The sequence below is a fragment of the Cucumis sativus genome, chromosome 5, assembly GCF_000004075.3.
Source record: "Cucumis sativus cultivar 9930 chromosome 5, Cucumber_9930_V3, whole genome shotgun sequence".
NCBI lineage: Eukaryota > Viridiplantae > Streptophyta > Magnoliopsida > Cucurbitales > Cucurbitaceae > Cucumis > Cucumis sativus.
The window spans coordinates 2,273,609-2,345,697 of NC_026659.2; the positions used below are offsets into that span (position 1 = coordinate 2,273,609).

Below are 72,089 nucleotides of genomic sequence, written 5' to 3' on the forward strand. Positions count from 1 at the left end.
TTGTTACTAAAAAAGAAGGGAAAAAAATGAAGTCCGGATTGACAAGTAATGTTAAAATTTAAATTACTTATCAGAGAATTAAAACAAAAGAATTTGAGTCTCGATGAGAACATATATACATGTATATATATGAAACAGAAGATCTTGCTTCCAACTTTAAAGTTGATATAATACAAGTTTATGCTAATTACTGAGTTCGTATGTATAATTGGTTAAAAGAATAATAAAATGGATATAATTAATTTATCATACCAAGTAATTTATTTTTCTTTTATAACTAATTTTAATGTTGAGCAAATATCAAATTAGTATTACTAAGTTCTTTGTTCAACCACTTCAAAAACTTTAAGCTCTAAACTTTTATAAATCTATTAAAATACTTTTATAAATCTATTAAAATTAGACATCCGTCCATCAATTCAATTAAGAATTCTTTATTCTAATAAAAAATTTAATAATAATAATAAAGTAACTTTAGATTAAGATTTATTGAAGGTAAAAAAAAAACTAAAACTAAGCTATTCAAAATATTGATACTAAAATTTAACGAAGAACAAAATAGCATTTAACTTTTTTACCATTTCACTTTAAATGTTTACAAAATTTGTGCAAAACTCAAGAAAGGTGATATGTTATATGCATAGTGTGTTTTGTTATTATTATAATATTACTATCAATAATATATTTGATTAAGTTAGATTCATATGGTATGATATATGTTAAAGCTAGTCAATTAAAAGTGTTATTTATATACATAAAGCTAGTCAATAATGCCATAACCTCTCACAATCACTATAATGGGTAAAGATTTGTGAAACAACCACAATAATGCTATCTTTTTTATTACAAAATTGGTAAGACGAGAGAATAAAAATTATAGTCGATGACTAATTATTAAAAATTGGTTTTGTTTTGTTTTTTCACACAAGACTAAGCAAAACCTATACATCAATTAGTTACATTGGCTAAAGTATTATCACCATTTGTTGTAAATGGAAGATTTTCATACTCTAATGACCTAATTTCTAATGCTAGATTAAGAAAAATCCTTAAAATATGAAGAAGAAATCAAAATTTGAAAGAGTAAAAATTGGATAAACTTTGAGGGTAGAGAGGATTTTGAGGAAGAGTGGAGGGCAAAACAATGCAATCATTTTCGTTTTCTTATTGCTACTTATCTTCATCATTTAATAGCCACTAACCATTTTTTTTTATGAATTAAAGGGAAATATTATTTTTAAAAATTGCTTTTTATATTTTCAAATATTATCTCATTGTATATATGGAATATTTTTGTGGACATATTATTTTTTTAAAAATATAATGCTCAATTTGAGTTGTTTTAAAAAAAATTGATAAATAGGATGTATTTATAAAACTATTTGTTGTAAAAATAGTTTTTTAAAAAAACTTTAAATTAGAATGTGTGTATCTTATTTAATTTAAATTATAAAAACTATTGCATATTCTATTTGAACACATTTTAGATAAATATCTTGGTAACGTTGAATTTTAGTAATTTTAAAAGTGGGTCAAAATTGAAATACAATAGATCAACTTACAAATGTCTTTGTCATAATTAATGAAATTTTAGTAAATTTTCAAAAAAAATCAAAAAATTTCAAAACGTTTTCGAAATTAAAAACTAATTGATGAACATTAATTAACATTTTTTTATTGTTTTTTTTTTGTTTAAAACCAAACCATTATATATGTATTCAATTAATAAGTGTAAAACCCAAAAACCAATAAATAAATAAGTGTAAAAACCAAAAAAATTAGAGATAAATAAATGATTAAAATATTAGATCTAGATATTGCATATACCATAGATACGCACACTTTACCACAGTATTTAATTATTTTAGTGGAAAAGAATTTATATATTGTAAAAATTCACTTTTTATAGCTTGCTTTTCTTAGAAACGCTGGAAATACAAGACATATCAAAACACATTCAACAAATACAACCGTTAAGAAAAATTATTAACGAAGACAAAATAATCATATACAAAAAAACATACAATTATAGAACATAAAAATATATATACGTGATTCGGTAATTCTCACCTACATCTATTCTCACAAAGGAACCACAAATCTTCATTTATAAGAAATCTTAAAGAACTTTTATTATCGATAAAAGAACCATATATTCATGACTATAGATAGCAATACAAATAATCACATATTTCGATAAAAAAAAAAGAAGAAAAACTGAGACTTGTGAATTTGTACCACAAAAACACATACCAATATACCATACTCCCTTGTTTGTAGACTTTACCTACATCTGCTTTCTATAACACATACCACACAAACCATTTCTCGAGACTTATTTTCCCTTAAAATCTTATATTCAAAATTTAAAAAAATAAAAAACCAAATAGTTATTAAAACTCGACCTCTCAACTAAAATTTTATTTAATATACTCATAAATTATTGATAAGATTAATTTATAAGTTTGAAAAAAGTTAGAATATAATTCGTATAGTTTAAAAAGATCGGTAGGTATGAAAGTTCTTATTACACATTGAAACACTACAAGGAAACACTATATTTTAACTAAACAGAAGCATAAAACCTTTTTACTACCTAAAATTTAACAATTATATTAATTTGTTCCATGCCATAGTTGATTTTAAAATAGTAAATAGTTGATTATCTTATATTAGAGATTTATTTTAAAACAAAAAAAATATTTTTAGTTTCGAGGTGTAAGTGTAACGTCTATTTTTAATATAAACACTTTTAGTCTGTATTTTTAATTTTGAATGAGTGTAGTAATCTGTTTTTCAAGTTTTTAATAATTTAATTATCGCGATCTGATTTTGTTTTTATTTGCTCATATGTGATGACTAAGTTTACTATGATTACTGTGAATCACCACTCTCTTCAATTCTTCTCCACCTCCCTCCCCTTCTTTCTCACATTTCTCATTCAAACAACCATTTTAGGATTCTTAATGGCAATAAAATTCTTTTAAAGAACAAAGACAAAACCCTACAAAATTTGCATTATATACATAATATATTTGGATGGGCTTAGCTTAGGCTCTTAGCGCAGTTTGAGGTACCCTATCAGCCCAACCACTATACAAATTGTCTCCCCTATTAGGGAAATTATTAGAAAGTATTATTTTATATATATATATATATATATATATATATATATCCAAGTTTTAATATTTTTTTGTTTATTTAAAAATAAGAGAATAGAGAACAATTTATTAGAAATAATGTATATGCTATATATAATAAATGACTTTCTTAAGCCTATATAGTTTTAAGCTTAAATAACTACAAATAATAAAAAATGCCAAATATTGAAATCAATGTATTAATATTTTTGTCAATTATTTATTTGGAAGAGAAATAATGCAATAATTATTTGACAATGCTCGTGTAAGCCTATTAAATGCGATAGCTAAGAGATTAACAAAACTAAAATCTTTTCACAAACAACAAAAATAAAATCCAACGCCTAAGAATCAAGATTCCGATCAAGCGGTGAGAAAGAAGGATTCACGATAAGACCTCGTACACCCGTTCGTTCAAACTCATTGCCCTTCAAACCAAAGCTTCGCCGTCGAACCTAAAATCTGGGCCCCGCGGCCTTCAGCCGGCCCAATAGTTTATAAAAAAGGAGAAGTTGCTAGAATACGCCAATCTCAGAATACTTCCTAAACTTCCCAAATCGTAGCCCCTCAATATCATAGACCCCACAAATCTAATGGTAAATATTAAAAGATTAATTATGCATGATCGTGTGAGCGACCGCAGTCGAACAAATTGGTATTAAAAAAATAAAAATTAACACACAAATACAAACTTCTGCCGCAATTTTAGAGCCGTTTTAACTGCTAGGTTGGGTAAAGCAAAGACCTTTCACGCAAAACGTGGGACCCGGAACCAACCGGTTTGTTTAGTAAACCGAACCGGGTTTCGCCTCCTCGGGAAGAAGAGGGCGCGTGCAGGAAGTGATCATCGACGGACGGAGCTTATTTGAAGGATCATCGAGGTTGTTATATTTCGACACGTGGCCATTTTAATAATTGTGACAAACCTTTCTTATTTTTTTTCCAATTTAATATTTGCAAAATAGAATAAGTATATTTTAACGAGATTGAAGGAGACAATCAAATCAATTTAAGAAAATATTTCATTATGGTGGACCATGACTACCAAAAAAAACTAGCACTTTTGGAAATATTAAAAAACATAATAATACGAATATCAATTGAATTTTGAAAATTAATCAAGATAAATTATTATATTGCCAATATATATTCAGCAAAATAAATGGCATATTTATATATATAAAAGCAAGATAGAAAGAAAAAGAAAAGAAAAGAAAAGAAAAGGTAAAAGTAGGTTAAACAATATTTTAGTGTTGGATAATTTAATTGTGTTACCAAAAAAGAAAAGAAAAAAAAAAAAGAATTCCCTTTTTTATGTGAAACATTAAATTACCAAAAGGCCCATTCGTATTCGTCAAGAAATCAATAAATCATCAGGAAAGATTCCAATAGAGAAAACAATCATCACGGACGAAAGCATCCCAACCGTCAGATTTAAAGTAAAGAACCCGTTATTAATATGATGAATATGATCGAAGGGCTGAAAGTAGGAGTGCAATGTAGATGTGGCGTATGTTAGTATTACACCGACATTGAAACAAGGGGGGCGCCGTGGAAATAATGATAAACAAGGGGTAGCTTGAAGAATTGGGTAATTCATCTTTATCGTTCTATCAGCCTCTAAACCTCAACATAATCTGATTTTTCTTTTCTTTCTTTCTGTTTTCCTTAATTCTCCTTGAGGCTTCCCTAAATCTTTGATTTTTGTTCTAATTCCTCATTTGAATCTGTATCCTTGAACGGAGGGTTTTGGTGTTTTGAGTTCCTTAGATCTTTTACTGGCTTAAGAGGTATGGATTTTTTCAAACCATGTTTGACTTCCATTGATTCAGAATAATCTTAGATCGTTTTTATTTGGATGAGAAGAAAATTTTGGGTTTTTACGTTTTCTGAGGTTTTGATTTTTTTTCTCTTGTCTTTTCGTCTTCCTTGTTTACTCTGGTGGGTAGATAGATAGATGTTCTTGTTTTGTTCTGTTTGATGTTTCTGCGAATCCTTGCGGGTTATGATACTGGAAATACTTGGTCGAGTTCTGATTTTTTTAAGGAAATTTTCTTTCTACTTTTTGTTTGATGAGTTTTGGATTTTGTTACTGTATTTGGATTGGATTTTTTTTTTTTGGTTTTCTGAGAATTTTAGGGTTTCTAGCAAGAAGATGAAAAAGGGAATTGATCAAAGATATGTTCAATTTGAATACTGATATCGAGTTTTGTTTCTTTTTTTTTTTGTGTTTTTTTTTTCTGAAACTACAGCGAATTAGACCAAACGAGTTGGAAAAATATGGGTTCAGAGCAAAACGATGGCACAAGCTACCAACCATCGGAGCCGAAGCTTTGCGTGAACAACTGCGGCTTCTTTGGTTCAGCCGGTACCGAGAATCTCTGCTCGAAGTGCTACAGAGACTCTCGAATCAAAGAAGAGCAAGCGGCATCCGCAAAAGCAGCGATGGAGAAATCCCTTCAGTCCAAAATTTTAAAGCCGGCTGAAGGTAATTCTCCAGTTGTCTTCTCCGATTCATCAGTGGATTCAGCTTCGTCGTCGTCATCCACTGGAAATTCCCTCGGCAGTTCCCACAAATCCCCATCACCGGATGTTCCAAACCGGTGCCGGAGCTGCAATAAGAAGGTGGGATTGATGGGGTTCAAATGCAAGTGCGATCTAACCTTCTGTGGAATTCACCGGTACCCAGAGAAACACAACTGTTGTTACGACTTCAAAAGTGCTGGACGGGAGGAGATCGCCATAGCCAATCCTGTGGTGAGGGCCGATAAAGTTGAAAGGTTCTGAGTTGTGAGAAGGATTTGGGTAGGAACTTGGTAAATTCTTAGTTGGTTTGTTGCTCTGATTGATTGTCCTTGTTCTTTTTTGTGTCTGTTTATTTGGGTTGGGTTCATTTTGATTTGGGGAAAAGCTCTTTGTGCTTGGTTTGCTGGGGAAGTTAGCAACTATGGGTGAATAATGCAAGTTTGATTCCTTTTGATTCTGGTTTTCCCTTCCTTTTACTTTAATGTTTGTAAAGATTAGGCAGTGGTTTTATGAATTTGAAATTTGAAGATCAACACAAGAAGAAGCAATTCTTCATTATTCTTCTTTTGATCAAAACTTGAATTCCATTTGAAGCCTTCTACTGTAGTCTGGAGTTCTATTTGCGCTGTGATTCCCACTTTCAAAAGTTTAATTGAAAAGGAATTGGTGTTGAATTAATTTTAAAATTAGAGAATATCTAAACAAAAAGGTTCGATTGTGGAGCGTTTCTTCTTAAAAAAAGTGCTTTGAATCCTCATCTCTGTTTCTAGTAAAAATACATTGATCAATTTTGTATTTTCATGTAACCAAATGTTAGAAGTTCATTTCACATGGAGACTTCTTTTTATTCAAATTCTTGAGACTTTGTTTTCACTTTGTGATCTAACTTTTAAACTGATTTTTACTGGATGTGAGATTGTGAAACTTGGGTTTCAGAAGTCAAGTATAGAACTTGCAGATTTATAATAATAATAAACATAATAGAATTTGCAAAAAGAAATTAGGTTAAGTTATGAACTTTAGAGTAGTTTTCAGCTACCCATCCAACACCTAAAGAAATAGAAGGAACACAAATTCTATTATATCAATACTCTGCTAAGGGTGTACTGAAGTTGGAAGATATAATTGTTTAAAATGTTTGTAAATAAGGAATGGATGATACTCGAATTGCGTTACCATAGTTGTCAACAAAATTGGTGGAATGAAGTTAACTCCAGTCTTTGTCTGTTCGACTGTTTGCAAGCCCTCGGAAGTCACAACTTCACTTAATATCCTAAATGGTCCAGATTTTTACAAGTATAAGCTAAAAAAGTCCATATGGGGTTTGAATTATTGGATATAGCTTGGTGCTCTGTGAAGGAGTCGAAGAGGATGAACTATGCCAAGCCAACCAAAGACGTTCAATGCTTTGACTGAGAGCAGAGAAGAAATATACAAATGAAAAGGTTAAATAAATGGATAACATTGTTTTATTTATTTATTTCTTAGTTCAAATAATATACAGAAGAAAATTCCAACAAAACATAATGAATATTTATTATAGCTATATGCTTGTGTTTGACAAAGAAGCATTTGTTATATTTAATTAAAACACCACTCTATAAATAGAGGTTAAAATAATCAACTTTTGACTAAAGTATTTCAATATATGAAAGACTTTACTTCAACACACAATTCAAACACAAATGTATTAATAATAATATTCAAGAGTATCAATCAAAATTCAAGAGAATTATTTGTAAAAAGCCTTGAAAATGGAAGGTCGATTATTGCAAAGAAATGAATTTGGAGTGGTTGGTGGTATCTCTTTTTCAAATGGGTGATTGATCAGGTACCACATTATTGTGGAATAGTTTTATAGGCCTAGTTTTATTTTAACTTCTTCAACACTATCATCTATTTACCTAAAATCCAATATTTTCGTGAAGATAAATTAGTTTTTACGAGTAGTGATCAAGATGATATAAAAGTTGTGTTATTCTATTGACTTTTTTTTTTTTTTTTTGTTATCTAGAAACCTTTTTTCTTTTTAAAGATAAAGAAAAACGTCACTTTCTAACTTTTGGAATTGGTTGAAATGTGTGAGGAGTGTTCAACAATATTCCTCTCTATAAAACTTAAAGAAGAAAGAAAGAAAGAAAAAGAACAAACCTTTATCTTGAGGGGGGCACGAAGTGAAGAGAATGTCCCAATTTCAAATATGTTATGGCTTAGAAGCAAAAGAAGAAAGAAAAGAGTTTTTTGCATTGCATGTGGACTCAATGAACAATACGTCTAAAAGGCTGGCCTTATCCCACCAGCTGCTATGGCAGCAAATGCAGCTTCCCACAGTTTATAAAAGTAAGCAACTCCACAAAACAAATAATTGACTAATACAAATAATTGACTAATACATTGGTTCATTTGATAACGATTTTGTTTTCTCTCTTATTTTTAAGCTTATTTTGAGAAACACACGCGTGTTTGGTTAGCTATTCATGTTTTTCTCTCTTTTGCTTTTTCAAGATTATGTAAAATTTTGGAGCATTATTAAATATAAAAAAAAACATTTTTTTTTATAAAATATATAGCAAAATATTTAGTGTCTATGTTACTAAAAATCTAAAATTTTACTATATTTTATTAATATTTTAAGTGATTATAGGACAGCCCTATCAAATTTTTGTATTCTATTTAAGTTTAATTTTGAACCATAGATATCATAGAATAAAAAGCAAGATCAAATGGCTGGTTTTAATAGAAAAAAAAAATAATAAGAAATGAGAAGAATGAAAGGTCATAAATGAAAATGAAAATGGTAACCAAAGCATGTTATATTAGAGATACCTCTCCCCAAAATTCAAACACCTATCAACAATAAAGGCATGTCACCACAAAATGTATACACCAATAATAAACCCTTAACACCTTGCCTACGTTTTCACTTTCACTCCACTCAGGTTTAATATCTCATATTCATATCCTTATGGAAATATTTGTCGATTCGTCGAAATAGTTGAAAATTGAAAGAATTATTGATTTTGAAAGACTAATCGATATCTCTAGCATCTTTTACAAGTATATATATTATATCATAATGTTTACACCAACTGGGTCTGAATAACTCAACTTCAACGGTTGAACTTTGCACGTATGTCACGTAACTTTATCTCTTTACATTTTTTTTAATATAGTTTTCACATCTATCGAGGAACTCAATTTTTTTCTCTATGAGTATCTTTCATATTTAACCAAATAACTTTGTCTTATTTTCTTAATCTACTAACTTTTAATTATCGAGTAACTCAATCACACAAATTATTAAGCAAGCAAAACTTATTAATATTCCACTAAGCAGACCAAACGCCTTTGATTATTGATTGAAACATTTTTTTATCAATTTTTATTTACAAAAATATATGTGATATCAAATATATATATTCACAAAATTAAAATTTCATATTAAACAAATTCTTTATCATTGAGATAGACAGACTCTACTTGTTTGTAATTTAGGATTTACATTACATGCTTCAATTATTCATAGTTTAACTTTTAAGAAAGGAATTTTGGAAACTTTTGATGGTTATTTCTTTTGTGATGTTGATGATGAATGTGAAGATAACTTCAGAGCTGGTTGAGGGTTCATATTATTAATATATATCAATTAAAAGAGGCATGTTGTTCAAGTATTAAGAATTGTGTTAAAGGACCACAAGGACCTCAACATACAAAACTTTCTTAAAGGGTTGAGAACTCGGGTCAACTAGAAAAGTGAAAGAAGAAAAGCAAATAAAAAATTAAATAATGAAAGGGCATAGGGTATATACCCCAACAATTAAACAAAAGCCTGCCCATTTCTTTTAAGTGGATATCAGGAAGCTACATACTCAAAGGTCACCAAATTGGTGGAGCATAACCTGTCTCTTTCCGTATTGGAAATACAAATATCATGATATATATCTCTATTTGGATGAAGTCTTTTAGATGATATATAAGAAAAGCATGACCACCAAGGTTGCTATATGTTTAGAGGTATACAAATATTAGATAGAGAAACCTAGGGAAATGGAAAAACAGAATACCATAACACAGTGGAGTAAAAAGAAAAACAAAAGAACGATAATGAGAGGATCATGTTATGATCTTTCAAGTAGCAGCTGACTCGACCAACTCAAATGTTTGAATCGATGTTGTCTCAATTCAACTCGTGTGCATTCTTCATTGAAAGTCACCATAAATATAAAAGGAATCGTTATCAAATTAGCTTTAATATTTTTCCATAAAGAAAGAAAGGGGTCTAGAGGTGAGGCTGCAGGTCATGTGTACATCTTTTTGAAAACCAATTGTAGATTCAAAGAATCTAATATATTGTGAATAAAACTTTGACAGTCATATGGGTTGTGTACCAAAAGTTGTTGTCTAATAATATCCTTTAATAAAACCAATGATATGCATTTTGGTCTCAGCTATTTTAGTTTGATCATGAGCTTGCGTACGCACACACATAAGATTTTGTAGGTACATTTCCCTCTCGCTTTATTTTACTTTGTTTTGTATTGTCAGTATCAAATAATGTGGCACTGCACAATGCCCCTTTTTCACTGTTTGTAATGCAAAGTTTTCCAAAAGACCAACTCTTGTTTTGGTTTTATGAGTTTAATTCAGAACGAAGAGGACTACTTGGGGCTTTACTGTTCATACATATGTACAAGATGATGCTTTTGTCTTCTAACATAAATTCGTCGAAGATTCAAATCTCATTTCTGTTTCCTAGTGATGTTCTTTGTAAAGAACTATGTCCGTTCAATTATTAGACAATGTTATTACTTAAAGGCATTAAACTTGTAACTATTCTTGATTAAAAATACATGTCTTTATAAGTAGTTGAGTATGATAGAAATAAATATATATCCCGTTCTATAAATAAATGGCAGTAAATTAAGTTTAAACAACGTTAACAAAGTAAGAAAAAAAAATATCGAAAATATACGGATTTTTCATCCTAAACTCAAACCGTACAGATTCCTACAAAGATTATAACATCATTACATTTTACTTATAATCAAGCACCACAAAAATAATTGCATGGGATTCACTGCAAGAAGCAATTCTGACGCTTTATTACACATATCAAAGTTAACAATTTTTCATGGTTAAATAATAATATTGACTTAAAAAAGCTAAGAAAATTTACTGGTACTGAAATTGGTTGAATAGTAATATTTTTCATACCAGAAAAATGTAAATATATATATGAATATGATTTAAAATTTATAACAAAAATGTCAGAAAAAAAGTTTTCTTTTTCCTTTTAAAAAATCAAATAATAAACTAACAATTAACGTTATATACTAAAATTGGATAAAATTGTATATGAATTAAAATTGAAAAGGCTGGGATCAAAATTTTATTTTAATCCAAAATTTATTTTATAACTTTATTGAGAAAATGAACAAAAACTAAACCATTTAATTTTCTTTTTATTTTAAAAGAAATATGGAAGATAATATATGGATTAACTTTTGATTTAGAGGTCCTCAAAGCTGTTGATATTAGTAATGAAGTCATTGTTACATTATAAGTATGAATGGAAGGTATCCAACTATTCCCGATTTGTGTTAAAGTAAGGAGCAAAAAAGTCACTTTCGGAATGGAATAATATTTAATTTCTCCGTTCATTTTATTTTTCTTCAATAATTAGTTATTTTTTTTAAAAAAGGAAATTTTTATGATTTGTAATAATTTATATATATTTGAGTACATGGAGAAGAAATTGAATAATTAAAAACAAAGACCTAACATATAGTTAAGTTAATTTTACGTGTAATGAGAAATGAGTATGAGTAATTATGTTTGAGGTTAATTAAGTACATGAAAATAGCTCTAAACAATTGTAAACATACCAAAATCTATATGGGTTAGATTCCTATTAATTGATAGAACTTCTATTAATGATACAATCTATTATTGATAGAATTTGAGAATTAAATCTAAATTTTGTTATATTTGTAAATTCTTTTGTATTATGTTATGTCTACAAATATTCTAAGCTTGGTTGTTATATTTGAAATGATTCTCTTCGAGCAAACATGAAGGGACATTTGAGTCAAGAGTGAACTATTATACTTGAATTATAATAGTTATTTTGTGTATTGAACTGCACACTAGTCTTGTTTGAGAAAGAAAATAATAAACATTGTAACAAAAATAAAATAAAAAATTGAAGCTATTTACAAAATAGAACAAGATTTATCAAATTCTCCTGACACATATTTATTTTTGGTGTATTTTATAAATAGTTTTAATTTCTTTTTTCTATCCATAATTTTTTTTAGACTTTTAAATAGTATTTATTGTAACAAGAAGTTGTTATCATAGTCTTATACCGTGTTCACTCCAAATATCCTTTCCAAAAGGAGCCTATTATAAATGAGATTTCAAAAACTTCTTCACAATTCAAGATTTTGCTAAGAAAAGCTATACACACATATATATTAAAAGAATGATCAATATAATCACATGGGTAAGATGTTACATTATTAAAACAAAAATCTGAAGACAATGAGTTTGGCAACATTCAAAACATTCTTCTTCTATTTCAAGAAACCACTTGAAAACACCCTAAGTTTTGCCTAAACACATTTGGGAAAATTTTAAACCTCCATTTAACTAAGGTTTAGATGGCAACAAACACTTCACCCTTTTTCCTCTATTTTTTTCGAGCAAACAATGATCAAATGTAGTCTTGACAACATTTCTCTCTCTACAACCTCTTTATTTATCCGAGAACAAGAACATAACAATTTCAAAAATATTTTGCCCAATCTCAGGTTTTAGTTAGACAATTAATTTGGCCATTTCATACTACACTCAAATATTTTTCTTTTTCTTCTTCTATTATTTTCATTAATTGTTTGGGTTCTTCTGTCATTTCCAGAGAAAAAAAAAAAAAAGATTCAATCATAAAATATTTTGCAGGCATTCAGAGAAAAAATATATTGCCCTTTCATGTTTCCTTACTTTACCTAGCTAGGATACTTTATTTATTGATATTGCATAGTGATCATTTCATCGAACGTGTAAACTAAAACATTCTATATACATTTTACATTCCTCGAACAGTAGAGAAGTATATTGTTAAAGTGTTATATATAACATTAAATTTACTTTCTTTAGAGTTGATAGATAGTTGTATTTAAATTTGACATAAGATCTGGATTAACAAGACATATTAACCACCTTATTTGGTGGCTGCCTAAAGGACCCTTTTTCTAAAAAGAAAAATAGTTTTGTTTCCTTATTTTGAATTTTGATTTCTCATTCTAATCACAGACATGTATTAAAAACTGGTAGGTAAAGATTAGATAGAACCTTTTCAACCATTAAAATATTTGGAAGATAAAAACTTGCCCACTTAAATGATTTTGGCTTCCCAACCCTTTGTTGCCTCCAAATATTATTATCATTGTACCTTAATTCAACAAAAGTTTTAGACCCACCATGTGACTAACAGTGAATGTAATATATATATGTATATATCAAACTCTTCAAATAATCTATGCTTTCTTGTCATTAACTTACTATAAAGTTTACGATGAGACACTTGAATCAAATGTAGAACCATATTATAAAAAGTTAATTAGTACCAAATACTTGGCATATTATATGTCTTCTTGTTGATTATTGTATTGTTTATTTTCAAGCGAAAACTTTCTATTGATGTGTTTAAGGCTAGCTACATATTTTGATATGGATGAAATTTTTTTAATATATATTTTGTTGCAATGTTTTGAATTCATTATGAGGCGTGCGCTATCAACAATCTAGTACAAAGATCTCGTTAACCAAATTAGCGAGTTGAGATCTAAGTGCACCACACTTTAGTGGGTATTTGAGGGCATACACAATACCTTAAAAGTTCTCTTCAATTCAACGATTAAGCGCACATATATGTAGTTATTTAAGAAACGTATGATTTAGTGGAGTGTAATATATAAATTTTCGTTAATCTAGTAGTGCCGTTTTTGTATTCTAAACACATTTTCTCTAATACTATTGTTCTCTTGTGGACAATACATTGTTAAAAAATTATGTATATTTGTGTGTCGATCTCTTTTTTTTATTTGCTTAATTGTTGACTTTGTAACGTATATTTTTGTTGTTAGTTGTAGTTCTTGTTGTTTGTCGTCTTGTACATGTGGGTTATTAGAATTATTGGAGTGCAATGAGATAGCCAAGAAAATCAAAAGTTGAGAAATAAAAGTACTCCAAGAATGATTTTGAGGGGCCGTTAAACAGATTGTGAAGGCCCCCTATTGAGTAAATAATATATATATATATATAGGTATCATTTCATGGTGAACTAAAACTCATTTTAATGTATTGTTTCTTGTTTTTATATGGAATGTCTTAAATAATTAGTTTTTAATCTGAATATTGATTTCTCTTTCTTCATGATGTAAAATAAAATATATGGGGAATTTCATGTTTAAAATGTGAGATTAAAGGGTGCTTTTATCATTACTAGGGTTTCAGTTTTGAAATTAATTGTATGCTTAATTAAGTTCGTAACTTTGTTTTTGGGAAGACATTTTAATCTAAATTTTTTTTCATTGGAATTTGAAGATGTGGGAAAACTCATCATTGGATTTTTTTTTTTTTTCATAGAATGAAGATTTTCTCATGTAATTATGTATTAGTTAATTAATCTTTGGTCGAGTAAAGTTAACCCTTTAATTTTGGCACCAATTCATTTCAAAATTTTGTACATATCATTGAAGAAAGAGACCACAAAAAAGAAGAAAAGGCATTCCCATCTTCAATGTCTTTTGCATTTACTTTTTCATACAATGCTCTCTCTCACCTCATTTCTTTAGTTTAAGTTTACTCAACCTTTAATTTTTGAATTCAAATTCATCACATATGGTTGAATAGTGACTAATAGACATACCATTGTTTTAAATAAGAAATTAAAACTGTTAAAAATATTTTTAAATATAGCAAAATATCAAAGTCTATCAATGATAGACAATGATAGCTAAACACTAATTTATTAGTGATAACCATGATAGTAGTATATTTGTGATACTAATAAATATTGAAATTTTGCTATACATTAAAATATTTTAGTTTATTTTTTATATATATATTTGAAAAGTTATTCTTATTTTCATTACTTCAATCCATGTACTTACAAAAGATTTAAAATTATTTAACAATGTATACATAATTTGTTAGAAGATAAAAAGAAAGAGTTAAATATGTGCATGAGGGGGAGGGATTTTGTTTGAATGAAATGAAGATATATATGGTCCAACTATCATATAGAAGAGTATGATGGCATAAGGCATTCACATATAGATTCAAATTTTGCTTTTGCTTTAAGTTGAATTTGAGGGTAAAATGAAAAGTAAGATATATATATATATATATATAGAAGAATATCAATAAAGAAAATAAAAAGGAAAATATTTTCCACACTTACCTTTAGCCCACCTTCACATTTAAAAACTTATTATATATATTGCCTAATTATTGTAAAAAATAAAAACATATGTAGAATTTAAACACATTAAGAAAATGGTGAAAGTCAAGTGTCAAATTCGAACTAATATGCTAAGATTAGTCCCTTACACCAAAAATTATTTAAAATATCGTACCATAATTTCTAATAAAGAAACAAAACAAAAGAAATCTATTTGATAACATTTTTAAAAACATTGTTTTGTTTTGTTTATACACTCATCTCAATATCCAAATTTTTAGTCAAAATATATGAAGTATGATAGTTACGTTGAATCAACATCTTTTACTCAAAGTTTATAATAAAATTCTTAAAAGAATCAATTTAAAGTTTTGAAGTATGAGGTTTACAGATTAAATTTAAAAAAAAAAAAAAAAAAAGTTTAAAAGGTTTGAAGAGAATACTCCAAAATAAAATTGGAATATGAGGAAAGTGAAATAGGGATGTTAGATGAAATACGACAAATTATAAGAATAATCAAATAGAATCTTATATGAAATACGACAAATGATAATATTAGAAAGCAACTTCGATTTTCATTTTCCAATACAATCCTTTAATTTTACGTCAACATTGGCTTTATAGATTATATAATTCCTACTTAGTAAACATTTATTTTTATTTATGGAACTGCGAGATTTTGAACATTGTCACCCATACTAAGCAACATCTTAACTAATTAATTAAATGCATTCAACATCTTTAATTTATCTTGTCTTTTATTTTTTAATTAATTAGAAAATGAAATCTTTATCAAATTTGTAGAGAAAAAAACCACGTTTGAACGATACAAGACTATCCGAGTTGATATTACTTTGTTTTTTAAAAAATTATTCGTATTCATTTCGACCATTGAAAAATAAAAGTTAGTCAATTCAACCTTTACAAATATTTCTTAGAACATTTTTAATTTGATTTTTTCTAACCAACATCGACCGGCCCTTCTTCTTCTCCAACCATAACTTGATTTTTAGATCTATCAAACTCATCTTTAATAGTAGGACTACAATTACACTCACCCTTAGAAACCACTATCCAATATATCGTGGAAGTTATTAATTACACAGACTTTGAAAAATTTATATTTAGGCGTTTAGTTTTCTTATTTTCGAGAATAATAATTGTGAGGCAAAGTCGGAGGTTGAACTAACCTCTAAAGCGTGTAATACTACTAAGTTAACTCAGCCTCTCATAATTTAATTTGTATCATTCATAAGCTATACAGTCATTTTTTTAAGATTTTCTATTACAATGGCTATAATTAAACTCTCTTTTTTTTTTTTTTTTTTGAAGTTCACAAACTTGCCAAAAGTTTTGGTTGGATAAAATTGGTGAAAAGTTAAATGTATTTATAAAAGGAAAGTTTGGTTAAAGCAAAATTAGAAGTGATTTTCATGTATTTTACCATATTTAAGGATTTAACATTGAGTAAGGATATCAAAATTGGACTAGAAATAATTTTGAGAATATAGAAGAAAGCGTCAAGGTGAAAAGAGTAAATTGGGAAGCGCATGATGATAATGGTTTAGGCGACGTGATTCGTTTTGTTAGTTAATACTCTCACGAGACACAACCCCGTAATTAGTTACGGTGTAAATTCAGATAATAACGGCGTCGTTTTAGTTTGTACATCATCCATTCCCCTCAACCTCTCTTCAGTCTCCTCTTCTTCTTCTTCTTCTTCTTCTTCTTCTTCTTCTTTCTTCTTCTTCTTCCTCTTCTTTTGCCCTTTTCTTTTCTTCTAACTCCGTCCGAGCCTCAAACCAAAACAAAGAAGAAGAAAGGTACCCAATTTTCTTTTGTCTGAATCACATCCCCCACACCATTTACGTCCACTTCCACTTGTACCTCTTCTTACTGCTCCTCCACGCTTCGTTTTCACCATTTTCTCCCTCTTCTTCTGGGTCCCATTTCCCTCTCTTTTTTTCCCCTTTCTCTCTCAAAGTTTCTCACTTCCTTCTCTTCCCTTTTCTCTGAAAACCGAAACCACTCCATTCTTCAATGACTTCTTTCTAAACCCATTTCCCCCAATTCTTCTGTCCTTCCAATGGCTGCTTCTGGGGGTACTAGTTATAGAAATGGTGCCACTTCTAGAAACTCCCTTAAGCTCGATAAGCCCTTTTCTGCTAATTCCTCCAACTCCAAGTCTTCTCTTAAGTCAAAGTCTCTTCCCAATTCTGCTCTTCGCCGCAGCAGCCCTGCTGCTCTTGGAGTTGCCAAGGATGATGGTGGAGGTTTGTCTCTTCGATTTTCTACCTTTTTCTTTTATGGGGTTTTATTTTTTGTGTTCCTTTTTAATTTTATTCTGGAGATCCTGGTTTCTTCTTTATGAGTTGTTGCATCCAAGTGATTTGGAATTGAGGGTATTTGAAAAGGGATGGTTTTGGTGAATTATTCTGGTGTTTTCTTATTGGTTTCTTGTATTTGAAAGGGAAAAACTATAACTTTGTTCGAATAAGAACGGGGTTATTCAACCCTTTCAATTGACAAACAGGATGGAAGTTTGAAGTCTGCTTGGAGCAGATAAGAACCGTTTTGACATGTCATTTTTTCCCCTCTAAACAACGTTAATTTGCTTTCGACAAAGTTTCATTATTGAGTGCTTGGGGAAGTTGGTAAATTGATTGACGTTTCGCAAGCTTCTATGTTCGAATTTCAAAATTCCATTTCTTGTATTTTTGCACCAATGATTTAATTCTGTCCGGATGGTATTAACCTTTTGATAATTTAATTTTTGTTTTATTGCTTTATTTGATAATCATTTACTACTTTCATTGTCAAGGAAGGTCACTTTAATGAGATGGTCTTCCTTTTTCACACATTGTTCATAATGGTTGAGTGTAGTTCCTGGAAGAGTTCGAGTGGCTGTTAGATTGCGACCGCGCAATACAGAAGAATCAATAGCCGATGCTGATTTTGCTGATTGTGTAGAATTGCAGCCAGAGGTACAATGGTCACAATATTACACTACTAAATACCATATTTATCATCATTATTGTCTTCATGGAGTCAGTCAGAATATCACAATCTATTTCAGCTTAAAAGGTTGAAACTTCGGAAGAACAACTGGGATTCAGATACTTATGAGTTTGATGAAGTGCTAACTGAATTTGCATCTCAAAAACGTGTTTATGAAGTCGTGGCGAAACCTGTTGTGGAGGTATGTTTGACTTATATTATCAGTCTTCATTGTATTTCATTTTTTTTCTTAAATAGTAATAAAATAAATTATGCTTACATGTTTGTTTCATTCATTCATTTAAAAACAGAAAAAAGAAGACTATTCATTCAAATATTTATTCGTATATACACCTCTTAGCAGGAATATGATGAAGTGAAAAGTTTTCCAAATAATCTCCTTCTGATCTTTATTTAACTTCACTTGATGTCTATTCTTTTCAGTCCCCTTCCTAATCTTTTTGCAATTTCCTTTGAGTGACTGGTCTTTTTTCTTATTCGGAAGAGTGTATTGGATGGGTACAACGGAACAATTATGGCATATGGTCAGACTGGTACTGGTAAAACATATACTCTTGGAAGACTAGGAGAGGAAGACACTGCTGATCGTGGAATCATGGTGCGTGCTATGGAGGACATCTTGGCTGAAGTTTCTTTGGAGACTGATTCCGTCTCAGTGTCCTACCTGCAGGTTGTTTCCTTTTGTAGACACTCTGCTACTATTTTCTACTAGAAGTAGCTTGCAAACTCAAGTGCTGCTTGATGAGCAATTTTGATTGTGTTTTCTCTAAGAAGTTCTTGTGTGCCGAAATTTGAGTTCTTCGTATTTGTATGAGAAGTACCTTTAATTGCTAACCTTCATTTTCTACAAACATATGTCCAGCTTTATATGGAGAGCATACAGGACCTTCTTGACCCTGCAAATGATAACATTTCCATTGTTGAAGATCCTAAAACTGGAGATGTTTCAGTACCTGGGGCTACCCTCGTAGAAATTAGACACCAGGAGAGCTTTTTGGAACTACTAAGATTGGGGGAAGCTCATCGGTTTGCTGCGAATACAAAACTGAACACTGAATCTTCCCGCAGTCATGCAATTCTGATGGTATGCAAATGCTGGTTACTTTGAAGTCTTTCAATCTCTCAAAAACTGCTAGTTGCGTATGGGAATTAGATGTTTACTGCTTGTTGAAGGTACACGTAAAACGGTCTCTAAAAGGAAGGGATTCAACTCTGTCAAGTGATAGTTCTCATTTAGTTAAGACCCTGAAACCTCCAATTGTTCGGAAGGGAAAATTAGTGGTGGTAGATCTTGCTGGTTCAGAGCGTATTGACAAGTCAGGTATGTTTATTTAGCAATTAGCAGTAATCAAATACATTTATCTTTGTAGGTTCCCCTTTGACAACTAAGCCAGCACATTGGGTTCAATATACTGTGCCTACATGCTTTTAGTATTTCTGTATGTCTTTAGCACTTACTGTCAAATGCTAGTTGTCTACTCTACTGAAATTAAGTTGTTACTCCCTCCACTGGACATTGATTATATCTTATTAGTAGTATTTTTTTGGAAAAATAACCTACTAATGAGTCTCTCTTGTTTTCGTGCTTAGTTCGTTTTAGATGTAGCATTGTCTTTCAACTTTTTCATTAGAAAACTTCGCAACTTTTTCATTAGAAAACGCAACTTTTTCATTAGAAAACTTCGCTTTCTCAATTAATACCAACACACGTTAAAGGTTATTTGCTTTTGTTGAGGCAGGAAGTGAAGGACATACACTTGAAGAAGCCAAATCCATCAATCTCTCCCTGAGTGCCTTAGGGAAGTGCATAAATGCACTTGCGGAGAATAGTGCACACGTTCCAGTTAGGGATTCAAAGCTGACAAGATTACTAAGGGATTCATTTGGGGGTAAGATCTGATTTTAATGTTATTTTAGGTGCCGCCTTTATGGATTAAATCTATTATCGTTTCATATAATTCCATATTATGTTTATGCATTTAAGATATCTACGAAATGAAGTTATGGAAGTTGGATTGTTCATTATTAAAGGTATTTAAGTTCATATTATAAAACTTCTCCAACATATACTGAAGCAATAACTTCCATATGGCAGAAGTATGCTCATGCTTCCATTTTCCTCATTGGGTTCGTAGACAGGATCTTTTGCTAGACGGTATTAATTGAGAGTTTTCTTTGTCATCTCCTCTACCCCCATACAAAACTGTGAATTAGACCAAAATGAAATACTAAAAAGGGACCCAGAATGCCTTTCAAATTGGTTTAGAAAGAAAGAGTGACTAGGACTGTAAAAAAGAAATCTAGCTAGGTTCTAAGTTAAGCATGTTAAAATTCATACAAAACTTTCCAGACAACTCTGCAAACATCTTGATTAAATGTAGTTTCTTTGGTGGTATTTATTTTTAGTTCTCGTAGCCATGTTTCCCTGTTTTAGAATTCTAATCGTGAATATTCCCATGCAAAATTTTAACAGGAACAGCAAGAACTTCATTGGTTATTACTATTGGTCCTTCACCTCGGCATCGTGGAGAGACCACGAGTACAATAATGTTTGGCCAACGGGTAGGTTATGGGAGCTTAGTTTTGCGTGGTTGTGGGCATGTTAATTATTATCACTACTCTTGTTTGCCTTATTTATCAACTTTTGAATGCATTCTGTTCTGTTCTATTTCCAAGATTTTAATTTCTAAAACTTCTTGCCCTCAGGCTATGAAGGTGGAAAATATGCTGAAGATAAAAGAAGAATTTGATTATAAAAGTTTGTCAAGAAGGTTAGACATTCAATTAGACAAACTGATTGCAGAACATGAAAGGCAGCAAAAGGCATTTGAGTTTGAAATTGAGAGAATTACCAAAGAAGCACAGGATCGCATATCTGAGGCTGAAAGAAGTCATTCAAATGCCCTAGAGGTAAGGGTTCTTTTAGATTAAATTCTCTGGGTATTGAGTATCCCCTATGCAGTTTTCAAGGTTTGATCGCTTACAACTTTAATGTCTGAGAATGTTTGTTGTATTTATAGAAGGAAAGGCTGAAATATCAGAAGGATTACATGGAATCAATCAAGAAGCTTGAAGATCAATTGATGGTGAAGCAGAGGAAGCTTGGTGGGGAGAAAGTAATTAATGAAGAAGTTGTTGCATCTGCTTCTAGTGTAATTGCTAATGGGGAGGTATCCTGTTACATGCATCAGCTGTTCTTTCTGTTTCATATGGAATATAAAAGTTCTATATGCTATTTTCCTCTCACATCATTAGATTCTATTAATTGTGCTAAAACATAAATTATTTTAGCATTATTTGCCCCTTGGCTGGTACCTGCTACCAAATTAAATTGTTGTAGATTTCTGTGATCCTGATATCTCTCCCTTGTTACTTTCATCCTTTGAATCTCATTCAAAAATTAAAATATAAACTGTGATTGTAAGTGAGTGTATTTCATTTCACATCTCAATCTTCTTCAGTCTCAAAACTGCGTGCTTTGATCTTCTTCACATTCTATAGCGCCTAAAAGATGGTTTTAGATCAAGCAAGGATCAAGTTTCCTGTTCAATATGATAAGATAGTACACTTTTGAAGCATCAGTCTATAGTACAATACCTATTGCTTGTCCCAACATCCATTTTTTATTTCCGATTGACTTGAGAAGTAAAAAAAAATTATCCAGTATAACTATTCATCAAATAGCAAGGTCAAAACTATGCTCCTTGGATTATGGCAACAGTTTCATGGATTGTTGCAACAGTTCGAACCTTCTCTTAAAGCATGTATATCTTCTCTTAAATGATATAGGGTTTGGCAGTGTCTGCTGACAAGGAAGTGGCAGAGCTAAAGAAGCTGGTTAAAAAGGAAATAGTTTTGAGGAAAGCAGCAGAAGAGGAAGTTAACAATCTTAGAAATCAAGTAGCCCAACTGAAGAGATCAGAGGTATGTTTGATTCAACTCTATGTAGCTAATTTTAGCCTTGTTTTTTCATCCCCTAGCTCTCCCACTCCATACCCAAGGCTGTAGTTATTTTAATGGTGTCTTTCATGTGCTAGATCTCATGCAATTCAGAGATCTCAAAGCTCCGCAAAACTCTGGAAGATGAGCAACATCAGAAAAAAAAACTAGAAGGAGATATAGCTATGCTACAGAGCCAGTTGTTGCAATTGAGCTTTGAAGCAGATGAGGTAAGTTTTGGCTTAGCTTTTATTGATCTTGATTGTGTAGCATTATGTTTTAACAAGAGAGCATATGCTTTATGTGCAGACCAGTAGACGACTAGACAGAGGTGAGCCTGGTAAAGTCCTCGGTTCTCTCGATTCTCTCGTGCAACAAGTTAAGCACTCACAGGCACAGGATGCTGGAAACGGGGAGAAGGCTTCAGTGGCCAAACTATTTGAGCAAGGTTTTAGTCGCTTCCTGATTTATCTTGTACTTTACTTCAAATAGTCCATTAATTCTATAATATTTTGACAGTGGGACTGCAAAAGATCTTGTCGTTGCTGGAAGCTGAAGATTATGACGTCAGAATTCATGCTGTGAAAGTGGTTGCAAATCTAGCAGCTGAAGGTACCAAAAAGCATTACAATGTTCACTGGCGATCTGCCATTATTGCTTTTACTGTTCTTTCCTTGCTTTTTCAAGTTACTGTTATATATCTGACAGTCACAAGGCTGGATTAAAGTTGATAATTAAGTGATTGTTATATTTTCACCGGCTGATTTAAGGTTGATGAAGTTGGCAGGACATAACCGCCCATTTCTGCTTATCGGGTTCATGCTCAATGGTCTTTATCTTGTAATTTAGATGCCACTAATACTATTTTATTTTTGGGGGGAAGAGTAACTGAGAAGATGGAACTGTGGCTGTGAGATTCATTTAGTCACTGAATATGAACGTACTCTAAATCTACTTTTGATTATCTGCTGCTGTAAATCTGAACCATAGTTGTAGTTCTTGGTATTATTATGCAGCATTTGAACTATCACTAATGAACAAATGTATAATAATTATTACTGTGGAAGGTGCACTTATATGCTTCCTTCAAATATGCAGAAACAAATCAGCAAAAGATTGTTGAGGCTGGAGGCCTTACATCTTTGCTGATGCTACTCAGAAGCACTGAGGATGAGACAATTCACAGAGTTGCTGCAGGGGCGATTGCAAATCTAGCAATGAATGGTTAGTTTCCATTTCTTCTTTGTGGGAATACAATATATCTCCTGCCTCGACCCTTCATACCCCACTTGCTTGTCTGTGTCTTTAAGCCGAGATTTCGTTGCTCTTGACTTTTTGCCTTGTCTTTTCCATCAGAGACCAACCAAGAGCTCATTATGTCCCAAGGAGGCATTAGCTTACTGTCCATGACCGCTGCCAACGCTGATGATCCCCAAACGCTTCGTATGGTTGCTGGAGCAATCGCCAATTTATGTGGCAATGGTAAGTGTTGCAATCTGTCTAAAAGGTTCATTCATTAATCCATGCAAATTTATGTTCATTACTTGCCCCCGCTGTTTAAATATTCACATCCTACTCACTTACAAGGTATAATATTATGTTCAGATAAGTTGCAGATGAAGCTAAGGGGCGAAGGCGGTATTAGGGCATTGCTGGGTATGGTAAGATGCAGACATCCTGATGTTCTTGCACAAGTTGCTAGAGGAATTGCAAATTTCGCAAAGTGCGAGTCGAGGGCCTCTACACAAGGTAATCTTTCCAAAATTGGGTCTCTCTAGCCTGCCTTTTTTTTTTTTTTCCTTCAGTTTGATTCAACATTTAGATTAACATGAAATCTTGGTAGCATTTTGGGAAAGAATGCTTCATGATCTGATCCGGGTTCGGCTTGTTGAAAGGAACAGGGACCAAGGCTGGAAAGTCTTTCTTAATTGAAGATGGAGCACTCCCATGGATTGTACAGAATGCCAACAATGAAGCATCAACTATCAAACGACATATTGAACTTGCACTCTGTCATTTAGCACAGCATGGTAGTCTCAGTCTCTCTCTTATATCTGAACTTTTAAGCTTGACAAGTACTTTAGGAAATATTAACTCAAAAAACCATGAAATTGCTGATTCTGCAGAAGTGAACGCAAAAGACATGATCATTGGAGGTGCCCTATGGGAACTGGTTCGAATATCTCAAGACTGTTCACGGGAAGACATAAGAACTCTTGCACATCGAACATTAATATCAAGTCCAACATTTCAAGCTGAAATGAGACGATTACGGATAGATTATTGATTGATCCCAAGTTGGTAGATTTAACAGAAACATTTTATATTTATTAGCGCAATCATTTCTGAAATGGCACCAAAGTCAGCCTTGCATCCCTGCATTGTTTCCCATCAAAGCAAAAAAAAAAAAAAAAAAAAAAAAAAAAAAACATAGAAGTCTGCTGAATTTTTGTTATGAAAAGTAGTGTGAGATTTGGGTTGTAATAGTTTATCAAATCGTATTAATTTCTTAGAGGCAGACTGAGGAGCTGGCCCGATCTGTAATTTCAAACTTAGTGTGTAAATTGATTTGTATATTAAGTAAATAAAAGTAGCTTATAGAAAAGTTATGTGTTTACCATGTAATGCAAATCCTTATTTTTTAAGCTTTATTTTTTTTCTTTTTAAAGTTCATTAAATCTTTTTGTTGTCAACAACAAATATCAACTTTAATTATGTCTTTATGATTTCTCTATTACTTAATGAGTGTAAATGATATTTAATCTTGTATTAAACAAGATGATCAGGCCACTATGTATAATTCAATTATTAATTTCTGTTACCTTATAGTATAAAAACTTATAGATCAAACATGCGATGTTAAGAAAAGGAAGCTACATAACAAACTCAAGTGAAAAACTCTTGTTTTCGTAGAGATCAGTAAGGTTATTTGTAAAAAACCCTAAACAGAATAAAAGTAAATTATCACTTTTGGGAATATGGGGATGTTTAAGTTTACTTTTCTATTGGAAAACTTGCTTCATTTCTAAAAGTTAAACTACAATCAAATAAGTTTTCGGATTATTTAAACCCTTCACCTTTTTGTAACTAATCTTAATAGTTGAATTATTTTTATATTAGTCATTGAGAAAGATTTTTCTTTATGAGAACTAACTCTATGGTATCACGTTTTTGTTTGCATGTCAACATTTTACATTTTCTTGCATACAATTTTGGATGATACAAAAGAGTTAATAACACTGTTCAACCAATCTAAGTCCCATTATTTTCCAAGAGAAGTTTCTTTTTCTTCCTAAGATAACAAGCTACATATTTAAATAGAGTTTTACAGCTGAAAATCAAATAATTAGCCTATTAGTGAATCTGAGTATATTGCTAGCTCAACCATTGTTGAATTGAAAAAAAAAATCTATCTTTTAAACTTTGAGAAGTAACAATTTAGTCTCTAAACTTTGATCCGTAACAATTTAGTCCCTAAACTTTCAATTTTATAACAATTTTAGTCTTTGACCTTTAAAACTTGTAATATTTTAGTCTTAGTGAGAAAATTTAATGAGATTTCTTGCCCAAATTAAAGAAATTATTAAATTAATTAATTTTATAAAATGAAATAAATAAAATGTTTACATCATAAAAGAGTAAAACTTGACATCAAATTTGATGAATTTTGTTTAGATTGAAAACTAAGTTGTCACCTACCAAAGTTTAAAGACTAAATTAATACAGAATTGATTTAGTCTAATATTACTTTCACTTGGAAACTTTGAACCAAAGTGTTATTTAACCTACGGATGATGTAAAGTAAATTTATACAAGATTTGAGTAAAGTGAAGAGAAGAAAGCTAAGTTAATGGTTAAAAACTGGTAAGAATAGTTGAAAAACCCATGTATATGATCTAAATAAACACAAAATTACTAACTAAAATTGTAATATTATGATTCAATCTCCCTTGAGAGGAAATAGAAATAATAAAAGTATATTTGAAAATGATCGTGAGATATTAAAAATTCAACAGAACCCAAGAGAATCAATGTGATCTCTCCATATTTTGAGCCGGCAAGAGTATAGGAACTTGTGCAAACTAAACAAATAAAAGTAATTTTTTCAAATTAAACATCTATATAATTATTGCCTATTTTTTTTAATAATAATAATAAAACAAAACAAAACAAAATAAAGTTTCCACATTTTGGAGGAAGAACCATAATTTCACAAAAATTAAACACAACAACTCTTAATTCTGATACCAAAGTTTGAAAGCTTTCCATTACAAAGAATAATCTCTGTCTGTAACTAAAAATGAAGGAAACAGAAAAGAGATTATTATTGTTGTTGTTGTTTTGATGAATGGGAATTGTAAATTTTGCCTCGAGAAAGAGCTTTGGCTCTGGAATCTCAACATTTGCACGTGTCCAATACTTTCATTTGTCTCTCCACTAATAATTCATAAAAACCCATTCTTTCATTCAATTCATTCCAAATACTTCACTTACCATCTTGCCTTCCCTTCAATTTAATCCACTTTTTTTTTTTTTCTTTTTTTGTATCCTGAAACCTAGCCATTCTTTGACTTTCATCAGCTCATGATCCATGAGGGACGGGGAAATTAAAAATAAATAAAACACACCTCATAATTCAACCAAATTTATATCATTTTGGCTTCTGATTTCAGCTACCTACAAAAGTTTTCATTTTTCCATCATGGGTATTTCAGAAACAAGCCAACAATATGTTGTATAGAAGAAAAAATATGTAAAATTTAATGTAGCAAATATTAAATTGGAGGTGAAGGAATAATTAATAATAATCATAATTCACATCTACAAAAAAAACAAGTAGTAATTAATATGATAAATTTGACATGTAATCTAATTTGATTACCAACTAAGATCAAGAAATATCCTGAAAATTATGAAAGAAAAACAAGCTTGTGGAAATAGAAAAATAATTGGAAAAAAAGAAGAAAAGAAAAAAAACAAACCCCAAATTAATTAATAATCTCCATGGCTGAGTGGCTAAGCTAAAGAAACAACTCAAAAGGATATGGAATTTTTTCTTTCTTTTTTTTTTTTTTTGAGAGTGGTGGGTTAGTAGGGAGGACGGGCAGTTGCCCAATACGGTGATTCCGACGGTGGCATTTGAATTGAATTCAAGAGATTCGGAGGCAAACCGTGAAATAACGGCGCATTCCCATCGTTAAGTAGTTGCTGCTGTTGTTGTTGATTCTGTTGCTGTTGTTGATGATGTGCCGTTTGCGCCGTTATTTGTGACTGCCCAACTTCATCCGGTGATCCAATTCCCCCGCCGCCTTGCAGCGACGGAAGCTGTGGTTGATCGTCTTCCTCCAATGGAAGCCGTTCATACGCCGCGTTACTAAAGGAAGCAGCCATAATAACGACAGGACCAGAAGCGATCAAAGTACCAACAACGCTACCACCGACGACTTGCCCTTGACCACCAGCGAGATAAATAGTCAAAGTAGTAGCCGCTGGAGGAGCAGGAGGAGGAAGAAACGAGCCGGCAAGAGATAAGATCTCGAAGCGGCCATGTAAGTTGACAATTGCACCGGGGGAAGCGGGTTGACGGAGAGTAACGTTTGTAACCGTACCAGTACCACTCATAATACAAACACCACGTTGACGACGTCTAGCGAAGGTAGCGACGCTATCGACGATGTCACAGCCATCGGTGACTTCGATGACGTGAGTACGGAGAGCGTTGGCGCTGTCGCGAGTAATGATAATGGGGGGTTTAGGTTTGTTTTTGGATCCAGCAGGGCGTCCTCTAGGGCGACGAGTGATTTCTCCGTCGGGGGTGGGGTCGCCAGCGGAGTTGGGGTTGGAGTTGTTGGTGTCGTCATCACGGTCGCGTTTGAGACGGGTGGTGGTGGTGCTATGTTCTTCTTCGGAATTGTTGTTGTTGGTGTTGGTGTGGAATGGATGTTGTTGGAGATGGAAATCACGGGTGTGGAAAGGAGGGGGAAGGGAGTGGGAATCCATATGGGAATTGAATTCCAAAGATTTGGAGTTTTAGTTTTATTAGAAGAAGAGAAGCATAGAAATTTGAAGGAATTTGGGGGAAGAAATTTTGTGGGGTTGGATTTGTTGAAGATTTGGAAGAGAAGAAGGAAGGAAAGAGAGAGAGTGATATATTTGTGGGTTAGGGTTAGATGAGGGGAGAAAATAGATGGGAGATGGGTTGGGATTCGTTAGAGCTGCGTGCTTATGCCTATGGGCGGTGCCATGGGTCCCTCTCTCTCTCTCCCTCCCTCATCACTTCTCTTCTAATATACCCTTCTTTACTTTCTCTCTCTAATATAATCAACTTCTAAATCCATTCTAACTTTGTGTTAAAATGAGTATATATAAAAACTAAACTAACCATAGAGCTTCCTTGATTTCACATGGACATCTACCATCTTTGATAACTCCTTCTATACTTATTGTTGGTGAATTTGGATTTGATGCAGGGTTAGTCAATCAATCATCTTATCAAATATAATCATCACTTATAGGATTAGGAAAAACTCATATCATTATTATATATATCCTAAAAATAAATGGTAAACTTCAATATCCTATCACACTCCCTGTAAATATATATAAATTCTGTACTCCAACTTGATTTAGGTGTGCAACTCAAAACTTGTATTTTTTTTTTTTACTTCTTCTTATTATTATTTTCATTCTTGGGTAGGTCTTTCTTTCTTAAATTACAAATTTACTTATCATGTGAAGGACAAACGTGTTCCTTTTTTGTCCAAAATATTTAATAACTAAAATTTTTTAAGTTCTTGAAGACGTTGATTTCCATATCACAACAATAGATATCATGAGATGACGATTAAATAAGAAATGATATCAATAAATAAATAACTTTGGTTTATCCATCCCGCTCTAATCACAATATCGTCCAACACAAACAAGTATTGAAAGATTGAGTGATAATTGAGTGTAATCTTGGCTAGTGGCTAGATTTATCTTCATGCATGAATCCTCTTCATTCATTTCTAACACAAACAAGTATTAAAAGATGAAGGGATAAAAGTATTACTTTTCCTAGAAAAAAAAATCATCGTTTGACAATTTTTAATTGGATGCTTGAACAAAATTTATAAAGATAAATATAATTTTCTTCAAAAATATTTTTAAAAAATAAATAGGAAGAGTTTTTCTCGTAACAAACTATAATAAAACAATTAAGTGTAATACATAGAAATGAACTACGAAAATGTTGATTTGTTGATTTTACGATGGATTGTTTTAAAATTTGGAGTACTTTTGTCACCTTCATTGCTAGGAGTGCATTTAGTTTAATTTTGAAAAATAATATTTAGTAAAATAGTAGTTGAATTTTTTTTTTTGAAGTTAACCACTTTCTGAAAATAAAAATAAAAATGATATTATTTTTAAAATATATGTTTTTTCACTAGTCAATCTAAATATATATGTCCTAAATGCACCAATAATTTTTTTAATCCCTTCTCTACTTTTCTTTCAATTTATAAAATGAATGTTTTTATAATTATTCTAACCATAAAAAAGCTGTTTTCTTTAAGGAAAATTTACACAGTTTTGTCTCCCCATTTGGAGGCTTCTAAATAAATTTCTAAAACTTTTGTGATTTTAATTTATCTATCCAATACTCCTTTTATTTTTAAAATAATTTGGAATGATTCTCGTTAAATAACTATTTCAACTTTTTGTTTTAAAAGAATACTTCTATATATCTTTTGATTTATTGTTTTCTTGTAAGAATATTTTTAATTTTCAAATAAAATATTTGAAAACTTGTTAAAAGATCGGTTTTTAAAATTTTATTTTTTTGGTTTTTCGAATTTCACGAACCATTTAAATGTGCATGAGATGGGATGAAGATTAATGTTAAGAAATTGAGAGAAAATTACAAACACAACTTTGAAAAACTAAACCATCCCATCAAATAATAAGATTTTCTTTGTTATGTTGTACATATCTATTTTTATTTAAAGTTTGCTTGAGTGTAATTTGAAATATTAAAATTATTTTTTAAGTATAAGAATTAAAAATATATAGAAAGCTTTATACTATTTTTTAAAAAAAAAAACATGGAAACTGAATTTATCATATTTAATATTTTTTCATGGAAAATAAGACTATATGTTTAGGTCAGCATCTAATGTATTTAATTTGTTACATATTTGATTTACAATTTTGAAATGTTTCTCAAAGGAATTAGTAGATTAATCTAATTATAATTATAAATATAGAGTCAAAGAGAGAAAGCAAGGATTTGTTTATTATAAATATATTTTCATATCTTGGTTTTAAAATAACTTCCAATTCAAGCATTTATACAAAAATATATTTTCAATATAATGCTTATATCTTACATTTTCAAAAACATATTTTAAATAATAAATTTATTTTTTGCACACCAAAAGTGATTGTATCAAACTATAAATAAATGTGTTTATTTACTTAAATACTAATTTTAAGATTTTTTTTATTAATTACTTTAAGAGTCATTTTTGGATAATGATCACCTAATTATTTTACAAAAGATGGTTTTTGAATTAATATAAGTTTTTCTCCAACTTATCTATTAAGAATTTTATTAGAACAATTTTGATAATCTAAAATCACCAAATAAACATTAATAAACACTTTTCATGGGTGGTTATCAAAAATCCAATTTTATTTAAAAAGCATTCTTCTCAAAGTTTTTCAAACATACTAAACAATCTCTTTTCAAAAAGCAATTTCTTAAACAAGTTAGATATTATTTCCTTTCACTATATCTTCTCTTTTGATCCATTTATTTTCTCACCAACTCTTTTCATTTCTTTTTTTTACTTGATCTTCTATTCAGAAATATTTGTCGAAACTTTTGTGAATTTTCTTCTCTACATTTATAAACTGTTTATTACATAAATCTTGTGAATCTTAACCTAACACGTTTTTTCACTATAATGGTTTGTGTGAATACTAACTATTTAAAAGATACTTAGAATAAAACTTAATTAAAAGACATTTTAACTATTTCTATGACTATGGATATAAGTCATTGAATTACTAATATTTCAAAATGGACAGTATAAACTTAGGCGTGAATTGAATTATATATATATACACAGTGAATTGAACCTTAAAATTACTAAACAACAAGAATGTAATAATTTAACAAAAATAAAATTAATCCTCATAAATTGAAAAAAGGCTGCCACAGTTTACAGATTATTGTAGTTTTATTGGTTAATTAATTCTAAGCTAATTTAATCTAAATGCAAATTGACATGCTCCACATCCTAGTAGCTTTCCATCATCACGAATATATTTATTCTATATGTGAGATTATGAAATTCAATTCATTCCTAATCATACTATGGTCAAAGTTACAAGAGATTTCTTATATATATATATATATATATATATATATATGTATGTATATATTTCTTTTTGTTGGATTGAATCTGGTTAAGTACTTAAAAGTACTTCTACATTTATATATCTAAATTATTTAGGTAAAAACGGATTTCAAAGAGATGAGTTTGGCAATAATATAGTTAATCCATATCCCTCCCTCTCTCTCTCTCTCTCTCTCTCTCTCTCTCTCCATAATCGACTTTTTTGGAAAATTAAAAATTGCTCTCTAAGCTAATTGTCTCCTAGAATTTTGTTCATTTTAACTTTATGTCTCTTCCTTCCAATTAGATTGAAGACACATGCTCATTAAATATGATTTTTTTTTCTTTAATCTTTAACTAATCTAAAAGAATAATAGTACTTTTCTTTTCTTCTAAAGAATAGATAAGTTCAATTTTATGACCTCAAATTTCTTAATGTAAGAGATTCAAAGTTGATTAAATCACCCAATACCAATATAATGTTTGAGATGGTAATTAATGTTTAATATATATGAATTGAAATACATGAAGCAACCAAATTAAGTAGCTAGGTAGAAGTAAATGTACAGTAGAAAGTAATGAATTTATATGATATGAACAATATTGAATTAAAATATATGAGCATGTAATAGTAAAATAATAAATATATTTTGTCCTTATCCAAAAGCAAAAGTCGTCTTATAAAATGTTAAAGCTTCAAAGTCGCTGCCACTAATGTAGCATTGAAGCTAATGTTCTCCACATACAAAACTCCATCATTTGGGTTGACACGTAAGTTAAATATTGTGGAATATTGAGGAAATTTTGTAATTTTATATATAAATTCATAGCATTTCTTTTTTTCCTTTTTTTTTTTTTTGTTTGAATTAGGGAGAAGAAGAAAAAGAGCATCACATGGGTACAATTAAGTTACAACACGATCATGTTTTCAAAGAAAATGACAGAAAACACGTGCAACTAATGTGAAGAATTCAAGAGGCACGTGATGCTTCTTACCTCTTACATATATACATATGTATGTATATATTATTTTTCTTAACTTAAATTTAATTCTAATCCATATTTTACCTCCTTATTACTTTAAACTCTTCAAGACCATATGTAGACTTGTTTCTGTAAGTTATGATGTTAATTAATAAGGTTATTTAAAATGTCAATGATTATATATATATACATTACTTGCTTGACCTAATGAATCAAGATTTGATAAGATATGAATAAAATGATACAAACAAAGTAGATTAGTTTTATAAAATAAAACCATATAGACTTTTTGTTAAGAAGCATGACAAGTGTCGTGTAGATTTTTTTTCTTTTTTTTACTTTGAAACAAACATATGAATCAGGTAGTCGATGTAGTCGAAAGATGCATAGCTCAAATGACATTAAAAAATGTATTATCAAAACTTTAATGCAAAAAGTTTGATCCTCTTTATGTATTGTTTTTTAAAAAAGATAGTTGGTGTACGGACTAAAATTTTAGCTTAAAATGCATTCAAAAAATAAATAACTTATTAGATTCTTAGGCTTTATTTGTATCAAATTAGTCTACTTTGAGGTATGATAACCTGTGACAAATCAACCCTTTTTATCCTAATAAGTGATCCATGTAAAATAAGGAAGGATGTTAAATACCAATGACTTATTAAAATCAAAGTCAATGATAATTTCAATTATATAAGTAACCAGTAGTTAGGCTTTTATAAAGGTATCACTTGTAAAATAAAGTAACATGAAAAATATTATAGAATAGAAATAAAATGAGAATTTTAATAGTTAGCTAGGAAGAGATATTAAATTTTTTCAGTAAGTTATGGCATATTTGAAAACGTTTTCGTTTCTTGTTCTATGTTTCTTTTTTTGAAAGAAAAAAACAAAAAATGAGACTACGTTTAATAACACTATTTTTGTTTTCTTGTTTCTAGAGAAAAAGAAACGCAAACATAAATTATCGAAATTTGTTTAATAATTGTTTTTCTTTCTCGTTTTTTTTTTCTGAACTTTTTTACTTATTTTTTAGTTTGCATTAATTTAATTATGAAAAATTATATAGAATTCATAAAAATATGAAATAATAATTATTATTATTATAAACTTTAGCATTATCCAATACATATAATTTTTATTAATGATAGGTTAGTTAAATTTTGATTTGAAATATTATTTGTGAGTCAATTTATTTCTTTTTAAATCGATTCAAATTATGTAAATATTTCGTAGTTGTAAAATATAAAAGATAGCCTAAATAATTATCTTAGTAAAAGTAATTAAATAATGTAAAATTCTAATTAATTTCAATTATACTAAAAATAATAATTTTAAAATTAAAATAACATATAAAAATGCATATTGCAAATTTTGAAAACTGAAATTAAAATTTAAATAAACATATTCATAATTTAAATTTGTAATAGTCTTTACAAGTATAGAAATGAAATTAAAGAAAAAAAGATTAAAATGTAATCCAATAATTTTATTAATCAAAGTTATGACATTTGTTTTTCTCAAAATTATGATTGGATTCTTATCTTACAATTATATTGAAAAATAAAAAGTGAGATGTTTTTACACATTTATTTATGAAAGGTTTTGGAAGAACAATAATCTTTTATATAAAGAAAAAAAACTTTAAATGGTTCTTTTATCTTTTGGATGAGGATATTATTTTGTAAGTGCGAAATTTAAACTTTAACGTTATTTTGTGAAGGTAAAATTTAAATTTAAAACTTTAAAATACATTTAATGGTGGTAGTTTTGAAGTCTTAAAAATATTTGGAAGTTTAAATTAGACTTTGTCATTTGTATAGACTTTTATTCAACTCTCAATCAAATTTTATTTATAGTTTATTATGTTTATTTAAATAATACAATATTTAGAAGGATTGTTCAGATCTCGATAACAAACTCATCTGATCATTCAATTAATTACTTGATAATTAGGATCTAAGTTTTGACAGTATATTCTTATTTTAAATAATATATTCTCTTGAGCATCAATTTGATTCTATGTAGATTCTTTTTTCTATTTTCTTTTTTAATACTTAGACAAATAATTTTCAAACTAATTTTCATGCTTTTCCCTCTCAAACTATATGACAACTGAATGTTGTCCAACACATCACCTACCTCATCTTAATTAATCAACTTTAAAGCATAAGATCTAACATTTTCACTCCTCAAATTGTCAAAAAGAAAAAGTTAGTTTAGTGACGATTGGTATTGTTGATACGAAAAAATTTGAGGTAAAAAATGCAACTAATCTAATTCACGTGACACCAACAATAAATTTGTTTGAAGAGGAAAAAAAATATGACTTGTATAAAAGAGAAAATTTGCACGTACGACAATGTATACCCTTTGATGCTTTAGTAAGTCAAAGGTGAAAAAAAAATCAAAAGTTGAGGAGTTTAAGAGATGATTCAAGTTACTTGGAGTTTCTCTCATGCATTATCTCCTTTGACAATTCGATTATCTCCCTAATTTGATAAAATAATTTGTGGTTTGATCGGATTGAAAGTGAGTGGGGGCATCCCTCGTATGTTACTTGGACTTCTTAACTTTGGAGGTTGAGAGCAAAGAAGATCGTCTTATCTCTCTTTGCGTGGCTAGCATGTCTTGTCTCGGCCTAACACTTTTTTGACTTCACTTCAATCGAGTTTCATCTTTTTTATTTATTTACTAGATTTATTATTTTAATGGAAAAGTAGCTACAATAGAAGCATAGGTACCATTTATTTTCTCACATTTGAAACAATTTATCATCTTGAAATAAGTTGTAATAAAAAAGAGGAAGGATATGAGGGAAATTAAAGAGGGGGGGAGAGATAAAAGATTGAAAAAATGATCTGCTCCCACGTTAAGACCGAGTCAAAGCCACTGGGCACAAACAACACAACACACACACACTCACTCCTTTAACGCTATTTTTCTTTCTTATTATTATTAAATCACTTGGGTCCACACCCTATTTCTGCCACGTGTATTCTCCCCCGTTTCTTTCGGGTCTATTTCACGATAACCGGAATCACCCCCTACTCCCCTCCCTTTTCTTTATACGAAAATATAACTATGATGATGCATGCCCTTCGTTTTCTTCCTATTTAAGGCATTTATATATATATATATATTATTTCCATCCTTTTTTCTTTTTTTCTTTTCCAACTTTAATTTAATATTTTCACCAGCAATTAATTATTCAAAATATAGCATTATCTATTCTGATTTATATATGCACACCCAAAGAAAGATAAAAGATTTTATGTACAATACCTTTTTTGAGCTTTGAGATTATAAAGCAATGTATCTAGGATCTATAAACTTTAATATGTCACGCCTATTCATTCATTTTTAATCAGCATGCTTCAGGGAGCTTCACTTTTAAGTTTTAGACACCATTTATGTAAGATCAAATGTAGGGCAGTGAAGGGGATAAATGTAGTGGATCAATCAATTAATTTCATTAATAAAAATAAATGTAGTCAATGTTAATTGTTAAAAGAAATAAGGAGAAAAAGACAAATGAAGCATAAAATGAAATGAAATAATTTAAAGGCAAAGCCAACTGGTTTTGGAATTTGAAGAGAATCTAAATTTGGTTGATAAAAGTCATACACTTTTTAATATGTCATGGCTGTAGTTTGTCGTCTCTACAATTTTTTCTAAAATTAATACCAAATTGTTAATTTTTTTCCTATTATTAATTAGAATGATTACAGAAACAACATAATTCTTAAAATTAAAGTTGATATTTTCATAGAAAATAATTTTTAGTTTTTGGTTCTTTTTATATACACGAATGAAAATTTATTAAGAAAAGAGAGAGAGAAAGGAAGGGTTTGAGTTTGACCGTATAATCCAGAGTGTTGGGGGAGGTAAAGACGCGTGGGTTGCGCTGACAAACGCATCCCTCGGCTATCCCTTCAAATCTTTACTAATTAACCAAACCTTTATTTTCAATTTTGCGTTAATTAAGTCTTTTTTTTTTCTTTTTTTTTTTTAATGATCCTCACTATATATATATTTACTTAGTCTTAAATTATGTTGAATAGGTTTTTACCAATATGAACTTATCAAACACATAGGTAAAAAGCTATTTATACTCTCACTTATTTTTAAAACTTTTCTTATAAATACTAAATCTAAACACAAAAACATACTTTACAACTTCAAATTATGGTTTTACAAATCAGTTCTAAAATTATCATTTATCAATTAAGACTCTGTAGTAATTGCAAATTAGAAGTTGAGTAGGCCACTTGAAATTCTTTAACCATTGGCTTTATTAAATTTACTTATTGCTTAAAACAAACAAAGAACGTAATATAAAAGTCAAGACAGCTACATATATTTGTTCGAAATCATCAAAATTGACAGGAAATTAGGGAAAGGAAACATCGATGTTACAGAAAGATAATGACAGTTTAAAGGTCATACATTTAATCTTAAAACTATACATTTTATTGTTATATATTCTAATACATCAACAACAAGGTCAATCTTATTCTTATCATTTTGTTCAATCTCATTCTTATCATTTTGTTTTCATACCATTTACTAATATATTAGCTTATCAACACTACTTTAATTCATCTCTTTATTTTGTTATTTTATAATATTCTTTTCAAAATCCAACCAAATTTTTAGAGTTATAAAACATGTGGATTAATTTTTGGATAATTGTTTTAAACCAACACTAATTAACGTTAATAGATATACATTTTGCCATTCTTATCTTTTTTCTGTTTTTAGAATTCACTCTTAATTCATTTGAAAAAATTAAAATCCATTCCAGAAATGGTGAGAAAATACTTGTGAGCGAAATAATCTTTGAGTTCAAGGTAACGAGAAACATTCAAATATATTATCATAAATATGAATTTAAATTTCAACTGATAGACATATCATTCCTTCCCGATTCTTGAAATATATGCAAATCTCCCTGAAAACTATTGGTTAGTATATTTGAGTTTAATATTTCTTTAGCTATTAATTTGGATTAATCAATGTTAAAATTATCTTTCTTTAAGGCTATAAAATAGTCACTTCAGGGTTTGTGATAGGAAGTGAGATATGAATTTCAGTGATATTTGATTATGAACTTTAAATATATCTTGCTTTTTCATAAATTATGATTAAACTAATTATCACTCCTTAGACTTCTTCATAATGACTAACAGGTAAGATTAAATTAGGTATATACTAAATTGAAAAAAAAAAAAAAAACAAACATTATGTGTTTTCCTTTTTGCTTTGACTTTAAATTTTTATAGAAGTATAAAGGAAGAGGAGGGAAGAATAATTAAAGGGGGAAAAAGGTAGTAAATGAACCAAAACCTAAAGGTGTTTATTAGGACAAAATCATTTAGGTCATGTAGGGGCAAACTTCCATTCTTTGATAAGGAAATGATGGCCACCCCATATTTAATTAACTCAATTTTCAACCTTTGTAGCCTCAATTTAAGGATTATAAAACAATGGGTTAGTTATAAAGTATATATAAATTAATTATTCTTTTAGTTTGTACCTCACTAATCATCGAGTTGTTACATATTAACTAGTCATCAGTTTTTAATCAATATTAATAAAGGGACAACTAATTATATAGTTTGAAATATTATTATAACTTAAATTGCTATTTCCTCAAAAAAAAAAAAAAAAAGATAATTGTTAGGTAGTCTTAAAATTTCTATTCTGCTTGTTATATTATACTATCAATAATATATTTCAAACAAACTATAAATACTTTTATAATGGAAAATAATTTGAGAAAATTTGGAAACAGATAAGAGAGGAAGGAGGTATTTAAAGTACTTTTAGAATTTAGACGAAGCATTTAAATATTTTTCTTCCCAATGTGCTTAGGGAAAAGTGTTCCACACTCGGCAACAAAGTTTTCAGAAGGTGTTCCAAATTCCTTTTAAATTTTGTTTTATCCATCTATAATGTTTATAAAAAATATAGAATATTTATCTATCTGTATGTGATTATTTCTTTTAATTATTTTATTTTAAGAAAGGTAGGATTTAATAGACATAAAATTCAATAATATAATTAAGAGGCAGCCAATTGAAAATTGGCATAGTTAAGAAAATACATCCACACGTACCATATTTTCCCCTACTTCTAAGTTCCTTTTCGTTATTGTCAATTTGTCTGTTTTCTTCATCCAAATATTTATCAACATATCTCTAATTTATAAAACGTAAAATAATAATCTAAAAAGATTGAGGCAGGGGTTTACATAATTTTTTGTAAGAGAGGAGTAATAAATGAATAGAGATGAGTAGCAGAATGTATGTGCAATAAATAGAGAGGAAGTAGTGAGGCTCCATTGGCAAGGCAATAGAGTGGTGGTGAAAAAAGTTGAAGGATTCAAGAAAAAGGAAAAGGGTAGGGTGATGATATTAATTAATACAAATGTAGAAAATGAAAATAAAAAGACATCGAAGAAGATGAATTAAGATGAGGATGATGGGGTAAGGAAACTGTCACAGCAATGATGAAAGTGACACACAAAATTATAAAAAAACAATATTTATACATATTTTAAAACCATGTCTTAATCAACTAAATTAATAAATTAATTAAATGGAGAGGTTTTTAGAGCCAATAATAATTTAAAAAGATTAAAATAAAAAGGTGGAGAGGGAAGAAATTAAAGAAGGTGGCCATGTGAGAGGCAACAATAATATGCCTCGAATCTGGGATGCTTTCTCTAACTCTCTCTTCTCTATTTCCACCTAATTTTGCTTATTTCAAGACAATATATATATACATATAAAATTCAAAATGAATATAATTGATGATGGTGCCATGGGGGTTTGAGTTTTATAGGTAGACGACAATGGAAGATGAAGAAACCCACATGATTTCATTTTAAGAATCTTTTGTATTATTTTAATTAAACATCTTAACTTTGGCTTCCTATTGGTTCAACAAACCTCATCCTTATCAGTTGACTACTTATTACTTATTAACTTATTACAGTAATTTGTTTTCTTGGAACATTATTATAAGTTAATACATTTATATTATATCATCAACTTTTTTAATTATACCTCAATATAATTTATTTTAAATATATATATATATAGTTTTGTTCATTTTTTAAACAACAAAACCAAATTTCAGTTTGCTAAACCATTTTGAAGTGTAGGTTTTCAAGTTTTTTAAAATTTTGGTACAAAGTATATAATTAAAAAGAAAAAAAGAAAATTAAAGTTTTTCTGTTGCTTAATTTTCAAAGAATACATTTTAAATAAAAATAAATGGTTTCTAATTAGAACCCCAAGTTTTGTGTTATTTGTTTTTCTTTTCAGAAACAATTATTAATGTAGTATTTTGTCAATTTTGTTTACTACAAAAAAACCATACTATATATCTTTTAATAAAATATAACGTAAAAGTTTTTGAAAATTTTCCTTTAAATTTTGTATATTTTTAGTTTAATATTTCTAAAAACAATTAAATGATTGTTCAAGAATGTTTATGGTTTTTTTCTGTCCGATGAAAAAAAAATATAAGAAATAACGAACTATCATCGATATATATATATAAATATTCATTTACACTCAAACTATAGGGTTGTATCAATTTAAACCCTAAATTTATAATTATATTGATTTAAACCTTGAATTTTAAGAGTTGTATCAATTTAAACCTTAAATTTTTATAAGTGTCAATTTATACCATGAATTTACATTATTGTATCAATTTAAACCGACCCTCCATAGTGTTTTATTTAGATACACTTGTGAAAAATTCAGGGTTTAAATTGATATATTTATGTAAGTGTGGTGTATAATTTGATACATTTGTAAAAGATCATGGTTTGAATTGATACAACTATTAGTTTGAGATTTAAATTCATTCAACCCCAAAGCTTAAGGTTTAAATTGATACAATCCCTATAGTTCAAGGTGCAAATTGATATTTTTGTGTCCTTTTTATATAACACAAGGTATGCTATGTTGGAAACAAATATCGATTGTTGTTGAGTTGTGATGAACTGCTACCTTTAAAGTAAAATTTGACTCGACTTTGATACTAAATTGCATATATCAATTGCTCCCAAAATTAACCTAACTTTTCAACTCAAGTATGTCCTCGACGGAGTATGATTGAAATCAACAAAAATATTATTTAGAAAGAAAAACAAAAACAAAAAATAAAAGTTTTGAAAGGGAGAAGTAAAACTACTAAACACCCATAAAAAATTCTATGAAGAATAATAATTTTATATGAAAATATAGTTTTAGATCTACAACGGTTAGCATATTAAAACATAACATTATAACCATAAAAGGGTTAAAATATTTGTAGCGATTCAAATGACAACAATAATTATTATTATCATATTTTCTATTAGAAACATTAACTATAAATCATTACCGTAATAGTATTCCTACCATGCTAGATTCAAATTTTTTACTTGTTTTTTTTTTCGAACCTGTATGAATATTGTGGTATGAAAAAACAATTTTTGTTTTTTTAAAAGTTTCTTGGTATTTTTCCTCTAATAAAACCCTAATTGTATCATATAATTACATGGACATACATGTTATTCTTTCCCATTTCTACTTTTAATTAAAAGATATATGAATTTGCTATAGATAACAAAGAAAAATTAAATCCCATGTTTTCAAAATGAAATCATATTGTTTACTCTAAAAACTTTCATATCAATTAATAAATAAATAAATAAATAAATATATTAATTATCTGTGTTGTTCTTAATTTACAGAACTCTAACAAAAACCAAATGAATTTATGTTTAATAATGTAATTAAAAGAGAATATGGGTACCCAAAATCCAAATTCCTTTAATATATATATGGATCTCCCATCTTGGGGGATGCCCCTTTCGTTTTCCAAATATTATTTAAAATTTTATAGCATTTACACACATAAAGCAAATATAGAAATTATCAAATCAATTATTTAATAATGATTTGATTGTTTAACTTACAAAAACTAAAACTTTAATTAATTAATTAGTTAACCTTGAAAGTTCCAAAATACTGTTTAAGATAAGATAACATTTCATTCTTTGTACGTTTGGATTTTGGGGATAAAGAAAAAGGAAATCTATAAATTAAAGGGTTTGAAAAAGGAAATGTTATTTACAAGCAGACATTGGAAATTTTAATCTAATTGTACGGACACCCAACAAGAAAAAAATAAAATTAATAACACACACAACCAACAAAAACTACAATATTTGTAAATCTCATCAAAATCATTTTGTCTATGTTGATTCTCAATTAAAAAAAGACTACTCTTTTTTTAAAAAAAATAAAACTAGAGTTTCTTTTCTAGGAATATATTAAGCGATTAAAAAAACCTCTAATGTATAATAATAATAATAATCATCATCTCTCTTTATGTTGGATATCATAAATTTATCACAACTAGAGAGAGAAAGAAAGAGATTTAATTGTGGGGGTGACAAATTTTATAATTTGAGCCAAGTATGAAACTTATATAAATATATAAAGTTTTTAGCATATGTATGTATATATATATATATATATATATATATATATATATATATATATATATATATATATATATATATATATATATATTAATAGATTGTAGGTTCTCCAAACTCGGAGGAAGGATTAGAGTTCATTGTTTATGTGCATATAAATAATGATTTAATCTCTTCAACTTCCCTTAACAATCATGGGAACTTTTTAAAAAAAAAAAAAAAAGAATAGGATTAAATTGTTTTTGTTTTGAGTATTTATTTTGGGATAGTGACATTACAAAATACTCTGACAAATTTGTAAGGTGCCATTTAAGTAAAAGGTAACAATAAATTGAGATTTTTGTATGATGGATTCATGATTGAGAATATCTCGATTGGATCAATAACTTATTTGTATGAAACTGAAATTAAAATATGTGAGTTCATATCAATATTTCATTTGATAATATATGGGATGAAGAGATCCAACCTCAAACTTTGAGTTGGGTTAAATAAATTCATACTAAACTTGAGTTAGGGAGATGAGGAGTTCTCTGATCTTAGAGATGCAGTTAACATGTTGTGTTAAATTGAAGGAGAGCCCAAATGTCATTTGATTTGGGCTTACTGTCTTGAAAGACCAATACCTTTTGGGCTTTAAACTCATCCGTTGAGCTCTTTTTAGCATGGCCCATGCCCATCGTGGTTGGTTTTTGTTAGGTTTATTGATCACTGGGATAAAAAAATAATAATAAAGGTAGGAGCAACGATTGCACCAAAAAAAAACAAAATTTTGAGGAATGATGAAAAAGAAATTGGAAAAAAATCTTTATAATAAAAAAAGGAAAAAAGAAAAAAAGAGAATAAAAGAAAAAAGAGAAAAAGAGAAAAAGAGAGAAAGAAAAAGAAGCATATGATGTTGAGGGTATGCAAAGTGGAGATGATCAGGAGATGGTGTTGATTAGCATAACATAAAAGAAAAAACATCTCTATCTTCCTTCCAAATTATTACAATATTTTAAGCTCTTTTGTTTTTAATCTAATTTATTGGTTGAGCAATGGGGAGAGATTGTGCAACTGTTGATTATAATAAGGAGGGATTTGGACACCCATAATGGAATTGAAACGCATTGTGATATAATCCAAAATTCATGTTTGCATTGATCATTTTGAACTCAAATTGTAATATCAAATTTATTTCGTTTGTTGCCAGGATACACCCTTTAAAAATAGTTCAAGACAAACAAATGGTAAGTAAATAATAAGTGGTAAAAGATGCCGTAATAATAGTGATGCACCATCAAGTATCGAATCCAAACTTTGAATTCTAAACGTTACAGTAGACAATAGTTATAAAATATAAATAGAGTTAATGGAAATGGGAAAAAAATGGAGTTGTAATTCTATTGATTATGAAGCTACCCACTAAAGAAGCATCAATAGAGGGCAATTAAAAGTATTATTTGGCCCTGACTAATTCTATTGTTATGAAGCCAATCCCAATTATTTGAAAGCAAATGGGTTTGGTTATAAAATGTCATTTAAAAAAAAAAGTGGCTTCATATCTATCATTTTCATTTTAAAAAAGTTTAAAGAAAGTAGATTCCTCAACCTTCTTTTAAAAACTAGGCATAGAATATTTGTGTGTGGGGAACATTTTCTTCTTCATTCTTTTTTTTTTTGTTGGTTCATCTTTAATAATCTTCTTGAAATTTAATTATTGAGAAGTGTACACACAATATTATCAATTATAAATCACACCCTAAATTTTGATCTAATTAGCAACATTTTGATGTTACATTTCCATACTATATTATTTTATATTATGTTTCTTAAAAATGGAAAATAATTTTTATCCCAAACCATGTGATAATCAAGTTCTAATCCTTTTATCCTATAATCTAAATATTACATTTAGAACATCATTTCTCTACATGACCAAATATTGTTCACACTTTTAGAATTAAAATTTGATGCTAAAATTAAGAGGAGTTCTCATATTTTAATGACATTATTATTATATTTGGTAGGTTTTTTAGATTCTGGTTTAGACTGTAATTTAAAATTTGTTTTTCAAAACAAAAGAACTCATTAGAAAACAAAATCAAATTCTTCTATTTTTTAACTATATTTTAAAACACATTCGATTACGTTCTAATAGAAAAATTTGAAAATTTAAATCAAGTGTGAATACAAACCAAAACAAACTTTTAACCATTTAAACTGACTTAAATAAATAACAATCAAATTAAAAATAAATTAAACAACAAGTTGGATGAATTTTAAATTTTGTATTTTTAGGAGTGTGTAATACACCTTAAATTTATATCAAATAGATGAAATAATTTTATTTGTTTTTATGAATATTTCAATAACCTATTAAACAAAAACTAAAAGTTGATTAGAGAACACTTTTAAAATTAATTACTGAAAAAAGAAAAATTATAGTTATAACTGAAAAGGATTTTAATTACAAATTATTGTTTAATCTCTCACAATAAAATCGTTGTTTGTTCCTTAACAAAGGAGGAAAGAGCAAAACAAAAACGAAAAGAAACATCTTCTGAACTTTCACTCTTTTTTTGTTTTGTCTACATTTTTCTAACTTCCTTTCCTATACTTTAATTTCATTTGGCCATGGAAGTAATTTATTTAATCAATTAAAAAACTCTATATTCCCTCTCTTTCTTCTTGCCTTGGATGCCTAATTTTCATAATATGTATTCCTTTATATCATATAACTATACCAAACCAAATATTCTTCTCTTTAAAATAACTATATAGATATTTCTAGTAAACTTCGTACGGATAAGTAGGGAAAAAAGCTACCATTTTATTCTTTTGAATGTCGTGTTGCATTATAGGTTACGTAAAGCAACCAATATAAATGTAACTAAATGGAATTTCTTTTCTCACCTATACTTAAACCTAATTCAATACGTATCATATATAAATAGATATGGCGCATTAATATTTCTTGTCATTTTGTCTATCTTTTTGTCATCATTCATCCCATGTTTAAAATCGCAAAATTACCATTTTGTTTTCCTACATAAAAAATATCAAATTTTTAATTTTTAATTCAATAATTATTTGAACTAGATAAAATTTTATTGTAAAACCTAAGATTGATTAGAAAAGAATAGGCCTATAGATATATTATTATTAATTTATATGTATGTGTGAGTGTGTGGGCGTTTGAGAGATTAGTGGTGAATCATAGAGAATGATATAAAATATGGTAAGTGGGATTAGGGTGAAAAGCATCATAACTCTCCTAAATGGGTAACCAAGTGGGATTGGCAATGGGGTCTCACTCAAGAGAAAAAGAGGGACATCAAAAGATTGTGTTTAAATATATAATCATATTATTAAACTATTGCTCTCCCATGCCTTTTCATTTTAGATAAGCTTTGTTGAACTTCATTGGAATTTTTGTTTATCTTTTACCAAGTGTTGGTTTTAGAGTTAAAAGATTTAATGCTTTAGCTCTAGTAAAAACTCAACAGTGTTACTCTTTTTTATATATATACAATAACAAATTAATCGCATTACCTAAACAGGTTTCTAATTAAGAACAAAAAATAATATGCATACTTTTATTTTACTTTAATAATATATACTTTGAAAGATGAGATTCAAAATTTTAATCTTTTGATTAAAAACTTAAAGATGTTTATTTTAAAATTGTCGTTTAAAAGTTTATCAAACTAAAAAAAATCATATGATATGATGTAATAAATTAAGAGATAAATAACAACTTAAACATATAAGTCAAATATAAACTAATTTTATTAGTTGGATTAGATAGGGATGGAATTAGTATAAATAACAAATCACAACACTTATTCTTTAAGCATATTTGTAGAATTAAAGTTTGTTTATATGGTGTGCATCCTCAAACTTCCAAATACAAAAATTAAAAAAAAAAAAAAGGAAGAAAAGGAAGAACAGCAAAAATTCTCATAAAACATAAACAATAATAAAATGGTTCAAAGTTTTAATCTAACGAGACAATACACTTCCATGGTCTCAAGGAATTAAAAGACAACAAAATTTAGGATTCATTTTGAGTATAAATTCTCAAGATTTCGTGAGAAGACCTTAAATAATATTCGTTACTTATATATCTACGATCATTTCATTATTTAAAAACATAAAAATTTGTTTGTACCGATCATAATAATCTTTTTCTTAATGGTGAGTGCAACCACAAATCATTTTTATGGAGTGTACTTAGTGTTACCTATATATCTAGGTTTAGATCATAAGATATAATGATAAATGTTTTCTTACATAACTATGATCACTTCACTTCTTTTTCTAACAGATTTGAGACATTATTTGCATTTCTAAAATAATATGTGTTGGTTTAAGTTGACAAATCTAAATACAATCAGGAAGTAAATCCAAAAGTAGGAATCAGTCAAGAAACTATAAACCAAAATAATAAAAGAAATTAAGATCATTAAATTGGAGGAGGAAGAAGATAATAGATACTTATGAATTTAAGTATGTATACAAAAATTAGGACCATCTTGATTGTAGGGCATTTCTGTTTTAATAATTTAAGCAAAAGAAAAAAAAAAAGAAAATTAAAGTATGATGTATATTTACTTTGCCTTCCCCTGTCCATCAATCATATAGTTTTGGATTTTTCAACTTTTTCGAGTTGGAATACTTTTATCAAAGACATCTTTTGTATAATTAAAAAGAGTTTAATTTCATAAAATAAAAATAAATAAACTTAACCCACACACATATTCCCTTAAATATTGTTGAAAATTTTATACGTTAACAATTTCTAAAAGGTTAGATTCATTGAAAGAGTAGTGATTTGAATTTATGTTTCAGAATTGAAGAATTTCCTCAATCTTTTTCTTTTGCATGCATCACACTTACACAAAGCCTTATTATTGAGCCAATCCTTTGCATTATTTCCTTTGCCTTTACCACTAGTGCTCTATATATATTTAGTGTGAAAAAAAGAGACCCAATCATCTTTACATCTATATCATATACACATTCTTCTTTTTAATTCACTAAAGTTCAATCAAGAGTATCTCGATCACCTCAACTAAATCTCCATCTTAGCCAGGCCTTACAAATTAAGTTACAAAAACCACTCAACAACAAAACTCTTCCCTCAATTCAAAAAAGAAAAACAAAAAGAATCGATGTCTGTAACTGTATCTTCTTCAACCTTGGAATCTGGATCAAGCCCAAGAATTACGAAATGGGTTTCAAAAGATTTCATCAACTCCATTATTTCCGAGCTGAAATTACAAAGAGGCATCGCTCTTCCACTCGTCGCTATGAACTTAACATGGTTTGTAAAGATAGCCATTACCACCGCTTTCCTTGGCCGTCTCGGCGATCTTCCATTAGCCGCCGGAACACTCGGTTTCACCTTCGCAAATGTCACTGGCTTTTCCGTTTTGAATGGTCTCTGTTGTGCCATGGAGCCCATTTGCGGTCAAGCCTTCGGCGCCAAGAACTTCCAACTCCTTCACAAAACTCTGTTCATGTCCATCTTCCTTTTACTCCTCGCTACACTTCCAATTTCATTCCTCTGGCTCAACGTCGACACAATCTTGATCCATTTCGGTCAACAAAAAGACCTTTCAATCGCCGCTAAAACCTATCTTTTCTATCTCCTCCCTGATTTGTTAATCACTTCATTCCTCTGCCCATTGAAATCTTATCTCAGTTCACAAACAGAGACCCTCCCGATCATGTTGTCCTCTGCTCTGGCTTTGGCCCTTCATGTACCCATCAACCTTTTTCTTGCTAAATCCAAGGGATTGATTGGGGTTTCAATAGCGATTTGGGTAACAGATTTTGTAGCAATGATTTCATTAGCGATTTACGTTTGGTTGAAACAAAGTATGAGTAATAATGAAGAAGGTGGGGGGTGGTTTGATCAAACTGTTCAAGATTGGGTTCGCCTATTGAAGCTTTCAGGTCCGTGTTGCTTAACCACCTGTCTTGAATGGTGGTGTTACGAGATTCTGATACTTCTCACCGGCCGTCTTCCCAATGCTAAACAAGCCGTAGGGACTATAGCTATAGTATTAAACTTCGATTATTTGCTTTACTCTGTTATGTTATCGTTAGCCACGTGTGCTTCGGCGCGTGTGTCGAACGAGTTGGGTCGGAACAGTGAGTTGGCGGCGAGGTGGTCGGCGGGGGTATCGGTGGTGGGGAGTGTGGTGGTTGGATTGATGGGGGCGGCGGCGATGGTGGCAGGGAGAGGGGAATGGGGGAGGATTTTTACTAGAGATGAAGGGGTTGTGAGAATGGTGAAGAAGATGCTGGTTTTGATGGCTGCGATTGAGGTGGTGAATTTTCCGGTGGCGGTTTGCGGCGGAGTAGTGAGAGGAGTGGGGAAGCCGTTGATGGGGTTGGGTGCGAGTCTTGGTGGGTTCTATGGAGTGGCTTTGCCTTTGGGGATGGTGTTGGGGTTTAAAGTTGGGGTTGGGCTTGGTGGGCTTTTGATTGGGTTCTTGGTTGGAGTGTTTGTGTGTTTGATTTTGTTAATGGTTTTTGTTTGGAGGATTGATTGGGGGAAAGAAGCTCAAAGGGCTCAGCTTATGGCTAAAGATGGAGAGATTGTTGTTGTTGATAATGTAAAAACATGAGGTTAGAAATAAGCTCATTTGTTCTATGTTGTACTAAAGATCTAATGGAAGTTATACAGACGTGGACTTTGGAAAAGGGTATCAAGGAGGTTGCATAGTGACGGTTTCTAAATTTAAACTTGAAATTTGAGAAACCTTTCTATAAACGTGTCGGTTGAGTCTAATCTATGTAATGAAGGATAAGACAAGAGCTAGAAAGAAATTTCTCATTACTCAGACAAGTTTCGAAAGAGATGGTAGAGTTTTAGAACTTCACTTGAATCTAGCTCTAGCTCCATCCCACTAAGGGATTTTGACATTCCACTCCATGTATGACTCTTTCAAACCATCACTATAGTTTTAGCTTCAAACTTACACTTAACGACTGTGATGGACATAACTGTAATCTTTGAAAATTGTTGAGAAATTTACGTTGAAGAACTCACATTTCTTATAGATGAGCTACTCCTTTCGTTGTTAATTGATATGAGATGAAGTTTCTTGTTATCTAATAAAAATCACTTAGCCATTTCAACTTCTAATAATCCACCTCTTACCCATCCCATCTTAGATCTTCGTAACAAGGCCACTATCAACATTAAGTTTTCAAAAGAAAAAAATTGTCCCAAAATCATTGAACTTACTTCATCATGAACTCTTCGTTAAGATTAAAGACAAAACTCGGAAACATGGAGTATAACCTTATCATTGCACATGAATTAATTAAATGTGTAGTTCTATTTTACACATGTGAGTGTATGAGTCCCGAAACAAAATGTGGAGTAATTTGCTATGAACAAATATTTAGGCCCAAAGGAGAAAAGTCACTAGCTACCCTCTTGGCCCAAAGGTTACCTACTTAGTACTTCATCATGTATGAAGTTAATATTTAAATATAGCTATATTTGCAACTTTTTTTTTTTTTTTAATGTTGTTATATATACCAACGTCCTCAATATCTATCATCTACGCTTAAAATATAATATTTAAATACAAACCTACGTAAAAGAAAAGAAAAACGTAACTCTACGTACAAATGAGAAATTTCTAAACAAAATCTAACATTCAAAAATTACATTATATCTTAAGAGAAAAAACAAGACATAAAATTACGGTATCTTTGAAAAATAAAAAACTTATACCAAGACACGTTAACAACTAGATAGAGGTAAATACCCACGACCAACAAAAGTGAAAGAAAATAAAGAATCAAATTAGAGCATCAAATCTTAAATAGAACCTTTAGAATAGAAATCTTAAATCGATAAAAAGAAAAATACTTAGGTGCTTACTAAGCTACACCACATAAAAAAAGACTTGCGGAAGACCGTTATATTGACAATCTTTCATTTCTTTTAATTTTTTTTCCCACTTGTATTCTAAACAAAGAAAATAAATTAAAATGAAATGAACATAAGATTTTCACAATCATATAAAAGTTTGATAGAAACTATGACGTCATGTTAAATGACAAACATGGAGGAGAAGTACTTAAATGATGATTAAAATATTGAAATTTAAATTTGTTTTAATTAATTTATATTAGCTAAGGTGGTGTTAGAGCAGGTTTAGAGTGAGGAAATGTAAGCATGATGTATAAAACACTATACACTTCAGTTTAATAAATTATTCCCAAAATTAAAGTAGAACTTTGCTTCAAATGAAATTTAATTAAAACTCAAGATATTAAAAAGTTTCACATCTCCCTTTAATAGGATTATTGGATTTAACTTGTTTTAGTTCTATTATAATACACCAAACTAAATTCCATCCAGTCTCTAAATATATAATAGTCAATAGGTCTTCATATATAGTATTTAAATAGGGAGGTTTAGATTCCGTACATAATATTTTTTAATTTTAAAGTGTAGGAGATTTGTTAAATTTTTTAGAATCATTGTAAATAACGGAATATTTATCCACCATAGGGAGCAACAAACTTCTATCAATATTTATTAATATTACTAAGTCTGTTGGTACGGAAATAAATATAAACTTTGATTGTATTTATAAATATTTTAAATCATTTTATTATACTTGAAATCACTCTTCTAATAAATAAAAAATTGATCTTATCCATAATTAAAGAAAAGTAAATCTAGAAAAGGAATCATATCCTAAAATAAATATTCCTCAAAGAAGTATATTGTTGTGAGTTTTTTAGGCTCTACCCCTTCCTTTTTTATGTATAATTATCATACGATTAGACAAGAAAATAAAATTTGCATACAATAAAATTATGGTAAGTAATAAGTAGCAAGTTGTAAGAGTACTATCCATAAAATATGTGTTGATGTGAAAACATTTTATGATTTATTGATTGTTGATTTCATTAATGTATAATTAATATGTTAATGACATGAAAATGATATTGGACTTATACTATAATATTTATGTTATTGAGAAAACATAGAAGTATACAAGTAAGCAAGAAACCCTTCCTATATTTATATAATTATTATATGTTATTTTTAACTTTCATCCTTCTACCATATAGTTTTTTTGACTTTGACTTTCATCTGGAAATGTTTTGTATTTACTTATATAGCCATGGTTTTTTTTCTTCTAAGAGTAGTATTTGGACGACGCACTCTAATAACTATTTGATTTTTTAAAATTAAATTTATAATCATTTATTATCTATTTTAAAGAGTATTTTTTTTAAAAAAATAACAACAAAGTCAAGTTTTGAAAACTAAAATTTGTAATTTTTAAAGTTCGTTCGATAATGTTTAGGTATTTTTTTTTTTTAAATTAAGTCCAAGACGCATTTTTCATCCATAAATTTTGTACTTTGTTATCTATTCTCTTCCAATACTTTAAAATGTCAAATCAAGTTTTGAAAACTCAAACAAGTAGCTTTTAAAAACTTGCTTTTGTTTTTTTAAATATGGGTAAGAATTCAATTATTTTACTTAAGATGAAATATATAGTAAGAAATTGAAGAAAAATACTCCTAACTTTTAAAATAAAAAACAAAAAACAAAATTGTTATCAAACATAAGTCAATAAAAACTTGTTTTGTTTTTTAAATTTGGTAAAAAAATTCAGTGTGTTTTACTAGAAAAGATAAAAACCACGATAACAAAGTTGTAAAAGAAAAACAAACAACTACGACCTCATTTGATAACCTTGAAAACTAACCTTCAAGATTATAAATCTCACCATTGTACATAAATTTTTATGGTTTTTTTCGCTCTCAATTAACAATTAATGTTTTAAGAAACTAAACCAAATTTAGAAACATTACAAAATACACAGTTTCCATCTATATATAATTTGACTAGAAAAGCTAATGCTTAATGAACAAAATTTAAAACCATAGCTAAAAACTTACAACAAAACAAGCACAAATATTATAAAAAAGATTATATGTTAATGGACTATCAATATAATTATTCCTTACTTGGAATGATATCAAAAAAAGAAGAAAAAGAAGAAGTAAAGGGGGAATGATATTATGATATGTCTTAGTTTAGTTGGATTTTATCTCTCACCCAATCGAGTAGATTCCATCTCCTATAAAAACATGTAACACATGTATATATATTATATTAAAGAGAAAATTTGACTTAGAAAAAAAGAAAGTAAAATAGAATCCCCAACCAAAGCTTTTAAACCACTTGAGAATCTTCTTTATTAAACACTGCCCAATTTGTCAACATCAAACACAAAAATGAATAAGGAGCCATTTCTTGGTTTAGTCTTATCCAACTTCATTTAATTCCCTTTAACAAAAAGTTGATACATACCCACTTAAACACTATTTCAAATACCTACCTCTAACTTTTATTAATTTCGACTATGCATAAACAACAATAGCCTCTCTATAATTTCTTTTTCAATAATGAGTCGATAGCTATTATAATTATTCGTTTTTCTTTTCAAACAAGTTTTACAATAATTCTTGAAATTCCTCGAAGATTTTGCACTGGCGCTAATTAGTCCTACGTATTGAAGTTTAATCTGTGAAAATACCATGAAATGTTTGAGTGTGGAAAAAGTTAAAATATATATCATTCAACTTAATTAGTTGTGTCTCTAAAAAAAACTTAAACAAGCGAATAATTATCATAGTAGAAACTTGTAAGTGTTGAATATCATGAATGAGCATATTAGTTGATTCCATATCTAAACAACATTGAACACATGTGTATATTACAATAAAGTTATAACTAAAAAGTACTACAATGGAAAAACCGAACTGAAATCTAAATTCCATATATAACAAATAAAATTAGATGAGACTGCTCATTCTTCAACTGCAATTCCTCCATGAATCATCAACATTGATGTTAAAATGTAAATAGGAGAAAAATCACGACATTCATATAATAACAACAGTAAATTTGTCTTTAAGGAAAGAAGAATGCGACCTATAAGAATACAAATGAAATGTACTCATAAATGTGATTGATGTTAAAGTATTAAAGGAGTAAAAGTGTTTAAAGTTGAAGTATTTGAGAGTTTGAAACCAATTTAATTACTTTCCTTACCGCTATTATGATAGTGTTGATAAAAATAGAGTTTCAAAGCTACATCATTAGGATAGCCCTCTTTATCACTATGGGTTAGGACATGTTAGCACCTCCACTAGGCCCATTTTGGTCCTAGAATAATGTTATCCTCATATACTACTTTTGGCATGAATTTTATTATTCTCTTGATCATGTTGTTTTTATTCATGTTTGATGTTGATTATGTTATGTAGTCTAAAATCACTCGGAAAAATAAGATTCAAACTATCGGTTTTAATATTAACAAAAACTAAAGAAGAAGAAAGGGCATTAAGGTGAAATAATAGGGTAACTGAAATGGAACCCCTTAAAACAAATGTGAAGAGAAATTTGGGGTTTGAAATGTCATTGTCTTCTAATTCTTCCCTCTTTCTATTGTATCTCGAGAAATTCAATTCCCTCTCTCTCTCTTCTCTTTAATAAGTTTTGGTGGTTTTGTTTCTATGGGTCCAACCGTGGGTTTGTTTACACCAACCACACCCACCTGTCTCTCTTTTTATTTAACCAACTTCTACGGCACACCCCTACTTCCACTTCTACCCCTCACACTCCTCCAATCATGGGTAAACTCGTCAATTTCCCTTTTCATTCTATTGTTTATTTTATTAAATTACAAGATTCTAACATTTGAATTTATTATAATCTTTTAATTATAGTTTCTTAATCCAGAATTTTAACATGCTCCAGAGTTGACTAAGCCATCTGCTTTTCTCTTCTTCTTCTTTTTTATCTCTACAAATTATAAATTCAAAATTCTCTTAAAATACTCAATTTTATAATTTTACATTTAATAAATATTTTTTACTTATTCAAAATAAAAATTTGATTAGTATTTGTTGCATCCACGGAATATAAAATTGAAAATCCATAATATATCAACAAAGAGAAATTTATAAAAAAAAATTAAAAAAGAGTTATTGCAATTTAACTTTACTATTATTTTATTATTATGATTCACACTTATTATTGGTCCCATTGGCAGGAAGACAGTCTCATGAAAGTCACGTGTGGCTTCCCATTCTTGATAATGTATATTATATATATATGGCCGTACCATTATCAAAGCTGTCACACTTGGAGGTGAAGTGCTTCTTGTAATTTATACTCTCACTCCATGTTATTCATTAACCTACCACGCTTCTTCCTCATGCATACTCTCCATCAAAATAAATGTTTACATGTACATCTTTTCTAACACACCTCTTACCAACACATGTTATGTATGCTTTTCATTCACTTCTCTTTTTCTATACAAACTCCTTTACCCTCCTCTTATTTTGTTATTGTTTATCATTCTTTTTTTTAATACAGTTATGGTAGCATTTAAACTTTTGACTTTTTTAATCTAAAGTTTATGTCTTATATATGTCAGCTGAACTAAGTTTGTAATTCTATGATGGTAAATTTCTTCTTTTGAAAGTAACCACAAGATCGAGAAACAATTAAACAACTAAATTATCTACATACGAGGCTTAAATGTATATGTGCGATAAAATTATATAGTTGGTCTTCTAATCGAAAACAATAAATCTTTTTTCCTAATTATTCTTGATAAATTGCAAATTATAATATAAAAATCTATCATGATAAACTTTGTCATTTATAATTTTTTATTAACGATAGATTTTAATTAACGATAAATTTTAGAGAAAATATTAAAAATAGTAGATTTTACAAAATATTTACAACTTACAGCAAATTCTATCACTGATAGTCATTGATATGATAAATATGATATAGTGATAGAAGACTATCAATGATATAATTCAAAATTTTGCTATAGCTTGTAAATATTTTAATTTATTTTACTATTTTTAAAATTGTCCTTAAATTTTACTAATTGGTACGAATGTATTAGTGAAATCTATTACTATCGATATCAAAATTTATGAGTGATATACCCTATCATCTATGAACTTGAAGACTAAAATTTAAATTTTAGTAGATATATTTTTATAACTAACTATGTTAAATCAACTCATGGTTGGATTGGTATATTTATAACTGCTTTTAAAATGAAATGTTGATTGTACATATTTTAAAATACAAACAAAACTTGTAATTTATCCATGTATACTTTGTATTATATGGAAAAAAGATGAGAAGTATGGAGTATATTATTAGTTGAGGACGACCCCCTGTTGTAGTAATAATTTGTATAGAAGGTGTTGAAATCCTTCCTTGAAAGGCAAGCCATGGATATTGGAAATCAAATTGACCCACAAAAACACTTACTTCCCTTTCACGTTATCTCTTCTTTCGTTCCTTCAATCTCACGTCACCCATCTACCGGTTTGTTACGGGGAATCAACACTGTCCATCCGATTATCATCCGAGGGTTCATCCCTTCCGTACGTACATGAACTGCTCAGTGCTCGCTATTACCCAACAACGATCTCGACCATCCACAGCCTGCCACTTGGCTTTCTGTGAGTCAACATAGTTCATTGACGGATGTTTTGTTCGCATTTTATTAATTTTATTTTGTTGGTTCATAATCCGTCATTACGATTATTGGGGCCATGCTTACTTACTCTCTTTTACTTGGACAACAAAATTCCCTTTCTTCCCCCCCCCTTTTTTTTATTTAGGTCGGTATTCTTTTTTTATTTATTTAACTATTTTACCAAATAAAACTCCTCATCTCAATCTCAACTACTCATTTCAATCCAAATTAAATAACTCAACCTTACTACTACTTTTACATCACAGATCCCATTTTCCTTTCTTTCACACCAATATCTCAACATATTAACTTCATATCCCATTCATCCAACTTAATATCTTTAAATACTTGTGTTAGGTTAAAAAACTGAGTTGACCGACCAAATCAAAATTGGTTAGTTGGAAAACAAAAAAGGTTTTAAATAAAATTATTTTTAAGTGTTAAACTAATCCAACAGATCGATTGTTACTAATCGACATCGAGATTGGTTTAACACTTTACTAAATCGATTATTGTCTATCTGGGATCGGTTTTGTAAAAAAATTGATTCTTATCGACCGGTAATCATTCCTAATTTTGATATTATATAAAACTTTTGTTTAGAAAATTTATTAATAGATAGTTATGTTAATTTATATAAATAATTAATTTTGTAGTTTTCATTATTATATATTGTGAGAGTGAATATAAAATGAAAACAAATATTATGAAAGATGCGTAGGTGGAGTGAGATCCTTTGATTAGGACACATGTAGAATACCAAATATATATAGATATATGTCAATTTCACAACCTAAACCTACCTTTGTATTGAACCAACTTTCTTCCACTAGAATGTTACATACCATCGTTTAAATGACTTTTGTTGTGTTCTACTGTTTTTATGTCGTATTGTATCAGTGATAAAAGTTTAAGATGTTAATTTCAGTAATCATTTAAATTGGATTGTAATATTTAAAATGAAGGTAAGCATGGAGAGAGAGAAGTGAAGTGAGTGGAATGAATTTGATTAAAAAGGGAGGTGGTGTGAGTGAGTATGAATAGAAGAGGTGAATGAAGCACGTGAGTGAGAGAGGGGGAGAATTAGAGAAAAGATGGGGGAGAGTGAAGAGTGTTTTGCGGAGAAATGTGGGGCGCCGCTGTATGAGATCCGAACCGGACTTAAAGGTTCTCGTTTATTTCGAATATGGCGCCAAGTTCGCCCCCTTGCTGCTTCATCAACGGTCAAAAAGGGGTGGCGTAAGATTATATGCAGCGGGATTTCCAACAATTTAATTTTTATATAAAAATAAGAAAAGGAAAAGGGGCAATGGGACCCACTTAGAATGAGGTGTTGCTTACGTGTCAATTCTCGTTTGGGGTCCCTTCGTGCCTCCAAAAGCCATCCTATCCCTTTCCCTTTCCCTTTCTTTGGGTTTTATTTCCTAATGTAAAATAATTGCCACGCTGGAAATGAATAGTCCACCATTTTGTTTTTCCAGGTTTGATGAGATGAGAAATAGAGAGACGGTAGGATTTGATCCAAAAGGTAGTGGTCCCCACTGACCGTCCCAATTAGCGGGAAACGGGTTAATATTCTCCCGCCAATGCCATGCCATGTCCCCCCCCACTTGCATATCCAAAGTCCACAATTTATTTCATTTATGCATATACATAACATAATAATAATAATAAAAAGATACACAGGATTTTGTTAGGGGTCCATAATTAAGACATATGGATTTAATCCCATTTCAAATATATATCTGAAAGCTACCATGTTATCCACACTTTTCTTTTCTAAATGCTCCTAATTCTCATTTCAACTTATCACTATATCATTTTAAATACACCCAACACCCAACTTCCTATCTCATATTCAAATGTTTATGCCAAACTATGGCTACTTTTTGTAAATTTCAAAATTATGGACTTCATTTCTTAATAAAAATTACTTTTAACAATAGTGGCCCTATTTACTTCTTTCATTTTCAAAATATGTTTCATTTCTTTTTTTTTAACATGCAAAAATAAATATTAGTTTTTCAAACTTTTATAAATATGGTTAAATCGTTTGTAGGAGGGGCACTATTAACAAAAAAAAAAATAATAAATAAAATTTTTGTAGTAGATGAGATTTGAATACGAGATTTTGATGTTTTAAAGGGAGCACAATCATTATACAAAAAACAAAACATACTAAAAGTAATGCAATATTTAACATATTGTAATTTAACACTTCTAAATTAATATAAAATATAAAAACCAAGAATGTAGGGGGAACGTGCCCCTGACTCCTTAATAAATCCGTCCATGGTTAAAGCTTTCTTTAAAGTTTTTTTTTTCTGTTTAATTTTATTTGTTGAAGTAAGTAATTAAAATTAGAGCAAAGTTTCTCAATCATTGAAGTAAGTTTGAGAATGGTTGGTTTTGAAAATTTTCGTTTATACGATATATTATATTTGAATGAAGAATTAATTACATAATGTGGTGTTGTAGTGAAACGACGCGTCCTCTTGTCCGGACATAACGGCCGTGTTTTGTTCGTTATAGTTATTTGCCTATTTGGCATTGTAACGCACTGGAAATTTCAAATTAAGAAACCGGAAAAGGCGGCAAAACGGAGCCACACGACGGTTATCTTTTTTTCTTCCTCTTTCTTTCTAATGGAGTTCCACGTCATAGGTATAGACGTAGATTCCCGCCAACAAGCGAACGTGTTTCCTGCAGTGGACCCCACGTGAACAGTCATTTTTCACAACACGTAGGATGCAAAGCTCGCCGTTTCGGGGGATGGATGATGATGACATGGCTACGTAAGCCAGAAATGAGTTGTCTTTCGTCCGTCAAGCGAATCAAAACCTGCCACGTTGAAAATGAAAGGACGATGGTTTATTTACGAATTTGCCCTCCCTTGTATGTGGGGGGAATATGCTTTGAATCAAGGGATTTGGAATAATCTGGATTTAACAAGAAAGAAAGAGATCCATCCCCCCACCCACCCAAACAGTAGTATGGTCCATTCGGCAAATAAAATAAAATATTCTTATTTTTTTCTTCATCCATATATTCTTTAGAATTAAAATAATTAAGTAACGACTTTAAAGTAAGAAACGGTAATTTAATTGAAGGGAATGGGGGAAAATAAAAGGAAGGCGGTGAGTTGTCACGTGTGAACGTCATTATTCCGGTCGGCCAATCCATTTCCATTCCCTACTTAATTAGGAAGCTAAAGCCGGTCTTGAAGGGAACAGTAGGGCCCACTTTTGACCACGTGGAGGATCCCTACCATCACGTTCGATTTATTTATTTATTTGCTTTATTTCGGTAGCTTACCAAATCCCCCGCTAATTGAGTCAAACCCAAGCAAACACGTCCTTAATTCTATCCCACGCGGCGTCCTACCTGGACTCGTTCTCCAATCCTATTTGGCTTTGTCCACGTGTCGAGGGGAAAGAGAGTGGTCCCCCTAACGGCAAGAGGGGGAATTAAAATGCAAGTGCCGGGAGCAGTAATTGAGTGTGGCAATCCTCACGCCTTTGGCGTGTGAGCCCCCAATACTATATTCCTTATTTTTGAATTAAAAATAGAATATATGTATATATGTATATATTATTTAAAAGAAGCGAAAATAATAAATTAGTTGTAAATATAAGTGCGACCATCCTGGAGCCAGGGAGTCAAGGCCAAGGCGTGCTTTTGCCCTCGCAAGAGAGAGATTACTGACCTTCTAGAGAGAGAAACTTTCACTCTGAAAATCACGCGGCGGATTTCTTGCGACCGGTGACCTCCGACTCTTCAACTTGTTGATTCTTGTCTTCTCCAACACCACTCCAACAAGTAAACCCAACGGAAGTTTTAAGGTTTCGCCATTTCTCGCTGGACCCTTCTCTTTCGTACGGCCACACAGATCCCTGTTTTCGATACTCCCTTATCTGCAGACAGATTTCGTGTTTTCAGTTCTTGAATTTGTCTTTTCTTCTCTTCTTTACGGCCTCAAAATGAAACTTAGTATGGTGGAAATAGAGTGGCCCGGGAGTCTTGATGAATACTCTAAGCTTATCAATCGGATGAACACTCCCAGGTTTCTTTCTTTCAATCTCTTCAGAATTTCTCTTCCTTTCAGTCGTTAACCACTCCCAATCATTCATTTCACTCTTCTTCTTCTTTCCTAATAGCATGATTTTCTGGTCAACAGTCGCCTAATCTTGTCCTGTTTTTATTAGTTTTTGGAATTTATTTCTATTTGTTTCCATCTTTTAGTTTTAGGGTTTCAGTTATTGTCCGATTTGTAAATCTGCGGTTTGCCTTATCAGGGAACACTATTTGCTTATTTTCAGCACCGTAATGTCCCCTTCCCTTTTCTTAGAGATTTCTTTTCCCACACGTTTTCAGATTCGATCCGACTCCGATCTCTGCCTTCACACACCTTCCACTGAAAATAGATTTGAAATTACCGACCAGGGATTTTTTTTCTCTCTTCTTCCCCTTTGTACTTTTCTAATTGTCTAGAATATTTTGAAGGTCTCTCTGTTTAGACATAGCATCGGTCTGCATCAAGTATTTATTAATTTATGGTTTGTTTGACTCTGTCTAGCGGGATTGTTCAAACATCTTTGCTTGAGACTTTTCAAAGACCCATGTGGTTTCTTATTTTCAAATTTCAAAACTACGAATTATAATGTAATTAAACTTGACGTAAATTGACCCATTTGCAGGGTTGTGATAGATAATGCCGTTTGCGAAACTGCTACTTTGGTCAAGGTTGACAGTGCTAGAAGACATGGGATCCTCTTGGAAGCTGTACAAGTGTTGACGGACTTGAACCTTTCAATTCAGAAAGCTTACATTTCCTCAGACGGAATATGGTTCATGGATGGTAAGCTTATCTGTCTTTTTTTTTTCTTCTTCTTGTCAATGGCATTTAATGCTAATGAATAGCCACTTGATTTAACCTATTTAATGATATTCTTACTATTAAATGTTGCTTGCAGTTTTTCATGTGACTGATCTTGAGGGAAATAAATTAACCGACGAGGGCGTTATTAGCTACCTCGAACAGGTAATTAATAGTCACCTAACTCCAATTACAATTAATTTTAATGATCCAGTGAATGCATCTGTTACCCATTAGTGTTTTGTAACTTATTTGCATTATGGGGTTGACTTACAGTCACTTGCAACGATTCATTGTGGCAAACCTGCCACCTCAAATGATTTGACGGCCTTGGAGCTAACCGGGACAGACCGTGTCGGTCTTCTTTCGGAGGTATTTGCAGTTTTGGCTGAGCTTCAGTGCGATGTTGTTGAGGCCAAAGTGTGGACTCACAATGGCCGAATAGCTTCTTTAATATACGTCAAGGACTGTAATTCTGGTTCCCCCATCAAAGAGTCCGAGAGAATAGACACCATTGTTGGACGGTTGAGGAATGTTCTGAAAGGCGACGATGATATTCTTTATGCCAAAACTTCAGTCTCCATGACGGTTACACATACCGAAAGAAGGTTACACCAAATGATGTTTGCTGATCGGGATTATGAAAGGAAGCCTGTCCAGCAGCATACTGAGGATTCACCTGTTGTGACTGTTCAGAATTTGGTGGAAAGGGGTTACTCAGTTGTGAATATCCAATGTAAAGACCGAATGAAGCTGTTATTTGATGTTATTTGCACGATGACGGACATGGATTACGTAGTTTTCCATGGTACAATCACTACATCAAGGCATAGAGCATATCTGGTATTAATACTTTTCTTACTTTTTTGGGTTCACATTCTTTCACACGATGGTTCAATCATCTTGTTATTGACAAAGACACCATATTTCCTTTGGTTTCCACAGGAATTTTACATCAGACACACTGATGGAACACCAATTAGTTCTGAGGCTGAAAGGCAGCGTGTCATTCAATGCCTCCAAGCCTCGATAGAGAGAAGGACATCACGGGTACATGACTTGTTTAAACATATTATTGTTTAATAAAATGCCTTGTTGCATTATTTATTGCAGACATTAACTGTTATGTCTACAACAGGGTGTGAGATTGGAGTTATGCACAACCGACAGGCCATGTCTCTTAGCAGATGTTACGAGAACGTTTAGAGAGAACGGTTTAAACGTTACAAGAGCAGAAGTATCCACATCACAGGAGGTAGCTCTAAACCTGTTCTACGTAACGGATGGACATGGGAGCGCTGCAGATACAAAAATGATAGACTCCGTTAGAGAGAAAATTGGGATGAGTAACTTGAAAGTAAAAGAATTACCATTGGTTTCTCAACAAAAGACAGAAGGGGAGGAGCAAGCAGCGAGTGTAGGTGGGGCTGTTTTGTTATCTCTCGGGAGCATATTGAGAAGGAATCTCTACAACTTGGGATTAATCAGGTCATACTCGTAGGCATAGAGGCAGAGAGAGAGAGAGAGAAGAAAAGAAAAACCAATAGAGTTATTGAAAAATTTGTCCATATGTCTACCTTTTCCGATAGCATATTCTTTGCTTGAAGTTTGAGCATAATAGTTAGTGTACATAAAAGAATCAAACATTGGAAGGAAAGAAAGGAGTTGGGTACTTTGTTGATAGTTAATTTGTTTTAAAGAAGTTGGTGGAATTATTTCTGATGGAAAAGAGAAGAGAGGAGAGAAGAAAGGTTTAAAATGGGTAAAGAGTAGTGTTTATTATGGTGTGTGGTCTGACATGTGCTGCTGCTGCTACTAGCTGGCGGACCAATGTTTGGTGAGAAGGTAGAAGGGAAATGGGTTGTATACAGCTTAACACATTGTACATAACAGCTTTTTTTTTGAAGTACTTGAATCAATGTTTTGACTTTCTCTCTCTCTCTCTCTCTGTCACTCCCCCACATGATGCTTATATTTTTTAATTACTCAAAATTCAAACTATAGTCAAAAAGATTAGACGAGTGAATGCGTAGGGCAAGGGAGACGCCTAATTGTCGTTTGCTATTTTTCTTCTGTCTTCAAGTTAGGGAAAAAAACAGCGATTTAGATCGTGTTTGGGGAAATAATTATTTTATGTTTTTAGATATGTTTAGAATTTTTGTTTAATATAGAATTTGATTCAATTGTAAAACCTAGTTATATTCGTACCTTTGTGAATTTATTATTGATTAATATTTTATGTAGAAACAATAATATATTTGTAATATTATAGGACTTAAGAACTATGTAAGGACCATAGCAATCAAATTTTTTGGTATAATAAATAAAATTGGGTTTATCCCAAAATACCTTTAAAAAAAATGAAAAGGACAGATAAGGGGTTTGTCTAAAACTGGAACCCATATTGGTATATAGAAATAGTAAAATTGATAGAACCCAACACAGAAAAAAGAAAAAGAAAAGAAGTGAATAAAATCCAAACAAATGAATATAACAATAAAATGTTAAGAGGCAAAAAGCAAAGACCAAAGCTGCCTTTTGCCGATCAGATACGAAAAAACAAACAGAAAAGAAAAGAGGAGCTCCAGAATCACAAACACCAATACGAAGCTTCTTTTTTTTTTTATCCCACGGGGCCGGGAGGCTCTGCTTTACATACCCTTTTCGCTTCTTTTTTTTTTCTTTTTTCCTTCTTTAACTTATGAATTAATTTGTGGTTAATTTGCTCATTAGTCCCTACATCTTTCGAATTTATATCTACTTGATCAATTATTGTATTTAAATTCATCTCTATTTGATTCATGAACATTAGCTAGTGTTAAGAAATCCCCAATGTTTTTTAAGTTGAGAAAAGTAAGGCTGGCGTTTTGTTTGGTGTATGTATGTAATCTCATTATCCTCACAATATTAGGGTTTATAGAGAGTGTGTGTGTGTGTGTTGGGGGCCCAAATGGCCTCAACTCAACTTTCACCCTCTTTTTTTTCTTTTCTTTTCTCTTTTTCTTTGTTTCACACATCTGATTTTATTTATTTTTGTCCATTTCCCACTCCCCTTTTTAATTAAGTATGAGATTCTGCTGCTCGAAAAATGGGTCTGTGGGAAACAAAGAATAAAAACACCTTTTCGATTGGTCAAACAAGAAATTTGCTAAATTGTTTTCCTTTTTTCTTTAATGCACCTTTTCTTAGTATTTACTATTTCTACACCCTCCTCCTCTATAACTTTCATTTTCTCATCCAAAATATTCTTTTACCTATCAAATTATTCCAACTTCCAAATTGCATAATACAAAAATTTGAAGCCATATATGGAAATATAATTTATAATCACGTGGGAGATTAATATAATTTTACCATTTATTTTAGTCTCAAACTATATATATATATAGAACATGCACAGTTCCTTAGAAAAGGACACCAAAATGTGTTTTGCTCGACATCAACACACTGTGTAAATCCCCTTATAAGTTGGTCCAAATACATTCACTAAACTTAAAAGTAGCTTTGTCTATGAGCCCAAAACTGCAGCCACATCTATTCACCAACATAACTGATGGTTGGAGACTAAATCAAAGAACATATATAGGCGTTAAAGACTAAATCTATAAATAAAATAAATAAAGATTAAGGTCTAAAGCGCGCGCGCACACACACATATAATATATACAGAGAGATAGAGGTAAGATTATGGTTGTTGAAGTTTATGACTTTCTTCCTTGCTTTTGAGTTTTGGGCTGAAACTAACAAAGGCCGAGGCAAAGTTTCACTATCTTTAAATTTTAGTGGGCCTCGTTTTCAAGGCCCACTAAAATGCTATAATAATTATTTAATCTTGGTTAATTAAATGTAAATGGCAAAAATAATAATAATAATTTGCCCAATTTTGAATTTTAAAAAAAACGGATGATGAGTGTAATCATGGTTAAAAAAATTAAATTAAAATTTTAGTTTATGAAATTTTGATATTTGTTATGGTTCTTAAATTTTTAAATGTATCCTCAAATATTTGATGGATGAAAAATGGAAAAAACAATTATGTGAATTAAAATTGATAAGCTTGTGGGATATCCAAATTAATATATATATAATCAGGGGAACCTTTTCAATTGAAAAGAACGCATACAATTAGTGTATTTCGTTTAGGAAATAATTTGAGTAGATTATTTAATTAGCTATGGAGATAAACCTAACAAAAGACACAATTGTTAAATATATATATAATTTTCAAATATTAATAACATACTTATTTTCACTTTCAAACTTTAGAAAGAAAAAATCACTCCAAAACTCATTTTAACAATTCAAAATTAATTTAATATTTAATCTTACATCTTGAAATGTAATTTTCATATCATAAAATTTTATTTTTAATTTTAAAAGAATATTAGGAACAATTTAAAAATCATTCAATAATAGGGTGTCCTCAAACATTTACAATTAGCATATTTGGGTGAATTTTGCAATAGATAATGACCACAAATAAATAAAAGAAATTAAAAGTAACTCTCAACTATGTTAATTACTCGACAAGATATTGCTATTTTAAGACCTTGAAATAGACCATCAATTCTTGAAGCACCACTTCATTTTATTTTCTTTAAAAAAAGCTAATTAATTAATCTTTTCCTGTAATGATTTTCTCTATCATAAACAAAGCTTTTCCACTAATTAATCCAAATTAATTAATTAATAATTAACCTTGTTTATTTTATAAATAATTTGGTGGGTTTGTGAAGTAAAATAAAATAAATGTTAGGTAGGATTAACAATCATATACCTGAGATGGAAAAAAAAAGTTTATAGCTTATCTTCTGCCAATTAATTGTTAAAAGAAAAAAAAAGCATAATTTTATTAAAGAAAAACTCTATTGTTAGTAATATTTAACTTATTACATGATACATAATTCCTACAATATGAGAAAAAAAAAACATGAAATTTTGAATATTTATTTTTTAAATGAAATTATTTGAGACTTTTATCGTTTTATAAAAGGAAAAACTTGAGAGATTAAAAAAGAATGATTATATTTATATTTGTATAAGTATTTATTATTTGAAGTAATTAATAATAGAACACGAAACATAAAATACAATTATTAAACGTTACTTTTTCTTGCTAAAAAAACAAGAAATAAAACGTAGAGTGAGAAACAAGAAATAGAATATAATAACATTACCAAAACATTATGTTAATAATATTATATCAAACATAAATAAAATAATAGTATCGATCTTATCTAAACCAACTTTAATTCAAATTTCTCACTTTTTTAGTAATATTATTTTATTTCATTGGGGTATGGGATTTTACTTTTAACTTTATCTTAAACACAACTTGGACGTAGATACCTTTTTTTTCCTTGAGAATATTAATTTTACATATTGTGTTTTCTTTAATATATATTATAATAACTATATATATAGGTGTATATATATATATATATATTTTAAAGAAAGAAATATAGGCATGCATATTTAGTCAATGGTTGTGGCTCCATAATTAAAGTATTTTGTTTTTTATTTATATACTCTTGAAATTGGCTTTTCCCAACCCCTAAACGAATTGTTTAAGAAAATTTAGAAGAAAATTAAATCAAATTTAAGATATTAAGTATAGTCCATTAATTTTGCTTATCGATCCTAACTCTTAAAAGCCATTAATAATTTTTTGCAAACATGTCTATGACTATAAATTTTATGTTTAATATATTTTTCTATATATTCAAAACTTATTAAATATAAATAAAAATTTAGAAATAAGTTAGACATAAAATTAAAAGAATTTATTGGATGACATGTTTAAAGTTGAAAACTTATCATTAACATAAAACTGATTTTTTAAAATAAAATTGTTAAATATTACATAAAATTATAGCTTAAATAGAGACAAACTTAATTTAACTTTAAAATTAAAATTATAAATTTGATGTCATAATTAAAAAGATATATATGGATTTGATAATGTAGCATAAAGAATGGTGCCCTCTTGGAGATTGAGGGTGGCAACGAGTGGTTTTCCATCTATCTTATTCTAAATAATTATGGGTTTTTTTTTCTTTTTGTGATAATAATTTTTAATTATGCTGCCTTTATTTATTTTTCTTATTTCTTGAGAATAATTATGTTTGCTTTATTTAAACTAATTTAGTGGACACATGTTCACATCAATTAATTTTAGAGATTCATGGGTCTAATTCTATAAGATTTGATTATATATGTATAAAAAAAAAAACTACATGTCACGATATTAAAACATAGCTCATAAGTAGATAGTATCAATTGAACTCATCACTTCTTATATTTTTATAAAGATAATATCTAATATTTATTATTATGTCAACAATGATTTATTAAAAAGTAATGCCGTAATTATTTATAGTCGAGTTTTATTAGCCACAACAAAAATTTACATTTCTAAAAAATGTTTTTTTTTTCTTTTTTTTTCAGGGCATTGTAGCTATTGAACCCTTTAGATATTATAATTTTCTCGTTTATTGTTTTTTGCTATCTATCATAGACTTCATTTTTTGGTTTTTAACGATCACAATAACCTTAACATTGATCCTATTCGTTGGGCGACAAATCCGGTGGAATCATTTGATTCTTTAAGTCAGTCGATCTTCTTGTTGATGGTTCTTCCTCTCCTGATGATTGTTCATGTTTGCCCCTCCTCTGATTTCCTTCAAATTAAACTCTAATATAACTTTCTTGAATGGTGATGTAGATATTGGAGCAATCGTTAGCATCGTGGTGGCGTACTTCTTGCTATGGATATTAGTTTTGAGCTTGTTGAGACCATTCAATGGTGTTTCTAGATATCTAGAAGCAAGCATTGTTTCTCATCTTTGGGTTGAATCTGACTCCAAAATTCTTTGGAATTTCTTAGTTTGAAAATGTCACTATACTTTTTGACGACATTCGTGACTTTCTCTCTTGAGGAAAATGAGAATATCTAATTAAAAAAATAATGATACGTCTCATTTGTTATTAAATTGGTTCTTTTCGAATTAAAATAAATTCAAAGATTGTGATCATTATAGAAGCATTTAAAAACTTTTGTTTTGGTTTGTTTTGAAATTTTAGAGTTATGTTTGAGATGCCATATTAACCATTTCTCTTCCTATACTAACAATAAGAATTTATACTTGTGAAAATTTAGGTAATTAATGTGTCTTCTATCTAATTAATATATATATATACTGTGGTGTGAATCGAAAATAATAAAATAAAATTCACAATAATCATTATAACCAAACAAATCAAGAGTAGATGTAGAACAAATTACTAAAAAAATTGCCATGGTTGGTAAAGAGTCAAAAAGTAATAATAATTCAAACGAAAAAAATAAAGAAAATTAAAACAAAGGAAGAAGAAAAGATGGATTGAAATCAAAGTAAATAATAATAATAATAATAGCAGTGGCCTCCAACCTACCACCTTCCAATTTAATAGAAATTTAACAGCAACATAACTTTTTGTGCCTCCCAAATTACAACTTTGCAATTAAAACTTGTGAACAAACTCTTCAACTTGAATTCTAAATTATTTTTAGAGAATAACTGAAATAGATTCAAACTACGACTAATACATTTAAAATGTTAAGTTATCTTTTTATTCGGAAAACAAATGACAAAATCAAAGTGAAACATTTTATCATATGCATTTTTTAAAGAATCATTGAAATACAAAAAGAGAATAAATAACCTATTCAAAATGATTTGACAGACTTAGAAAAATAGGATGATGGTAGTTTTTTTTGTTCGTTAAAATACACTTAAATCATAATAACAACGGATGAAATCAATTAAAACAATCAAATAAATTTTTAAAATTCTTTAGTCAAAATGGGACATATATGTCCTAAACTATTTAGGAAAATATGACTTTTTTTTTTAATATTTTAGTAAAATACTTATAAAATGAAGCATTGTTACTTTTTAAATTAAATTTAAATGTTGTCCAAATAAGTAATTTGTAAATACTTAGATTTTTAAAATTAAATAAAGAAAATTACTTAGCTATATACATAATCTCGTTTCAGCTAATTTATCTAATATACTATAATTGTGAGTAACTTTTTTATTTATAGTTACCTGAATTTTAAAATAAATTGTCAATAAATAGTTATATAATCTTAAAATAATAGAATAGGATAGGAAAATTGAAAAATATACATTTGAAGGCTATAAAATTTAATAGTAACTTTTCATCTAAAAGGAAAAAAAATCAAATCTGGAAGGTATATGCTATATTCCTCCACTTATTATTCAATTATAGAATTTAAGTTGACCTTTTATTTAGACATTGAAGGATTGAATTTATGAAAATGAATGTTTAAGTTAATTTACTCACAGCCTATTTTTAAAGTGAAATATTTTTATTTTTTCTTAATTCTATTAATTGTTCTTTTATTATTTTTTTGGTCTAGAGTAATATGCTTTTACTAACTATAATGTTTTTAAAAAAATATTTTTAATCTTTAACTTGCTGTTTCAATTTTTGTTGTTAATAAATTAAATTTAAAATTGTATAAACGAGATTCAAATGAAAATGAAAGACATATTAAATTAAAATATAAATAAAAACAATTTTAAGCAATTGTAATTTGCATATAAATTAAATAAACAGGAGTCGGTCATATGCAATTAAAAAAAGGAAATCCATTTTAAACAAAATATTGGATTGCTTTACAATTCCTTATTCCTTATTAAAATACAAAAAAAGTTGATGCGCACTTCAAAATTATATTAAAAGAAATTGGGGTCATAATGCAATTTCCATATTATTCAGTAATTATTATTGACAAAATGGACAAAATTCATGAACTATATTGAATAAAATTATCAATAAAAAATATCATATATGCTTCCCTCCATCATGAAGTATGGTTTGAATATAAAATTAATTAAATTTAGTGAAATTCTAAGTTACAAACTTTCAAACAAATACAAAAAATATATATAACTTTTCTTTTATAAATATAATAGTGCAAAGGTCTTTAAAGTCAGTATAATTTCAATTCATATTGTGGGGATCTAAACTCATTTCAATGGGTCAATTTGTTAATTAATTGACTAAATTAAGGGAATAGTCCACATTAACTATTAGCCTACATATATTATTTATTAAATGATATGATAAAATCTAAGATAATTATTTGTACAAAAGAATTCATTATTGAAAATATTTTAATCGACAAAAGTTCTTAAAATATTTATAAAAATAACAAAATATCACAATTTATTTACAATAGAGTAAGATAGACTAGATACAAGTAGATACAGATAGTATCATAGACAAACGGTAATATTTACTATATTTTGTAAATATTTTAGTTTATTTTGTTAGGAAAATAATACATTAATAATATCTTTCAACTTAAAAAATAAATAATTTTATGAAATTCATTAAACCCTTAATTTAAAAATACTCATGAACTTTGAAAAATCATATTGTATCTGAAAAACAATGATCAAAATTCTATGGGTATCAATACAGTCAATTTGTTTGAAGATCTACTTAGTTGGTGTAGTCAACTCTCTTACTATCAATCATATTATAGTTAATATATGCTCCTACCATTGTATTTGAACGGCGGAAAAGATTATTCTTTATTTTCTTTAGTACTATTAACCATCTTATATTTTTCTAATTAACCTTTTTTTGAAATTTTTAAAAATTCAAACATATTTTTTAAATAAGTTACCAATGGTTTATGTTCATTTAGGTATTTTTTTTTCATTCTTTAATTAATAATAAAACTTCTTCTTTTTTTCTTCTCAAATTAGCTTTTGAAATTTAAAAATATTATTGGAAAAAAATGTGTAAAGCTAAGTATTTTCTTTTGTAGAAGAATAATAATAATCCTATAACCCAAAATGGATAGTCTTTGTTTTCAAACATTAAAGGTTGTATTTATGAAAAAGATTCTTGAATAATTTTCAACTTGCAATTTGACAAAATTTAATTAATAATTCTTTCTTGAAAGAGTCAAAATATAAGCTCTGAGATTGACCAATCAAATTTTCTTTTTAATTTAGCTGTTTGGAGTAAAGGTGAATTGTTATGTGCAATGGTAAACATTTTATTTATTTATTTGCTTTTCTTTTTTTTTTAAAAAAAACCTATTTTCTCTTTCTCATTTGCATATTAATTATATATGACGATGGAATTCTCAATTAAATTTAAAAATATATTTTTTTAAAAAGCTGCTTTTTGTTAGTTATTAATTTTGACTTAGGTAAAAAAAAATATGGAGGGAGGAGTAGTATTTATTTGATTATTTTATAGGTTTTAAATATCAGATAAGTAAAGATTTAGGAAAAATTGAGCTAAAACAAACAAATTTAGAGATTAACAAAAAAAAATTACAAAATTGCCATCTAAGACCCTGGTTAGCATGGGTGAAACTAAAAAATAATGACAAACGATTTCTTACCGCACCACAACGCTACGTGCGATTATAAGATAACACTTCAGTAATTAGGTCATATCTTTTAATATGGGTGGTCATTTTGGACAAATTTACCACTCTCTCTTCATTTTTTCATGCTCTATCCGCCTACATTATTAATTTCTAGGTTTTCTTTCATCTTCTTTATGTAATCAAGCAAAATGGTAACAAGTTCAATATTTTCATATTTTCTACCATTGTGGTAAGGTAAAATTTTTATGTTTTTTTCTTTTCTAATTTTTAGAGAATTTTAGAGAAACTCATTATATTTTTTTTGGAGTATTTCGATAATATGATTAAGATTTTTTGTCTTTGAATTTTACTCTTGATTTATTTATTAGTATGAGCTATATTTTATTGTTATTGATTGAGAATCAATATTTGATTGTGTAATTTAATGTTTTAGATTAATGTATAAGTATAATACATTGCATTTAATTGTATATTAATTTTCTAAAATAAATAGGTTAGATAGTCTCGTGATTTGTGATTGACAATAAAAAAAGAATCAAAATGTTTATTTGTTATTGTTTATAAATTTTTAAAGAGAAAATAAATCAAAGAAGACAATAAATATAAAACCAATATCAATATTCTATTTTGGTCCATATTATACTGCGAAGTTATTTAATTTAAAATTCTAGTTCATGGACTTTCAAATAAATGTTAGATGTACTCTCCATCGTGCCATTGCTAGTTTTAGTTTTGTTTTCTTCATAAAAAAAGACTTTTTTTTAATGCTTTTAAACATTTTTATTATAAATATTAAAAACATAATCACATATTATATAATATTTTATATGAAAGTTATAATCTTTATTTAACGTGACGATGCATTTAAATGTTGGTGAGGATGCTCTATAAGCAAAATGTTAGTTTCATTCGTTTTTTTTTTTTTTACAACCTACTAAAGATTATTGGTAGATCTTTATAATTTATTTCATCTAATAATGTAATATTAAATTCATCTAGAGACTTATTATTGTCTACATTTTAGTTACCACATCAAGTTCGTTTTGACGATGTTGTAAATTATACTATTGCATGTCTAAAATATTTGACATGGTTTTTGTTACACGTCATTTATAGTTGTATTCAATGAAAACAACTCTTCCTTTATCTAAAATAAATTTCAAAGTTAAAAGTTAATAATTGAGTAAGAGGCACCATATATGGTTCCTCCCAATACTTTTTGTGTTGGTTCTTTCTTTTTAAAAAATCATGAACTTAA

The 72,089-nt window shown here is 29.4% G+C and overlaps 5 protein-coding genes and 1 long non-coding RNA gene across 8 annotated transcripts; 4 read left to right on the plus strand and 2 right to left on the minus strand.

Annotated features, from left to right (window-relative positions):
- Positions 1-4,600: 4,600 nt before the first annotated feature.
- LOC101209054 (zinc finger A20 and AN1 domain-containing stress-associated protein 1) lies at positions 4,601-6,242 on the plus strand. Of its 2 annotated transcripts, none has more exons than XM_031886321.1 (2): positions 4,601-4,731; positions 5,393-6,242. In XM_031886321.1, exon 2 carries the CDS (start codon positions 5,421-5,423, stop codon positions 5,925-5,927), a length of 507 nt encoding a protein of 168 aa, XP_031742181.1. In that variant the 5' UTR covers positions 4,601-4,731; positions 5,393-5,420; the 3' UTR covers positions 5,928-6,242. The 2 variants fall into 2 exon arrangements, with proteins under 2 accessions (XP_031742181.1, XP_004147562.1); XM_004147514.2 differs by having other exon boundaries at positions 4,688-4,930.
- A 410-nt stretch (positions 6,243-6,652) lies between these two features.
- LOC116404105 lies at positions 6,653-8,118 on the minus strand. Its single transcript, XR_004217030.1, has 2 exons — positions 7,818-8,118; positions 6,653-7,078 (listed from the first exon to the last, which is right to left on the minus strand). It is a non-coding gene; the product is annotated as an uncharacterized LOC116404105 (long non-coding RNA).
- An 8,756-nt stretch (positions 8,119-16,874) lies between these two features.
- Positions 16,875-24,714, plus strand: LOC101209471 (kinesin-like protein KIN-UA). 2 transcript variants are annotated; one of them, XM_011656479.2, is made up of 19 exons: positions 16,875-17,405; positions 18,016-18,116; positions 18,209-18,331; positions 18,635-18,820; positions 19,013-19,234; positions 19,324-19,471; positions 19,890-20,039; positions 20,624-20,712; positions 20,857-21,060; positions 21,171-21,320; positions 21,940-22,074; positions 22,188-22,319; positions 22,399-22,537; positions 22,609-22,701; positions 23,188-23,313; positions 23,446-23,571; positions 23,695-23,838; positions 23,985-24,119; positions 24,216-24,714. In XM_011656479.2, exons 1-19 carry the CDS (start codon positions 17,219-17,221, stop codon positions 24,374-24,376), a joined length of 2,751 nt encoding a protein of 916 aa, XP_011654781.1. In that variant the 5' UTR covers positions 16,875-17,218; the 3' UTR covers positions 24,377-24,714. The 2 variants fall into 2 exon arrangements, with proteins under 2 accessions (XP_011654781.1, XP_011654782.1); XM_011656480.2 differs by having other exon boundaries at positions 16,876-17,405; positions 23,991-24,119.
- Positions 24,715-26,903: 2,189 nt separating this feature from the next.
- Positions 26,904-28,390, minus strand: LOC101209716 (AT-hook motif nuclear-localized protein 22). Its single transcript, XM_004147517.3, has one exon. It carries the CDS (start codon positions 28,087-28,089, stop codon positions 27,178-27,180), a length of 912 nt encoding a protein of 303 aa, XP_004147565.2. The 5' UTR covers positions 28,090-28,390; the 3' UTR covers positions 26,904-27,177.
- Positions 28,391-46,791: 18,401 nt separating this feature from the next.
- LOC101219266 (protein DETOXIFICATION 56) lies at positions 46,792-49,022 on the plus strand. Its single transcript, XM_004147557.3, has one exon. The coding sequence runs from the start codon at positions 47,124-47,126 to the stop codon at positions 48,585-48,587; it is 1,464 nt and encodes a 487-aa protein (XP_004147605.1). The 5' UTR covers positions 46,792-47,123; the 3' UTR covers positions 48,588-49,022.
- Positions 49,023-59,168: 10,146 nt separating this feature from the next.
- LOC101209959 (ACT domain-containing protein ACR8) lies at positions 59,169-62,343 on the plus strand. Its single transcript, XM_004147518.3, has 6 exons — positions 59,169-59,592; positions 60,227-60,387; positions 60,503-60,570; positions 60,682-61,248; positions 61,351-61,455; positions 61,544-62,343. The coding sequence occupies exons 1-6, from the start codon at positions 59,510-59,512 to the stop codon at positions 61,904-61,906; spliced, it is 1,347 nt and encodes a 448-aa protein (XP_004147566.1). The 5' UTR covers positions 59,169-59,509; the 3' UTR covers positions 61,907-62,343.
- Positions 62,344-72,089: the final 9,746 nt, after the last annotated feature.

Bases quoted from the DNA above. Each gene is read 5' to 3' on its own strand.
- LOC101209471 (XM_011656479.2), top strand. From the start codon at position 17,219: ATGGCTGCTTCTGGGGGTACTAGTTATAGAAATGGTGCCACTTCTAGA. The intron at 19,235-19,323 runs GTATGCAAATGC...TGCTTGTTGAAG, and splicing joins GCAGTCATGCAATTCTGATG to GTACACGTAAAACGGTCTCT. The intron at 23,572-23,694 runs GTAAGTGTTGCA...TATTATGTTCAG, and splicing joins CGCCAATTTATGTGGCAATG to ATAAGTTGCAGATGAAGCTA.
- LOC101219266 (XM_004147557.3), top strand. From the start codon at position 47,124: ATGTCTGTAACTGTATCTTCTTCAACCTTGGAATCTGGATCAAGCCCA.
- LOC101209054 (XM_031886321.1), top strand. From the start codon at position 5,421: ATGGGTTCAGAGCAAAACGATGGCACAAGCTACCAACCATCGGAGCCG.
- LOC101209716 (XM_004147517.3), bottom strand. From the start codon at position 28,089: ATGGATTCCCACTCCCTTCCCCCTCCTTTCCACACCCGTGATTTCCAT.
- LOC101209959 (XM_004147518.3), top strand. From the start codon at position 59,510: ATGAAACTTAGTATGGTGGAAATAGAGTGGCCCGGGAGTCTTGATGAA. The intron at 60,388-60,502 runs GTAAGCTTATCT...TGTTGCTTGCAG, and splicing joins CGGAATATGGTTCATGGATG to TTTTTCATGTGACTGATCTT. The intron at 60,571-60,681 runs GTAATTAATAGT...GTTGACTTACAG, and splicing joins TTATTAGCTACCTCGAACAG to TCACTTGCAACGATTCATTG.